This window comes from Rana temporaria, assembly GCF_905171775.1.
Source record: "Rana temporaria chromosome 2 unlocalized genomic scaffold, aRanTem1.1 chr2h, whole genome shotgun sequence".
In the NCBI taxonomy this organism is placed as follows: domain Eukaryota; kingdom Metazoa; phylum Chordata; class Amphibia; order Anura; family Ranidae; genus Rana; species Rana temporaria.
The window spans coordinates 404,184-476,272 of record NW_024404413.1 but is presented as its reverse complement, the minus strand read 5'-3'; the positions used below and the strand labels follow the sequence as shown (position 1 = coordinate 476,272).

Sequence of the window (72,089 nt, the reverse complement as noted above, 5' to 3'; positions counted from 1 at the left end):
CAGGCCTTAGCTATTTGCATATGAATGCCGTTGATAATTACATATGAATGATCCAATTATTTACATATGAATGATCCAATTATTTACATATGAATGATCCAATTATTTACATATGAATGCAGCCATTATTTACATATGGATGTCTCCATTATTTACATATGAATGACAGTTATTTACACATAAACACAGGGTCTGCAGGTGAGTCATCTGTACACAACAATAGGGCAGAGCTGGGCGGCATTAGTAGCAGCACTTCACACTGATATACCAGGACACAGCACAGGACTAAATCTTCAAGGGACAAGGGAATTTAAACTGGGATAGTTGGCAAGTATGAGGCAGCTGCTTTGGGCCCCACAACAATGACAGGGCCCAGGGCAGCTGCCTCTTTTGCCCTGCCTTAAAGACGCCCCTGAATAAACATATATGTATAAAAATGCATGGTGGTGACACCATATACAGATAATAAAGTGCAATGTGCAGTGTGACAGACTCACCCGGGACAGAGGCTTTTGGAGGGGACGGAATGCTAGCCTCTTGCCTTGCGCGATCATGGGCCCTGGCATTTGGGGGAACGGTGCTCTTTGTGAGCTGTTTGCCTGGGGACCCTGTGTATGCCATATTAGAGTGACTGATTCATACTGTTGGGACATACAGTGTAAGGAGATGCTAATGCCGTCACCTCCAGCCATCTGTCTGTTCTCTGTGCTAATTGACCCTGCTATTGTGTGAAGATGTCCTGTGTTTACACTTATGATAATGTGTATTGTATAGCAGGTGAGCGAGGAGACGTGACGTCTACCCTGAAAGGTCATATCTATGAGTCACCTTGTCTGGGTAAATGATTAGTTAATTAGCTCATGTTAATTTATGTTCTGGTTACCTCCTATTTAACTGTATATAAGATTGGATTCTTGGTTCTGTCAGAACATTTGGGGTTAAAAGAATACATATAAGATCGCACATTTTATATGTTTCATAGTGTTCCACATTCATATATGTGTTTAGTAGAGGAGACACCATTTTGTGTCTTAAGTTGAGTCACAGTTCAAAACCTATGAATAAGGCTGTGTTACCAGAGGGACTTTATGTCTCACAGGGGGGTGTATAAACCTTGTCTGTGCCATCTCCCAGGTCATATTTCTTTTGGGTTTGACACTTATAAGATAAGAGAATGGTGAGGAATTCTGGTTTCACATGTGAGATGAAAGGCCCTGCACAGCATGACACAACATAGTATTGTCTTTATATATTGAGGCCATGGGGCTTATTCACAATGTCGGTGGGTTTATATATTATACATCTCAAATAGTATTGTGTATTGGTAATGCCTTAAAGCGGATGTTCGCTCAAAAAAAATATTAAAAGCCAGCAGCTACAAATACTGCAGCTGCTGACTTTTAATATTAGGACACTTACCTGTCCTGGAGTCCAGCGGCGTTTGCAGCAGAGGACGAGTGATCGCTCGTCACCCTGCTGCTCCCCCCTCCATCCACGCTGAGGGAACCAGGAAGTGAAGCGCTCCGGCTTCACTGCCCGGTTCCCTGCGGCACATGCGCGAGTCGCGCTGCGCCCGCCGATTGGCTCCCACTGTGTGCTGGGAGCCGAGTGTTCCCAGCACACAACGGGGGGGGGCGACGGGATGTGACGCAATGCCCGTCTTTTGCCCGTGAATACCGGGCCGGAAGTGGGTGCAAATACCTGCCTTTAGACAGGTATCTGCACCCCCCTCCCCCCTGAAAGGTGTCAAATGTGACACCGGAGGGGGGGAGGGTGCCGATCAGCGCGACTTCACTTTAGGGTGGAGAACCACTTTAACAATATATGTGTATTAGTAATTCATATATAAACCAGTTTAATACATAGACATTACTAGGGTCCCAACAATACAAGATCCTAAAATAGCTGAATAGTATTAGGCTGCTTTGATCACATTCCGGCATTAGTTTAAAGGAACTTCCCAAGGCACGTGCGCTGATCATAAAACCTTATCTCAATCATAAATTTAGGGGGTTGCCGAAATGTCTAGGTTTGTTGTCATTTTGTTTGACATATAAAACAATTTATGGTGTTATACCAGGCCAGAAGTCACAGGGGGGTTGTAAGTCATGATTAACTCTGATTGACCCTAAAATTAGGAATTATTCCTTAGACACCACCGCCCCCTACAGGTTAATATCGGCATGGTTCAAGATGGTCACCCACCAAAACATATTGTCATGTGACATTGCCAGTCATGTGATAGTGATATACACACCCACTTCTTTGGAGAGATAAAAAGTGATTACACAAGACAAGGGAAAAGATCTGAAAAAGCTTGGTGGGAGAGAGATGGCCAGGCTGAGGGGAGCTGATCTCTGGAGGGCTGATGGCTGGAAGCTGCTCTGATCTCTGAAGGAAGCTGGAAGGCAGACGTTGACCGCAAACATGTAGCAATGGTTCAGAGAGAATCTTTCATTAGGATTCTCACTTCTCAATACAGGAAGAGCTCTTACATACTGGTAAAGTATAATCTTACATCCTCTATGCAATAGGTAGTTTAAACAGATACCAACTGGGGCCACTCTATTATCTTAGCAAGTGTTAATTGGATCTGGAAGATTTTTTAACTGCAGTATAAGATCCTTCAGAGGCAATTAAAGAAGTAACGCATACTGTATATAGACACTTGTTACATATATCGATCACAATATCATTGTGAGTCCTAGTGAATGGCCTAATGTTGGGATATGTTTAAACAGGTGATGTATTCGAGATAGCCTTGTGTGTTAAAAAGACATTCTTGGCCAAATTACCAAGAACTGTCCACAGGACATCTTGTCTTTGTGTTTTAAGAAGTAGTAGCAAGAGATCTGTTTGATATTGAGAAGAAATAACGCAAGGTCAAATTACAAGCCACCAGGTTTTACATACGCCAGGATGATTTATATGAGAGCTATGAATTTACCTTGTCATATAATGTAAATATTATCTGAACATTCAACCTCTTTTATCTCTATTGTAGAAGCATATCATTTATTTGTTTTAACACAAATTGTACCTGATTTAAATGTTTGCACTATATCTTTAGTTAATAAATATATATATTTTAAATATTCATTTGTATTACTTGTCCTTAAAATAGCACGGATAAAATAATTTTGATATCTTGTATGGTAGGAAAAGTGTATATCTCCCAAAGCACAGATTTACATATTTCCATAAATACAGTAATATTTTATAGTTCAGAATAAACATTCTGACGGCATATGTAGGCTCTACGCCGAGATACGTCAATGGTTCTGACAGTTCTAATAAACACTCCATGTTCAGCAGACAAACAAGTCTCGTCTCGTTGTGTGCTTGTGAGCAGCTGGAATATCTGATATCTATATCCAGACTGATAGGAAGCGGCCCGGTCAGTTTAGGTGGACGGCCGTGTCTTGGTAGGTTTGCAGTTGTGCCATACTCTTCCCATTTTCCGATGATGGATTGAACAGAAGCTCCGTGAGAGCTTGGAAGATTTTTTTATAACCTAACCCTGCTTTATACTTCTCCACAACTTTATCCCTGACCTGCCTGTTGTGTTTCTCGGCCTTCATGATGCTGTTTGTTCACTAAGGTTCTCTAACAAACCTCTGAGGGCTTCACAGAACAGCTGTATTCATACTGAGATTAAATGACACACAGATGGGACTCTATTTACTAATTAGGGGACTTCTGAAGATGATTGGTTCCTCTAGATTTTAGTTATCAGAGTAAAGGGGGCTGAATACAAATGCCCCTCCCCCCACACTTTTCACATATTTATTTGTATCATTTATCATTTTCCTTCCCTCACGGATCCGTGGGTCATTGAAGCTCTTCCTGCATTACCTGAAGTACACCTGGGTGGCCGTATTACCTGTTTTCCTCTTCACAATCATGTGACACTTTGTGTTGTCTCTCACATAAAATCCCAATAAAATACATTTACGTTTTTGGTTGTAACATGAGAAAATTTGGAAAATTACAAGGGGTATGAATACTTTTTCTAGGCACCTGTAGATTCGTTTTTGAGTTCATTGTTATTATTATTTATCATTTCTTTGGAAGCTGTTCTGTAGATTGTTCTGTAGATTTACACGCGTCGCCGCGGCTCTACATAAATCGGATTCATTGTTTGTACAGTAAAACAATAGAATTTTCTTCATAATACGTATGATATTGTTACTTTTTGAAATAAATAATATGTTTTTTCATTTCACGAAGGTCACTGTGCCCTTTGTTCTTTGCTCCTTTGTTTCTCCGACCTCATCCTTCGACATCTGCTGATTTAAGATGGACATTACCAGGAATAGTCAGAGGTCATGCGATGCGGCACCCAAACAAAATTGGCGTCCTTTTTTTCCCCACAAATAGAGCTTTCTTTTGGTGGTATTTGATCACCTCTGCGGTTTTTATTTTTTGCGCTATAAACAAAAAAAGAGCGTCAATTTTGAAAAAAAAAAGCAATATTTTTTACATTTTGCTATAATAAATATCCACCCAAAAAATATATATATAAAAAAAAAACGTTTTTTTTCCTCAGTTTAGTCCGATACGTATTCTTCTACATATTTTTGGTAAAAAAAAAAATCGCAATAAGCGTTTATCGATTGGTTTGCGCAAAATTTATAGCGTTTACAAAATAGGGGATAGTTTTATGGCATTTTTATAAATTTTTTGTTTTTTTACTACTAGCGATTTTTTTCATGACTGCGACATTACGGCGGACACGGTGGACAATTTTGACACATTTTTGGGACCATTGTAATTTTCACAGCGAAAAGTGCTATAAAAATGCACTGATTACTGTGAAAATGACAGAAAAGGAAATACCGCGCTTTAACATATAAAATAACTAGCTAAGCTGCAACATGACAGTGTCATACAAACACAAATCACGTAAGGAACAGAAAGAATGTTGCGCTATTAATAAAAAACTAAACTAAACAAACAGTTGATACCCAAAAAATATATTGAAAATATTATGAATGCAAAAAACCCCTAAATGAAAGAGGAATAAAATGAATAACTGGCAAAAAGAGTCTTTGTGTCAATCAAAAAATCGTTGCAAGCAAGTTCTTCAATATTGAATAGACTGTTGGAAACATATGCGATGATCGACACCACTAGATAGAAAGGTGGAGGCTTACCGGATGGCAAGCAATGACCAGCTTGCGGCTGCAAACCCCAGCCAGGGCCTTTTGATGATCCTCGTAGGGAGATGACAAGGGGGTAGATGTTGAAGCTTCCCGCACCAAGAGCCACAAGATCACGGCGTGTCACACACAAAAAGAAGGAACTCAATGGTGAAGTACAGCAGGACCAGTATGTACAAGCTATTCGTGACTCAAGGGACCACCACCACCAAAGCACCCTAAATTTGAGAGGCTTACCAGAACGTAGGGCAATATAAACATGTGGCTAAACCCCTAGCCAGGGCCTTTTGAATCCCACGCGGTGATATATCGTACGGGTCCTCCGATATGATTAGGTCAATGGGTGCATAGAAAAAACGATAATGCCCACATAGTGAAGTATGTAAGTTAAGGGATTTAATATAAAAAGTAGTACACTTACAGGTTAAAAGCAGAAAAATGGATAGAAGCCGGCCGGCTCTAACAAACGCCCATCCACACGGAACGAAGAAACGTCTTGCGTCAGCACGCTACCTTCCCGACGCACGTTTCGTCAAAAGTTGACGTCATCTGGGGCACGGGCGACGTGCTGACACTACACATATAAATAGGCTAAAACCAAGCCTCGATCTGAGTCACGGGCTAAGTGACCGCCATGAGGGCCATGCTGGAACGCATAAATAAAAACAAAACCAGGAAAGGTTATTACAAAGCACAAGCTAGATGGCCATCTTGTGGTGAGATAAGTGAATAGCAGTGTTAGGGGAAGTTAGATCATCTTAAATGAGAAACTATTTGTGATTATTCTCTAGTGATCAAGAGAAAAAAAAGGCCACTGAAACACTGATAAATATATATGAAAAATGTGAAAAAATGTTAGTGAAAACATGTGAGAAAACGATGTATAAAAATAAAATTAAAATAGAAATATTAATATTATTATACATTAATATTAAAAAATAATGATAATATCAAAATTCGGTAAAAAATAGCCAAATATTTTATACAAAAATGTGACTAGGATGCATTGATTAAATGCAAATGGATAGTGCATAAATTTAAAATGTGATAAAAAAGTGCTATGAGTGCACAAGCTCCAAGAAAAAATTGAATAATAATTGATTAATTAAAAATAAAAAATTGTATATAATGTAAATATATACAAATAATTATATTACAATATAATATACATCTAATGGTGTATTGTGAAGAATAAACCAAAAAATGAATCTAAGTAAATAAAATTATATTGTAAGGTAAACAATGATGTAGACCATCAGTGAATAGCGTGACCATCTCTGGTCAAGTGTGTAAAATATTAAGAATAGGGAAAAAATGGAGAAATTAAAAATCCCCAAGGCCATCTTGTAGATCACCCCGTCACTCAGATCGAGTTCACAAATGACTGGATAAATCAAACAAAATAAACAATAATAAAAATAATAAAATGTTCTATTTACGAATTGTCAATAAAGGCATTAACATCAACCTCTATGTTGAGTCCATAGGGAGTATAGCTCTTAATCCTATGGATCCACTGCATTTCAGATTTAGAGATGCTCCTCACTAGTGGACTACCACGCCAATGTGGAGCATATCTGTCGATCCCCAAGAAAATAGTTTTTGAGGGGTCCCTGTTATGAACCAAACGGTAATGTTTTGAAACCGAATGGTTCAAATAACCGGCTAAGATATTGCTAATGTGTTCATTAAGTCTCACTGAGAGGGCTCTCTTGGTTCTGCCCACATACTGGAGCCCACAAGGGCACTGGAGTAAGTAGACCACCCCTTCGGTCGCACACGTAATGAAAGGTTTAATAGTGTGTTGTTCCCCTGTGACCGTGGAGACAAAGAGGTGTGTTCTTCTATGTTCACAACCACTAATGGAACACACACATGGCATTTCCTACACTGGTAGAAACCGGTGAATGAATTGAGAAAGGTAGTTTTAATGACAGGTGGCTCGAGAACGTTGGGGGCCAATTTGTGTCTCAAGGCCGAACCCCCCTTAAAAATCACCTGTGGGTTGTCTGGCAAGACAGGGCACAGGTGATTTTTAAGGGGGGTTCGGCCTTGAGACACAAATTGGCCCCCAACGTTCTCGAGCCACCTGTCATTAAAACTACCTTTCTCAATTCATTCACCGGTTTCTACCAGTGTAGGAAATGCCGGGTGTGTTCCATTAGTGGTTGTGAACATAGAAGAACACACCTCTTTGTCTCCACGGTCACAGGGGAACAACACACTATTAAACCTTTCATTACGTGTGCGACCGAAGGGGTGGTCTACTTACTCCAGTGCCCTTGTGGGCTCCAGTATGTGGGCAGAACCAAGAGAGCCCTCTCAGTGAGACTTAATGAACACATTAGCAATATCTTAGCCGGTTATTTGAACCATTCGGTTTCAAAACATTACCGTTTGGTTCATAACAGGGACCCCTCAAAAACTATTTTCTTGGGGATCGACAGATATGCTCCACATTGGCGTGGTAGTCCACTAGTGAGGAGCATCTCTAAATCTGAAATGCAGTGGATCCATAGGATTAAGAGCTATACTCCCTATGGACTCAACATAGAGGTTGATGTTAATGCCTTTATTGACAATTCGTAAATAGAACATTTTATTATTTTTATTATTGTTTATTTTGTTTGATTTATCCAGTCATTTGTGAACTCGATCTGAGTGACGGGGTGATCTACAAGATGGCCTTGGGGATTTTTAATTTCTCCATTTTTTCCCTATTCTTAATATTTTACACACTTGACCAGAGATGGTCACGCTATTCACTGATGGTCTACATCATTGTTTACCTTACAATATAATTTTATTTACTTAGATTCATTTTTTGGTTTATTCTTCACAATACACCATTAGATGTATATTATATTGTAATATAATTATTTGTATATATTTACATTATATACAATTTTTTATTTTTAATTAATCAATTATTATTCAATTTTTTCTTGGAGCTTGTGCACTCATAGCACTTTTTTATCACATTTTAAATTTATGCACTATCCATTTGCATTTAATCAATGCATCCTAGTCACATTTTTGTATAAAATATTTGGCTATTTTTTACCGAATTTTGATATTATCATTATTTTTTATATTAATGTATAATAATATTAATATTTCTATTTTAATTTTATTTTTATACATCGTTTTCTCACATGTTTTCACTAACATTTTTTCACATTTTTCATATATATTTATCAGTGTTTCAGTGGCCTTTTTTTTCTCTTGATCACTAGAGAATAATCACAAATAGTTTCTCATTTAAGATGATCTAACTTCCCCTAACACTGCTATTCACTTATCTCACCACAAGATGGCCATCTAGCTTGTGCTTTGTAATAACCTTTCCTGGTTTTGTTTTTATTTATGCGTTCCAGCATGGCCCTCATGGCGGTCACTTAGCCCGTGACTCAGATCGAGGCTTGGTTTTAGCCTATTTATATGTGTAGTGTCAGCACGTCGCCCGTGCCCCAGATGACGTCAACTTTTGACGAAACGTGCGTCGGGAAGGTAGCGTGCTGACGCAAGACGTTTCTTCGTTCCGTGTGGACGGGCGTTTGTTAGAGCCGGCCGGCTTCTATCCATTTTTCTGCTTTTAACCTGTAAGTGTACTACTTTTTATATTAAATCCCTTAACTTACATACTTCACTATGTGGGCATTATCGTTTTTTCTATGCACCCATTGACCTAATCATATCGGAGGACCCGTACGATATATCACCGCGTGGGATTCAAAAGGCCCTGGCTAGGGGTTTAGCCACATGTTTATATTGCCCTACGTTCTGGTAAGCCTCTCAAATTTAGGGTGCTTTGGTGGTGGTGGTCCCTTGAGTCACGAATAGCTTGTACATACTGGTCCTGCTGTACTTCACCATTGAGTTCCTTCTTTTTGTGTGTGACACGCCGTGATCTTGTGGCTCTTGGTGCGGGAAGCTTCAACATCTACCCCCTTGTCATCTCCCTACGAGGATCATCAAAAGGCCCTGGCTGGGGTTTGCAGCCGCAAGCTGGTCATTGCTTGCCATCCGGTAAGCCTCCACCTTTCTATCTAGTGGTGTCGATCATCGCATATGTTTCCAACAGTCTATTCAATATTGAAGAACTTGCTTGCAACGATTTTTTGATTGACACAAAGACTCTTTTTGCCAGTTATTCATTTTATTCCTCTTTCATTTAGGGGTTTTTTGCATTCATAATATTTTCAATATATTTTTTGGGTATCAACTGTTTGTTTAGTTTAGTTTTTTATTAATAGCGCAACATTCTTTCTGTTCCTTACTGTGAAAATGACAATTGCAGTTTAGGAGTTAACCACTAGGGGGCGCTGTAGGGGTTAAGTGTGACCTCATATGTGTTTCTAACTGTAGGGGGGCGGGGCTGGACTTGTGACAGTGATCGTCGTTTTCCTATATCAGGGAACACACGATCACTGAACACTGCCACTGTGAAGAACGGGGAAGGTTTGTTTACACACACCTCTCCCCGTTCTTCAGCTCCTGTGACTGATCGCGGGACACCGGCGGCGATCGGGTCCAGCGGCACGCTCGCGACCCACGGCTGGGCTCTTAAAGAGGACGTATATATACGTCCATGTGCCCAGCCGTGCCATTCTGTCTAAGTATATCGTCGTGCGGCGGTCCTTAAGTGGTTAAAAACAATTTTTTTTTGCTAGAAAATTACTTAGAAAAAAAAACAATGTATAATGTTTATATAATGTTTGGGGGTTCTAACACCCGAGAGAATAAAATGGCGGTCAAAGCCCGAGGGGCTTTCACACTGGAGCGGTGCGCTAGCAGGACCGCTCCAAAAGTCCTGCTAGCCGCATCTTTGGAGCGGTGAAGGAGCCGTGTGTTTACCGCTCCTCCACCGCTCAATACACTCACCTCTCCCCGTTCTTCAGCTCTGTAAACCCGATCGCGGGACACCGGCAGTGATCGGGTCCGCGGGTCCCACAGGCGCAGTCATGGAGCTCAGGACCGTAAGTGGTTGTAAACCCTTACAGACCACTTTCATCTACAGGTAAGCCTAGATTAAGGCTCACCTGTGGGTGCCGGAAACATCTCCTAAGCCTCCACGGTTTAGGAGATATTTCCAAAAGACCTGCACCGATGACAGCGGCGCGCAGGCGCACTGAGCGTGCCGTTACGAACGGCGATCATGCCGTTAGTGACGTCATCGCGGCTCCGGCAAATCACAGCGCCGGAGCCGCGATACGAGGAAGACACTCGGGGAAAGATGGCGGCGGTGGAGGAGAGGAACGAGCACCACTGCGGGGGCTTCGATCTTAGGTAAGTAATACATAATGAGCTAGTATGCTTTGCATACTAGCTCATTATGCCCTTTTCTTGCAGGGGTTTTTTTTTCCGAATTTTTTTAAGAGGGTCTACTTCCTCTTTAACCACTTGAGGACCGCTGTGCGACGATATACGTCAACAAAATGGCACGGCTGGGCACAAGGGTGTACGTGTACGTCCCCTTTAAGAGCTCAGCCGTGGGGCGTGCTCGCGACCCGATCCTCTCCTCCGTGACCATCCCCGCGGGAACAGCGTACCCGATCACCGCCGGTGTCCCGCGATCCGGTCAGAGAGAGGAAGAACGGGGAGAGGTGAGTGTAAACAAACCTTCTCCGTGCTTCCTAGTGTGGCTGTCACTGATCGTCTGTTCCCTGTGTTAGGTAACGTCGATCAGTGACGTCACACGCAACAGCCACGCCCCCCCTCAGTAAGAATCACTCCCTTAGGGCACACTTGAACCCTTCAGTGCCCCCTCCTGGTTAACCCCTTCACGGCCAGTGTCATTTTCACAGTTATCAGTGCATTTTTATAGCACTTTTCGCTGTGAAAATGGCAATGGTCTCAAAATAGAGTCAAAAGTGTCCGATGTGTCCGCCGTAATGTCGCAGTCACGAAAAAAATCGCATATTGCTGTTTATAGCGCAAAAAATAAAAAGCGCAGAGGTGATCAAATACCACCAAAAGAAAGCTCTATTTGTGGGAAAAAAAGGACGTCAATTTTGTTTGGTAAACAACGCCGCACAACCGCGCAATTGTCAGTTAAAGCGACGCAGTGCCGAATCGCAAAAAGGGGCAAGGTCCTTAACCTGCATAATGTCTCGGGCTGAAGTGGTTAAGGGACACGTATCTGTGTTCACATTGCCAGCTTGATGAACTGACCTCCCTCCTGATCTCTGCCAAGATGCCGTGTCGCTGCACGTGCAGGGCTCCTGGTCAGAGACAATGTGTCCTGGGAGGAGTTCGGGGCTCATATATGGCTGTGTTTCCCTCGCCCACAACCTCTGTCAGAGAGTGGTGGTGATTGTGGAAACCATCATGGCTGGTCTTGGAGCTCTTATCATATTCTTGCTGTGGGCCCCCCTGTCTCTCAGCCAGGGTATCCAAGGAGGGTGGGAACCCGCTGACAAAAACAGCAAGGCTGTGCAAGACATAGCGGTATTCTGTGTCTCTCAGTACAACAAGAATAGCGATGGTAACAACCTAGCCAAGATGATTTCCCTTGAAGACGCTTCTCAGCAGGTAATGTGTTTGTCACAGCTGGGGGGGGGGACTGTACTCACTGTATGCATTCAGTCTTGTGCATGGGAAAAAAATACAGTATATCCTGTCCCTTTTTACGGTGATCTTTATATGTGTGTAGTGTATTATTGGGGGGGGGGGGGCCAGGATGAGGTTACCGATGTAAGGGGTTCTCTAACAGGGACCTGATGTAAGTAGGGACTCTAATGGGGAACCTGGTGTAAGGGGTGTTGTAATGGAGACCTGATGTAAGGAGGGACACTGATGTAAAGGGGGACTCCAATGGAGACCTGATGTAAAGAGGGACTCGGAAGGAGGGCCTGATTTAAGGAAGGACTCTAAAAGGGCCCATGGTGTGGGGGATGGGGGCTTTGATGAAGAACTCTGATGGGGACACTGATGTATAGGGGGCCTCTGATGGGGTCACTGATGTAAGGGGCCTCTGATGGGGACACTGATGTATAGGGGGCCTCTGATGGGGACACTGATGTATAGGGGGCCTCTGATGGGGACACTGGTGTAAGGGGGGCCTCTGATGGGGTCACTGATGTATAGAGGGACTCTGATGGGGACACTTATGTATAGGGGGCCTCTGATGGGGTCACTGATGTAAGAGGGGCCTCTGATGGGGTCACTGATGTAAGGGGGGCCTCTGATGGGGTCACTGATGTATAGGGGGCCTCTGATGGGGTCACTGATGTATAGGGGGCCTCTGATGGGGACACTGGTGTAAGGGGGGCCTCTGATGGGGTCACTGATGTATAGAGGGACTCTGATGGGGACACTTATGTATAGGGGGCCTCTGATGGGGTCACTGATGTAAGAGGGGCCTCTGATGGGGTCACTGATGTAAGGGGGGCCTCTGATGGGGTCACTGATGTATAGGGGGCCTCTGATGGGGTCACTGATGTATAGGGGGCCGCTGATGGGGTCACTGATGTATAGAGGGCCTCTGATGGGGACACTGATGTATAGAGGGCCTCTGATGGGGACACTGATGTATGGGGGGACTCTGATGGGGACACTGATGTATAGGGGGCCTCTGATGGGGACACTGATGTATAGAGGGCCTCTGATGGGGACACTGATGTATAGGGGGCCTCTGATGGGGACACTGATGTATAGAGGGCCTCTGATAGGGACACTGATGTATGGGGGGACTCTGATGGGGACACTGATGTATAGAGGGCCTCTGATGGGGACACTGATATATAGGGGGCCGCTGATGGGGTCACTGATGTATTGGGGGCCTCTGATGGGGACACTGATGTATAGAGGACCTCTGATAGGGACACTGATGTATAGGGGGCCTCTGATGGGGTCACTGATGTAAGGGGGGCCTCTGATGGGGACACTGATGTAAGGGGGGCCTCTGATGGCGTCACTGATGTATAGGGAGCCTCTGATGGGAACACTGATGTATAGGGGGCCTCTGATGGGGACACTGATGTATAGGGGGGACTCTGATAGGGACACTGATGTATAGGGGGCCTCTGATGGGGACACTGATGTATAGGGGGCCTCTGATAGGGACACTGATGTATAGGGGGCCTCTGATGGGGACACTGATGTATGGGGGGACTCTGATGGGGAACCTGATGTCAGGAAGGATTTGATTTGAAGGAGGTGTGGTCCTCATACTGAAAAATGTGGAGTCTCCTGCCTTAGAACACGGTAACACATCATTTGAATTGTATTTTTATACTTCTATAGGTAGTGGCTGGGATGAACTATGACCTGACCATAGTGCTGGTACAAACACAATGCAAGAAGAACAGTAAAAATTCTCCATCTTGTGAGAAGCCATCATCCAAGGTACTCCAGTCATTATATTATCCAATTCACCAACTGAATCAACAGCCCCCCCCCCCCCCCCCGCCATTCAAAGCCAAAAAAAATAGAATTTCTTTAAAAACTTGTTCAGTACCTAAGGCTGAACCCAACATATGTCCATTGGATAAAGTCAACCCAATTGTGTGACAGCTCACTGCTGTAATAATATGGCAGTTGACAGGAAAAAAATTGGATATCAATCAATTGAAAACATAATATTTAAAGAATCTTAACCATATTATTTAGCGGGTATGAAGGATATGCAAAGCATTTTTGCAATTCGGATATATAGCGCAAGCGGAAGCAAAAAAAAAGGGAATAACCAATGAAACCAGGAAGATTCCGTCACAACCCCCCTAGTCATTCTCGTAGATCAAGGGGCAGATCCACGTACCTGCGCGTAATCTTCCCGCCGGGCGCAGCGTATCTAACATACACTACGCCGCCGTAACTTATCTTTTTTTTTTCGAATCCACAAAGAATTTGCGCCGTAAGTTACGGCGGCGTAGTGTATCTCTGGCGGCGTAAGGGCACCTAATTCAAATGGATGTAATGGGGGCGTGTTTTATGTAAATACGTCGTGACCCGACGTAAACAACGTTTTTTTTAACTGCGCATGCGCCGTCCGTGGGGGTATCCCAGTGCGCATGCTCGAAAATTAACCCGGAACCAGCCAATGCTTCCGACGGTGACGTCATTCTACGCAAATCCCTATTCGCAAACGACTTACGCAAACGACGTAAAAATTTCAAAATTCGACGCGGGAACGACGGCCATACTTAACATTGAGTACGCCTCATGACAGTGGGCTAGATTCAGATAGATTAGCGGATCTTTAGATCCGCGTAATCTATGTCATTTACGATCCACCGGTGCAATTTTGCGAGGCTAGTGCAATATTCACAAAGCACTTGCCTCGAAACTTGCACCGGCGGATCGTAACTCCCCCGGCGGAATTCAAATTCCGCGGCTAGGGGGAGTGTACAATTTAAATCAGGCGCGTTCCCGCGCCGATTTAACTGCGCATGCGCCGCCGGCGAAATTTTCCAGTGCGCATGCTCCAAATGACGTCGCTAGGACGTCATTGTTTTCGGCGGCAACGTAAATTACGGCCATCCGTATTCCGGACCGACTTGCGCAAACAACGTACAAATTTGAAACTCGGCGCAGGAACGACTGCCATACTTAACATTAGCTACCCCTCATATAGGAGATCCGCCGTCGTATCTCTTGATGAATCTGGCCCAGTAGCTTTAACTATACGCCGGAAAAGGCCGAACGCAAACGACGTAAAAAAATGCGCCGGCCGGACGTACGTTCGTGGATCGCCGTAAATGGCTATTTTGCATACTCGACGCGGATTTCGACGGAAACGCCACCTAGTGGCCGCCGAAAAATTGCATCTAAGATCCGACGGCGTACTAAGACGTACGCCTGTCGGATGGACCCGAGATGCCGTCGTATCTTGTTTTGTGGATACAAAATAAAGATATGACGCAGGAATTTTTAAATTACGCCGGCGTATCAATAGATACGCCGGCGTAATCCTTTTGTGGATCTGCCCCCTATTTGTTTAGAGTTGCCCAAGCTTGGTGTTGATCTCTTCCACAAAATGTAGGGGTCCTTGTTCCCATCACTTCCCTCCCCCCCCCATCTGCATACAAGCTTGCCATTTTCCTAGAATTGCAACCTCTTTTAATGGATTTTATATACAGCCTTGCCATTGGGTTTTTCTTCATTGTTCAATCTTCAGTGATAGGTTTAAATATAAGCCTTTTAGTGTAAACAGTAGAGAAAAAGTAATAGTACTATCATCCTAGAAGTCAATTTAAAATAGAGTTAGGGCTAAGGGGACCCCAAAGGCCCAGAAGACCAAAAACAAGGGGAGGGGCAGGGGGACTAGATAAGAAAGAAGTAAAATAGAGAGGTAGTAAGGATAAAATATATATATATATATATATATATATATATCAGTTTATTAACATGGTATCAAAAACAAGGGACATACATAATCATAAAATACATCAAAAACAGCAATGTAAAGCGATGGACATATTGCGAGATCAACCATACAGGTCACCGAGCTGGAATAGACCGTGAACACAGGGTTGCGGTGAAAAGAAGGGGGGGGGGGCACACAAGACAGGATCTCAACTAGTTTCACAACAAGGTTGCTTCGTCAGGAGAATTTAAAAAAATTATACATAATTGTTAGTGTGACGGTATTAGAATGATATCCCCGTCAAGCATTCCCTTCTCCCCATACAAGAACATCTGCTCCTGGAATCGCCATAATAAGCCACACATGCCAAGGCTTAATGCTGGAACAAGAGACTTTAATGACACAAAAACTCAGCTTATATGTGGTTACAACCTGTTAGGAACGCCCCCCCCTCACACAGTGGGGGTTCCCATACAGATTATAGGAGACAAGTCGGAGCCGACCAGGCAGACACATTTCTTTAGATAAAGACATCAGTGGAGTTAATTACTACACTGAAGCAATCAGAATAATTAACACAAGCCACTTAAACACAGATCTCCTTCACACAACACAATAGATCAATTAACCTTTAGAAATAGTGAGGGGACATTAGCACGTCAATAACCTGTTAGCCGAGGACAGAATTACCCAGGGCAAGCAGGGAGAATTACACTGAGACATATAGGCAAATGCATCACAATGGCCCCCCTTTTTCTCCCTGCTACGGCAAACCCGGTTGGACCTTCCCTGGTCCAGTAGGGTTGACGGGTTTAGAGCTTTTAGTCCGAGGTTAACTCCGTTTGGCGTGACTGACCTCCCTTGGCAACTGCTTCAGACTCAAGTATGCCACCGGGTAGTCAGATCACACGCCGGTCAGTCCGAAAGTCTTTATGCGATCTGCAAAGTCACCAGAAGTCAGTGTGAAGACGGCGAATGGGTCTGTGTGCCGCCATCTAGGTGTCCCGCTATGGGAGGGCCAGGTTATGGCTCTGAAGTGACAGTCACAGGAGATTCATAAAAAGAAAAAGTTATATTTGTTGAAATGCTGTAGCACTGGTGCTCAGAGTTCGGGGGGGGGGGGGAATCAGGGCCCCATAGGGTCAGCCACCCTCTGCTCCCTCCGCAGCCGCCAGTTCTCCTCTTTGAGCTTCTCCAGCTCCATCTCCAGTTCATGGAGCCTGGGGGGGGTCAGCCTGCTGTGACCTCAGGTGGTTGTTCTCCTCCTCCATGCGGCTTATGCACTCCTCCAGCTCCATGTACTCACGGATCAGCTCCTGCTTGCTCATGTCCTGCAGGCTCTCCACGTGGTCCTTCATCATCAGGAACTGGGTGGTGGTGTAAGGGGCCACCGGTGGGCCCTTGGCGAACATCTCGGCCCGCATCTGGGACGCCCGCTGCGACTCCCTCTCCTCCAGTCGCTTCTTCTCCTCCCAGGTCAGCTTGTTATACGGCTTCCAGGACCTCTTCTTCTTGGGGGGTAGCCGGCGGTGCCTCTTTCTGCCCAGCTCCCTCCAGGGCCCCTCCAGCTCATGGCTGTCGCCCATGACCAGCTGACAATGGTGTTCCCTGTTGTCCGTAATACCAGATTGTACCGTGAGGACTTCGTAAATGGTGTCCGATGGTTCTTCCGGACCCAGCTCCTGGAGATCCCAAGCCGAGTCTACACAATGGGCTGCTGCTGGTGGGCGGTACCCAGGTTGAGACCAATTTGACCTGGTGTTGTCGTTCATGGGGCAATTCTGCTTGAAGTGACCCAGCTGTTTGCACCGGAAGCAGCGTTGTTCGTTGTCCTCCTGGCGTGGATAGCGAGGGCTAGATGTCATCGGTCTGTTAGGTGGTTGGTATCTAGCGGCTGGTGGGTGTGAGGGCGCCGTTGGTCGTGGAGGTTGTACCCGTGGTGTGACCTGGTTTGTCTTGCGAGTATCCGCATATTCATCTGCCAACTTCGCGGCCTCTGGTAGAGTCATGGGCCTGCGATCTCTCACCCAATCTTTGACATCCGTCTGGATGTGATTGTAAAATTGCTCCAGGAGCATTAGTTGCAGAATGTCCTCTGCGGTGGTGGCCTGGCTGCTGTTAACCCAGTTAGAGGCCGACAGGGACAACTGGCATGCCCATTCCGCGTAAGAGTCTTTCGTGGTTTTGCGTGAGTCCCTGAACTTCTGTCGGTGGGACTCTGGGGTTACTGCATAACGAGCCAGGAGCGCTTCTTTAACCCGGGCGTAGCTATGGATATCCTGATCTGGCACGGTCCGGAAAGCATCAGAAGCTTTGCCTGACAGTTTGCCTGACAATATTGCAACCCACTCTCCTCTAGCTATTCGGTGCAGGTTACATTGTCGCTCAAAATCTGCCAGGTAGTTATCAATTTCATAGTCCTTTTCATCAAAAGCTTTAAAAGCGCCAAACGGAATCTTCCTTGTGTCTGCTCTGCTGTACTCACTGTTCGGAGAATGTGCGGCTGCTTGTTGGACTGCTGCCAGTTTTAACTGTAGCTCTGCGTCTCTTATTTGTTTATCCTTCTGTAGTTCTGCGTCTCTTATTTGTTTATCCTTCTGTAGCTCTGCGTCTCTTATTTGTTTAGCCTCCTGTAGTTCTGCGTCTCTTATTTGTTTAGCCTTCTGTAGTTCTGCCTTTGCTAACAGGTCCATCACTTTCAGCACCACATCCGTCGTTGGGTTCGGGCCGAACCATGCTAGCTTCTCTCTCATTAGCTTGTTGGCTGGCGATTCCTCCTCCTGAATCACTGGTGTCTCCATCTCTTGTACTGCTGGCGTTGCTGCAATCCCGTCCTCCTGGTCTATCTCCATTGATTCTGCTATGATGACACGCTTGGTTTTGTTGCTAGCAATCCTTCCACGAACTTCCAGTAGTTCTTCCAGTGTCTGCTTGGAATCCGGGTGTGAAGGGGAATAGAAGGGAAAATCCCGCTGCTGCCAACCATTTGTGACGGTATTAGAATGATATCCCCGTCAAGCATTCCCTTCTCCCCATACAAGAACATCCCCTCCTGGAATCGCCATAATAAGCCACACATGCCAAGGCTTAATGCTGGAACAAGAGACTTTAATGACACAAAAACTCAGCTTATATGTGGTTACAACCTGTTAGGAACGCCCCCCCTCACACAGTGGGGGTTCCCATACAGATTATAGGAGACAAGTCGGAGCCGACCATGCAGACACATTTCTTTAGATAAAGACATCAGTGGAGTTAATTACTACACTGAAGCAATCAGAATAATTAACACAAGCTACTTAAACACAGATCTCCTTCACACAACACAATAGATCAATTAACCTTTAGAAATAGTGAGGGGACATTAGCACGTCAATAACCTGTTAGCCGAGGACAGAATTACCCAGGGCAAGCAGGGAGAATTACACTGAGACATATAGGCAAATGCATCACAGTTAGCATCACAGGCTATAAATGGATACATATGTAAAGGCCAATCAGGTATCAGCAAACAAGTTTTCAGGTATCAACAATATATAGAGAAAGTAATTAGGGGAAACAAAATGCTGTGTGGCTTACCTATACAGAGAACATCCACTCGCTAGGTAGTCGCAGCCAACCGCGGAGAACACTCTCCCACGGCGACCAGGGGGGACAACTGCGGAAGTGGACTTGTTATAACTGTTGGAGCTGAACTATAATATAATAAGATAATAGTGAAACAAAAGTGCCACCGTGATGATAGTGCAAAACACCATAAATGTTGTGTTAAGGTAAGTGCCAAGACCCCTTAAAACCAAGGAGATCATATTAGGGAAAGGAAAAAAGGGGGGGGGTTAAAAAAATGGAGGGGGGGGTAAAAGAGAGGGAAAGCGGGCCAATAAAGTAGGAGAGAGAATGGGAGGGGGTGGGGAACAAAACAGGGAAGCGGGAGGGTATGGAGGGGTGATATGGGGAGAGAAGGGGGTGAGGGGGGGGGAGGGGTAAGGGAAGGGTGAAGGAAAGAGGGAAAAGGAACAGAAAGCAAGAAAGGGGCAAGGAGAGGGGAGGGGGAAGAGGGGACAGAAAAGTAGAGGGAGGAGGTGGACGGAAAGGGGAGGAAAATAACTTAAGGTAAAAAATGGAATAAGGAAAGGGAAGGGGAAAGGAGGGGGGGGGGAGAACAGGAGAGGGAAAGATAGGGTATGTGTGGCTGTTAATAGTGCCAGGAAGGGATGGAGGTGAGTAGAAGATAATAAATAGGGAAAGGAATGAGGTTAGATTAAGTGATTGCTCATAAAATACCTGGGTATTATTAAAATATTAGGATAAAGGGGGCCCTAGGACCCAAGTGGAGATGAACGGCATGTGGTTATCAGGAGCCGCACAATAAACCTATGTGTGAAAGGTTCGGGTGTGCCATCAATTGTAGGTTCACTTGTAGATATAAAGCCTATGGGGTATAACAAAGGTCAGAGTAAGGGACAAGGTACTCAGGTGCAATGGATTATCTATAGCCTGTAGATATGCCAGGCTCAGGGTTAAAATAACCATGGGGAGAGTCCAAGGATGTACTTACTTGTCGTTGGGTAGAACAACAGCGCATCCTAGGGCCAGGTTTATCAAAGGGGTAGAGCCAATGAAAGCAACTTCATTTTAAAGTAGTAGATTGTTAACCTATAGAAATGGTTTGTATGAATTAACCTCATTGAGGCCAGGGGGTGTCATGGCATTCAGCCGTTCGATCCAGAGTGCCGTTCGATCTCCTCCCCTGGGGTCAATGGCCAAGGCCTCTAGAGCCATGAATTGTACCGCTAGGGGATTGTATTTATGATGAAGACCTATGTGTCTACCAATGGTGGTCAATTTCCCATTGGTCGAACAATACAGGTGGTCGCCAATACGTTGGCGGAATTCCCGAATAGTCTTGCCGACATAAAATGCACGGCAACTGCACAGCATCAAATAGATCACCCCAGTAGTCCCACAGTTGGCTGAAAAACGGGGGGAAAAAAGTTCTCTATTGGGGAGTCTCTGTGTGTGTCCCTCCAGGATCCAAGGGCATCTGGGGCAGTGCCCATATCGTGATGTGCCCCTGGGTCCCGAACGAGGGGCATCGGCAGCTTTGTAGTGGCTGCTGGTCAGACGGTCCTTAAGTGACTTTGCACGACGGAAGACCAATTCCGGGGTGCTGCAGATATGCTTACTGAGGATGTGATGGTCTGATAACAAGTGCCAGTGCCTATTTAGGATGCTATGCAGTTGACCGTGATGAGCCGGAAATTTGGTGATAATCCCTGCCATGGGTCTCCTGGGAATGCGTAGAGTAGTATACAGCAAGGAGGTTCTAGTACAAGCATTCGCTTTATTAAAAGCTTTTCTTAGAGTAGTGGGGGTATATCCCTTCACGCAGTTTCTACGTAAGCACAAATATTGCGCAAATGGAATACTGCGCACTAGGGATTTAGGGTGGGCACTAGAGGCATGTAACAATGTGTTACCTGCTGTGGGTTTATGGTATAAATCTGTGCCCAAGGAACCATCAGGATTTTTAGTAATCAAAAGATCTAAATAAGGGATCTGTTTCTCGTCAGAGGATACAGTGAAGAATAAATTGTCAGAATTTTGGTTCAATGCGTGGACGAATTCATCCAATATCGTTGAGGAGCCCGTCCACACAATGAACAGGTCATCAATAAAGCGGTACCAACAAAGTACTGACTGTAAAAAAGTGTGGTAGGCCTTGTTGGAAAAGGTTCTTCTCTCCCAAGCACCAAGATATAAATTGGCGTAGGCAGGGGCACACGAGGTGCCCATGGCTACTCCTTGGCATTGTAGAAAGTAGTGGTCCTCAAAAATAAAATAGTTCTGAGTTAAAATAAACGTTAGCAATTTCAAAAGGAATTCATTTAGAAGCCAGGAAGTGTGATCCTGTTCCAATCAAGAAGGATCCAGCCGTCAGGACTCCCTGCTCAGGGGGAATGCTTGAGTAAAGGGTCTCGACGTCAATCGCCACGAGGAGGGAGTCCGGAGGGACCTGGATCCCCTCTATGTGTCGTAAATGATCAGATGTGTCCTGAATATAGGAAGGTAAACTTATGACGTGAGGCATAAGAAAATAATCAACGAATTTGCTGGCATGATCTACACGATCGGTCGACCAGGAAGCTGTGAAAGTTTTTTGTGTGTCTTAGGTAAAGTGTAGAACGTTGGGGTCCTAGGATGTTTGGGAATAAGGTAGCTAAGGGTCTCCTTGTCAATCAGGCCCTGCCAGAATGCACCCGTACACAGCTCGCAAAATTCATTGATAAATACTTGAGTACAGGACATAGGAATCGGTTTGTACCAAGTTGGATTATCTAGTACAGTGTAACACATTGTACGGTATTGAAGGTGTGTCATGACCACAATATTGCCGCCTTTGTCGGACGGTTTTATGATAATTTCCTTACATTGCTGTAGCTGTTTCAGTGCAGTCTGTTGATGAGGGCTGAAGTTGGAAGGAAATTCCTGCCACTGGTTACGTTTGAGGTCTTTGATCGAGGCTTGTAGAAATACCCATATTGTTGGGCATGTCATTAGGTCGGGGAATCTCCGGGGGGTTGCTAGCGACTGTAGATACGGTCATAGGGATTGATAGGGGGCTTCCAGCGGGGATCCTGGACGTCTCAGTAGTTGAGACCGAGGGGGGATCATCGGTGGAGCCCTCATCATCCAAAAGCATTAAATCATGTAGAGCACGAAACTCAGCCATAGAAAAATGTTTGGTACGTTCAGATAGTTCTCGTTCCAAATTGGTATTTTGGCGATCTGAATCGTACATGTATTTAAAAGAAAGATTGCGTGCAAAGAGGTATAAGTCTTTAATGGTTTCTGTGACATGTAGTGGGTCTAGAGGACAGAAACCAAGGCAGAGTTGTAATACAGATAGTTCCTCAATAGATAATGAAATAGGGGAAAGGTTGATAATGTTTAATTGATCGGTATTGGGGGTTGACTGGGTAATGGTGTTAGTGATACTTTGCGGGTAAATGTGTCGATCTTTAATTGTTGTTTTTTGAGATCGGGGGATGTCAGATCTAAAAAATCGATATCTAGAAGGGCTTTCCTAGGATTTGTCATCATTGAGCCCAAAGCTTTGGGAATGAAGTGGTGAAGGGTAGTAGAGGGTGCTGGTGCAATGGGAGTTCCCCCGGTGGCCAAATTGGCCTCCGGTGAGGGCTCTCCAGGGGTGTGTGCCGATTGGGGCTTGGTAGAGGTCTTTTTACCCTTCCTGGGTGCCATTGCGTTGAGTGCGTTTGCATGTCGTGTTAGGTGCCGAGGTCCCAGTTGGGCGTGGACCTGTGGAAAGAGAGAGAAAGGAAGAGGTAAAGAGTCAGATTCTGAATAGTCAATGTAACGGCTACCCATGTAGTGAGAGGGTCTCAGCCGTTAGAGACGTCCTTTTCCCTGGCAAGCTACGATATGCAGGTACCGCCGGTATATCCCATCGAACGCCCTTTCAAGAAACGAGACGGGCTACGTTTGCAGAGTCAAGCAGGACTGACTTTTAATGCCACATTTTTCCTCCTTATATCTGGTTACAAACTGTACAGAAACAAATGACACCCCCCCCTACCCAGGGGGGGCTTCAATACACATACTTTGAAATAATGACATTCCCTTGAGCCAATCAGTCGCTAGCCGTTTTGGCTCCTAAACTTAGCTTGATCAGACAATAGAATTCAATTAACCTTTAAAACAATTATCACTCACACATAATCCCCATCAGCATACACCTCACAGGGGGCTGTTACCTACACAAAAAGAGAGTTCATTAGCTATGCAATGGGTACATTAGCATTCAGCAATGAAAGAGACCCTTGTCCAATTAACCCTTTGAGCTCAGAATACAATGTGGTACATCCAATTGTGCCAAGCCATGCAGTTCCTTGTAGTCCTCCCTGCATGAAGATTATCGATGTCCCGGAAGCATGCATAGGTCCGTTACAGTCAATAGTAGGGGTTTGGGGAGGCCTGTTATTTTTGGGAGGCCATTAGAACGTTCAGTCCATTTATAGGCAAAGCCTTCAGAGAAGGCTAGTTTGTAATTGACGTATTTTGCCTGTTTTTTGGTAATAATATCTCTATTCATCACCTCCAGGCGCACTCTGACTTCCTTCCATTTAGCTAGGAAGGTGGTGGCGTCCATGAGGTGATGATGTTGGGTATTGAGACGATCGATCTCGCTGTCCAGGGAGATCATATCAAGAGCATATTGGTTGGTAAGTATTTTCATTAATTCTAGGCTGCAATGCGTCAAGGTTTTCTCCCAGGTAGATTTGAGGCTGGGAGACGGATCTTTGATGGTAGGGAATAACTGGATCCGTTGGCCTAGAGGGCAAGTATCTTCTCTAATATACTGTTTGAAGTATTCGGTATTCCAGTGCAAGTGGGACTTGCGCTTAAGTAGACCAAACATTCTGTCAAGAAAGATTTTGATATCTTCTTCAGATTTGACATTGGTAGTCAGGCAATTAGCCTAGATTGAGCTCATAAAGCCAGTCCAGGCAGTTCCCAAGTTAATATAGCAAGATGCTGCTACCCAAAAATTTGGGAGCACAAAAAGCAGATACCGTTGGGTTTAGAGGAAGCAGAGCCACACGTGGAGAGAAGATGGAAAATCAATCCTCGTAGTGGCGATTCTTGTTTCAACGGTGATCATGAAAAAAAGAGCCCAGGTGTGTTATCCACCTAATCAAAATGATTTAAATATATGCCTCGTTATATAACCTTCAAGGGAAGGAGAACCCCTCTGGGGCTGTGGAGAAATATATATCCTCAGCAGCTCTGACTAGATTAACATCTCCAGAACGAAGGGATCTAGAAAAACCAATTACTCTGGAGGAAGTGCAATCAATAATGAAAACAATAAAACATGGTAAAGTCCCAGGACCAGACGGGTTCACCATACAATACTATAAAAGTTTCAGTACATTACTAGGGACCTATATGACGAAATTATTTAATACAGTAGGACAAACTGGAACGTTACCCCCGGAGGCGTTATTAGCACATATTACGATCATCCCAAAAGAAGGGAAAGATGCAGGGGCATGTACTAGTTATAGACCAATATTATTAATAAATGTAGACATTAAAATTTAAAAAAAGATTTTGGCATCCCGCATACAGCCCTATCTATCAAAACTGGTACATTTGGATCAAGTTGGGTTTATACCAACTAGAGAAGCGAGAGATAGTACTATTAAAGTGTTAAATGTAATAAATCAAGCAAATAAAAAGAAGATATCGAGTGTTTTCCTGAATTCGGACGCAGAGAAGGCATTCGATAGAGTGAATTGGGAGTTTATGCTGGGAACAGTAAAACAAATGGGGTTGGGAGAGCGGATGTTACAGTGGATAGCGGGGGTGTATGCGGGACCCAGAGCCTTAGTAAAAGTGAATGGGGTATACTCTGAGCTTCTGGCAATTACAAATGGTACAAGGCAGGGCTGCCCCCTGTCGCCCTTATTATTCGCATTGACATTAGAACCACTATTAAATAAGATCAGACAGAACAGAGATATAGTGGGCATTCAATTAGGAGGGAGGGAATATAAAGTATCGGCTTACGCAGATGATATGCTCTTCTCCCTAATAAAACCACAGATATCCCTTCCAAATTTAATGAAAGAAGTAGAACTGTACGGGAAGATGTCAAACTTCAAAATAAATTATAGTAAATCTGAAGCAATGGGGGTCGCTCTGCCGGAGTTGATTAAAAATGGTTTGGAATATAGTTTTAAGTTTAAGTGGACGACGAGGGCATTGTATTATTTGGGGACACAAATGCCACCAGATCTAAAGGATACTTTTGAACTAAATGTTAAAGCGGTTCTCCACCGTAAAGTGAAGTCCCGCTGATCGGAACCCTCCCCCCCTCCGGTGTCACATTTTACACCTTTCAGGGGGGAGGGGGGGTCTAAAGACAGGTATTTGCACCCACTTCCGGCCCAGCATTCACGGGCAAAAGACGGGCATTGCGTCACATCCCGTCGCCCCCCCCCATTGTGTGCTGGGAACACTCGGCTCCCAGCACACAGCGGGAGCCAATCGGCGGGCGCGGCGCGACTCGCGCATGCGCCGTAGGGAACCGGGCAGTGAAGCCGCAGCGCTTCACTTCCTGGTTCCCTCAGCGTGGATGGAGGGGGGAGCAGCAGGGTGACGAGCGATCGCTCGTCATCTGCTGCGGACGCCGCTGGACTCCAGGACAGGTAAGTGTCCTAATATTAAAAGTCAGCAGCTGCAGTATTTGTAGCTGCTGGCTTTTAATATTTTTTTTTGGCGGAACATCCGCTTTAAGCCATTACTGGGTACAGTCAGAATAATGCTTGATGGATGGAGTAGAGGGATTCACTCTTGGTTTGGGAGATCCAATATTTTAAAAATGAGTGTAGTGCCAAAATTTCTTTATCTTTTTCAAGCTTTACCAATTCAGATCCCCATGTTGTACTTCAATCAAGTTCGGGCCCTATTTACAAAATTTATATGGGGGAGTAAAAGGCCTAGGATCGGTAGGAAACTATTGATCCTACCCAAGAAGGAGGGAGGGATATCAGCACCAGATATGTTAAAATACTATCAATCAGCCCAGCTGGGAAGGATAGCAGACTGGAGTAGACATGGGGATTATAAATTGTGGATCACTATAGAGCAACAAATGTACCCTGTACCGTTGAATACGGCAATATGGTGCTATTCCGCATTACCCCTTACAGTTAAAACCCACCCAACGATAGGTCCAACCCTGTGGATTGGAAATAAAGTATGTCATAACTCGAATTTCTCGACTAAAAACTCCCCCCTATATCCGATAATAGGAAATCCAGAATTTCAGCCAGGCATGGAATCTTATATATTCAAGAAATTAAAAGAAAATGGTAGATTTCAAGCCTCCCACTTTTTGGGAGAAAGGGGGTGGATGACAATAGGAGAAATAGCACAAGGGGGAGGGAGTTGTGGGATACCGATATGGCAAGCGCGACAGGTACGACATTTCTTGGAGACTCTGGGTGGTGCAGAAAAGTATAAACGGGCACTTACAAAGTTTGAGGAGTATTGTGGAGGAAAGGAACCACTAGCCCATATAGTCTCTAAAATGTATATATTATTGACTGCACCACCAGAAGACTTTAGAATGTCGAGCCTAGTCAAATGGGAGAGAGACTTAGGCCAAATCTTTTCCCCAATACAAAGTCAAAATATTATAAACTTAGCATTAAATTCTTCAAGATGTACGAAAATACAAGAATTAAATTATAAAATATTAACAAGATGGTATTATACGCCAGTGCGGTTAAATATATTTTTTCCTGAAATGTCAGATAGATGTTGGAGAGGCTGTGGGGAGAAAGGGACAATGTTACATACATTTTGGGGATGTCCAATAATACGACAATTTTGGGAAACCGTTCGGAGAATTACACAAGTATTTACGGAATATCAGATTCCAGATGACCCCTCGTTTTTTCTACTATATCATGCTGAAATTTCTCCGGTAAGATATAAGGGATCAATGATATGTCATCTGATAAATGCGGCAAAAAGTTGCATTGCAACAAAATGGAAAGACCCCGAGGCACCTCCAATATCTATGTGGCTGAAAAAAGTAAGGAAAATAGGGATAATGGAGAAACTCCTCCCAAGAACAATAGATAAGAAAGAGAAAATTAAAATGATATGGGCACCTTGGGAACTATTTGTAAAATCAGAAGAAGGTAAAAAGCTACTAGGGGAACAGTAGAAAGCTTAATAGATGGAAGAAAGAAGGGAAATAGAAGAGAGATTATATCGCACGTGGGGGGAGGACATAGACGGCCGGAGGAACGGAAGAGGTGAAGATAGGGGTCTAGAGGTAGGGATAAGGGGGGAGGGAATGAGGGGATAAAATGAGGAAGGAAGTGCTACGGGGATAACGAGGGAATTAGTCCATTATATAGAGAATATATGGATATTTAGGGCTAGATGGAATACTTCGGGTAATCTGGAATTTAGTTTAAAAGTAGCGAGTATTTTGTTTACTATATCTACCTTAGAGGAATGGATTGAAAATTATCAGTGATACAGATATTATAATCTCCTTCGGCAGTAATCTGTGAACAATAAATAGAGCTGAAGAGAGAGAAGAAATGTAATATCCATATATATATATGTTTATGTATAGGACTGTGCCTAGTCCTCTTCTTATGCTTCCTGTATCGCTTTCTTGCTTTTTTTTTCTCTCAGCGGATCGGTTTCAGCGGATAGATTCTATGGTGTGTACATTCCAGCGGATATTTATCCGCGGAAATTTCCCAATTCCAGCAGATAAAAATTTGTAGACATGTCTACAAATCTATCCGCTTGAATTGGCTCCCGCGGATCGATCCGATGGTCTGTACAGACTCACCGGATCGATCCGTCCGAACCCATCCCTCGCATGCGTCGTAATGATTCGACGCATGCGTGGATATCCTTATATGACAGCGTCGCGCACGTCGCCCCGTCATCATCGCGGCGACGGCGTGACACGTCACCGCGATGGGGATTCGGCGCGGATTTCAATCCGATGGTGTGTACACTCCATCGGTCCGGCGGACCGTATCTGCGGATAAATTCTATTGTGTGTACGGGGCCTTAGTGTAAACAGTAGAGAAAAAGTAATAGTACTATCATCCTAGAAGTCAATTTAGAATAGAGTTAGGGCTAAGGGGACCCCAAAGACCCAGAAGACCAAAAACAAGGGGATGGGCAGGGGGACTATATCGGTACTACATAAGAAAGAAGTAAAATAGAGAGGTAGTAAGGATAAAAGATATATATCAGTTTATTAACATGGTATCAAAAATAAGGGACATACACAATCATAAAATACATCAAAAACAGCAATGTAAAGCGATGGACATATTGCGAGACCAACCATACAGGTCACCGAGCTGGAATAGACCCTGAACACAGGGTTGCGGTGAAAAGAGGGGGGTCACACAAGACAGGATCTCAACTAGTTTTGTAACAAGGTTGCTTCGTCAGGAGAATTTCTAAAAATGATACATAATTGTTAGCATCACAGGCTATAAACATATGGATTGATATGTAAAGGCCAATCAGGTATCAGCAAACAAGTATTCAGGTATCAACAATATATAGAGAAAGTAATTAGGGGAAACAAATGCTGTGTGGCTTACCTATACAGAGAACATCCACTCGCTAGGTAGTCGCAGCCAACCGCGGAGAACACTCTCCCACGGCGACCAGGGGGGACAACTGCGGAAGTGGACCTGTTATAACTGTACATAGGTATATCGTAAGTTGGAGCTGAACTATAATATAATAAGATAATCAGTGATAGGTGAAGTCTATCCTATAAAACAATAACAATACACTAAATCCTTATGATGTACATAATGCCATTGATGCCAAGAATGTGTATGAACTTCCCGATTTAAGGCTCAGGGGGGCACTTTGGGCCAGATTCACGTACAATTGCGCCTTTGGAAACTTAAGCCATTTAAGTTACACCGCCGTAAGTTTTCAGGTTTAGTGCTCGATCCACAAAGCACTTACCTGGAAACTTGCGGCGGTGTATCGTAAATGCGTCCGGCGCAAGGCGGGCCAAATCAAATGGGCGGCTAACATTTAAATTAGGCGCGCGCCCGCGCCGGACCTACTGCGCATGCTCCGTTTTCCTAACTCCCGCCGTGCTTTGCGCGAAGTGACGTCATTTTTTCGAACGGCGATGCGCGTAGCGTACTTCCGTATTCCCGGACGGCTTACACAAACGACGTTAAATTTTAAATTTCAACGCGGGAACGACGGCCATACTTTAGACAGCAATACGCTTGCTGACTAAAGTTAGGGCACCAAAAAAACGACTAACTTTGCGACGGGAAACTAGACTAGCGGCGACGTAGCGAACGCGAAAATCCATCGTGGATCCGCCGTAACTCCTAATTTGCATACCCGACGCTGGTTTACGACGCAAACTCCCCCCAGCGGCGGCCGCGGTATTGCATCCTAAGATCCGACAGTGTAAAACAATTACACCTGTCGGATCTTATGGATATCTATGCGTAACTGGTTCTATGAATCAGCCGCATAGATAGAAACAGAGATACGACGGCGTATCAGGAGAAACGCCGTCGTATCTCTTTTGTGAATCTGGCCCAGTGAACCTTCATCTGTAGATATTGTAGATATATAAACCTCCTGACTTAAGGGCTCATAATATGGGGGGGGGGGGGGGGGGCACTTTCTATATAAACCTTCATCTGTAGATATTAAATTAGAAACTTCCTGACATAGGGCTCAGAATTTTTGGAGGGCACTTTCTATATGTGCCTTCATCTGTAGATATTCAAATAAGAAATTCCTGATTTAGATCTCAAATTTGTTATGGGGGGGGTACTTTCTATACAAGCCTTCATCTGTAGATATTAAAAATAGAAATTTTTTGAATTAGAGATCATAATATTTGGGGGGGCACTTTCTATATGAGCCTTCATCTGTAGATATTCAAATAGGAAATTCCTGATTTAGAGCTCAAAATGGTTGGGAGGAACTTTCTATATAAACCTTCATCTGTAGATATTAAATTAGAAACTTCCTGACTTAGGGCTCAGAATTTTTGGAGGGAACTTTCTATATGAACCTTCATCTGTAGATATTAAAATAGGAAATTCCTGACTTAGAGCTCAGATTTTTTTTAGGGGGGCACTTTCTATACGAACCTTCATCTGTAGATATTCAAATAAGAAATTCCTGATTTAGAGCTCAAAGTTGTTGGGGGGGGGGGGGGGGGTACTTTCTATATGAACCTTCATTTGTAGATATTATAATAGAAAATTCCTGAATTAGAGCTCATAATATTTGGGGGGCACTTTATATATGAACCTCCCTCTGTAGATATTAAAATATGGAAAATTCCTGACTCAGGGCTCAGAATTTATATACAATTTTGGATTAGTCATTAATTATACTGTGTGTTCTTTTTTTTTGCAGTGTCATATTGAAAGGTGTGTTTGCTCGGTGTATGATGTACCCTATGAAAAGAAAAGGACACTTAGTAGCCTGAAGTGTACAGTTCTATAAAGTCTTCCTGGAAAACGGTTTCCCCGTGTCTTCCTGCTGAATAACGTGGCTACTAGTACTGTGAATGTAATCATTTTCAAAGTGTTTCTTAGATACATTCCTAAATTTGAATGTTGCCCGTAAGTGAAAACAGTTTGAGGCAACCACCTGTCTAGAATGGCATAACCTATGATTGTCCAATTCTTCCTATAATCAATAAATTTGGTTCTTATCTGCACTTTATCGAGAAAGTGAAATATTTTTAGGTCTGTCTGGTTGACTTTTCTCAAATGTTTGTTAATCCTTTTTTCCTGTTGTTGGAGTTACCTACATGGCCACTTACCCACTAAGTTTAGAGGCATTCAAATTGGCCACAAAATATGCAATCAGTGTTTCTCCACCAGGGTTCCTCCAGAGGTTCCTTGAGCAATGCGTATTACCCCCTACCACCTACACTAACCACCAATGCAAGGGGGTAACTTTCTATTAATCATCAATGTAAGGGGCACTTCTATAATGACCACAACTAATAGGGGACACCACAATCATGACTTCAATTATAACAACACATAATAAATGTGCCATTTCAGTCAGTTGGGTTGACATTTCTCTAGTGTACGGAAATTATTTTGTTCTGTGGATGGAGGTACTTACATATTCGTTCCTCTAAAGTAAGTGATATTCTAAGAGGTTCTATATTTTGCAATCAGCGTTTCTCCACCAGGGTCCCTCTTGAGGTTCCTAGGGATTCGTAGAGCTAAGAGCAATGGTAGATTGATCTACCACCTACACTGACCACCAATGGAAGGGGGAAACTTTCTATTAATCATCAATGTAAGGGGCACTTCTACAATGACTGTTAAGGGACACCACAATCATGACTTCTATTAGAACAACACATAATAAATGTGCCATTTAGGTCACTTGGGTTGACATTTCTCTAGTGTATGGTAATTCTTTTTTCCTGTGGATGGAGGTACTTACATGGCAGTTTGCCCAGAGTTCCTCTAAAGTAAATGGTATTCAAAAGGTCATACATTTTGAACATCGATCTACCACCTACACTGACCACCAATGAAAGGGGGCAACTTTCCATTAATCGCCAATGTAAGGGGCACTTATACAATGACCACTGATCACAGCTTCTGTTATAACATCACATAATGGAGGTACCTACATATCCGTTAGAGTTCCTCCAAAGTCCGGCCCGCGTTCTGGTTTCGGACGGCCCGCCTGGTCATTTTGACATGTATGTCTTTTGTGGCCCCCAACGAATCTCCGAACGCCGGGGGGGGCCACAAAAGAAATACATGCTGGCTGCCTTGGAGGAGGCGGGATGAGCACCGTGCATACAGGAGTACTTCCTGTTTACACAGCGACCTGTGTAAAAGGAAGTCCTGTCTCCTGCTCTACCATTGGACGGCTGTTCTGTCCATCACAGGAGGCTGGACTTTCGATTAAAGAGGCCGCCGATAAAAAAGGAAATTCTCCTGTATGTCTGTCGGCGCTTGTCCCGCCCCCTCCCTGTCTTCTCCAATGCTGCAGATGAATGAATCCGGCTGCAATGGTGAGTCTGCATTCATGGCAAGGGGGTGCTGCCTTCATGACAACGGGGGTGCTGCATTCATGACAATAGGGGTGCTGCATTCATGACAACAGGGGCGCTGCTTTCATGGCAACAGGGACACTGCTTTCATGGCAACGGGGGGTGCTGCTTTCATAGCAAAGGGGCGCTGCTTTCATGGCAACGGGGCGCTGCTTTCATGGCAACGGGGCGCTGCTTTCATGGCAACGGGGCGCTGCTTTCATGGCAACGGGGGGCTGCTTTCATGGCAACGGGGGGCTGCTTTCATGGCAACGGGGGCGCTGCTTTCATGGCAACGGGGGTGCTGCTTTCATAGCAAAGGGGCGCTGCTTTCATGGCAACGGGGCGCTGCTTTCATGGCAACGGGGCGCTGCTTTCATGGCAACGGGGCGCTGCTTTCATGGCAACGGGGCGCTGCTTTCATGGCAACGGGGCGCTGCTTTCATGGCAACGGGGCGCTGCTTTCATGGCAACGGGGGGCTGCTTTCATGGCAACGGGGCGCTGCTTTCATGGCAACGGGGCGCTGCTTTCATGGCAACGGGGCGCTGCTTTCATGGCAACGGGGGGCTGCTTTCATGGCAACGGGGGCGCTGCTTTCATGGCAACGGGGCGCTGCTTTCATGGCAACGGGGGCGCTGCTTTCATGGCAACGGCGATGTTGCATTCATGGCAACGGGGGTGCTGCATTCAGGACAACGGGACTGCTGCATTGATGGGCAGTGACCCTTAGGTGCGTGTTATACGCCAATAAATACGGTATATCCAAACAATACGCCTGAGCTCATCTCTTCACCACACACAGACAAAAAGGCAAGGGAATTCTTGTTGGGCTCGAACGAACACACTTAGACCAAATTTTAATGGTTCACAGAATGTCAGGCAAAATGGTCGGCCCTCACGCATGTTCACTTCATCAAATCTGGCCCTCTTTGAAAAAAGTTTGGACACCCCTGCTCTTAAGTAAGTGGTATTCAATCAGCGTTTCTCCACCAGGGTTCCTCCTGAGGTCCCTAGGGATTCGTAGAGCCAAGAGCAATGGTAGATTGATTTACCACCTTCACTGACCACCAACGCAAAGGGGCAACTTTCCATTAATCAGTAATGTAACAGAGAACTTCTACAATGACCACTAATGTTAGAGGATACCACAATCATGGCTTCTGTTATTGTAGCACTACCCCCTCAGGGGCCACTGGTTAGATTTGGAATTGGCATAATTATGTTACCTCTACGATGTGTCTAGGGATAATGATGATGGTGAGAAGCAATAACGGAATGTCCAGATAGCAGGGTGACGTTTTCTATGCTTTATTACTGGTCCAACATGACCAACAGTCAACTGAGGTAGATAGAAATAGGTTGGTGAAAAGGAGGAACTTTGCAGATTCAGGCCTTAGGATAAACAGAAGCAGTCCTGCTTCTAATAGCAATTCTTTCCTCGTCGCCACTCCAGCCGGAGTGGGTAAAGTGCCCCCGGACAGGTCCCTCTCACAGGCCTGGCAGCCAGAGTGTCACTTAGAACTTCTGGGAAGGAACAAGTCTCTGCCACCGACTTGGCTCCAATAAAGTTAGGATTTGTAATGAGACCTCTGCCATAGGCCCAGAGAACATGGACGGTAGAGCGAATCCTCCCAGTCAATAATTTGCCTGAATCTCCCTTTAGGTAGACTTGTTATATTTGGGGCCACCGACTGACAGTTTACAGCATACAACCTGTCAGTGTCCGGTCACCCAGATCCCCAATGGTTCGTCTAAGTCCTATTGGATCACCTGCCTCCAGGCTCACCTCAGACCGACTCTCCACCAGCACAACTTGCTTGGGATCTTCTTAATAGAGATGGGGGACCCAGTAAGTCACTGGGGCCCCTTGGCAGCATCAGTTGCTCCGAGCCATGAGGGCCCAGAGTCAGGAACTCTGCGTAGCACGTGCACCCCGGCCTGGTAGGCCATATCGCCGGGGCCCGTGATGTGCGCACACCCTAAAGGTGGGTGCCGCACCTGGAACCAGCAACCCGGGAAGAACCCCTAAAAATGGCGTCTGCCACAGAAATACCCTCCCCCAGCATGCCCCGCGAGGGAAACACTCCTCTAATTGGCTGCTGGAGAAAGGACGCCTCCGCCTGGACCCCTCTGGCGCCACCTGCCATCCAGAGATGGAACTACATCTCTGGAGCACAGGACGACCCACAGGACAGTTCAGGGCTGGCAACAGCCGAATTTAGACAAATCAACATGAATGAGAGCAAATAAGTCTCTCATCCCACTAAATTTGACAAAGCACCTGTACTGAAAAGTACACAGGCGCTGCATTATAATAACACATAATAATGTGACATCTGAGTCCATCAGGTTGACTTCTCAAATGTGTGGTAATCCTCATTTCCTGTAGTTGGAGTTACCTTCATGGCTGCTTGCTCAGAATTCCCCTAAACTTAGTGGGCCGGATTCAAAGAGATTTGCGCATTTTTTACGGAGGCGCAGGGCAACGATTTTGCCCTGCGCCCCCGCAATTTTTTTGTGCTGCCCTCGATTCAAAATGCCCGGCGCAAGAGCACGCAATTTAAGTGATCCCGTAGGGGGCGGGAATCATTTAAATTAGGCGCGTTCCCGCGCCGAGCGTAGAGCGCATGCTCCGTCGGCAAATGACGTCGCAAGGACGTCATTTGCTTCAAAGTGAACGTGAATGGCGTCCAGCGCCATTCACGATTCACTTACGCAAACTACGTAAAATTCAAATTTCGCGACGCGGGAACGACGGGTATACGTAACATGGGCTGCCCCTGCTAATAGCAGGGGCAGCCTTGCGCGAAAACCGCCGTACATAAACGACGTAAATTGCGCAACGTTGTGAATCGGTGTTAGTATGCAATTTGCATACTATACACTGAGCACAACGGGAACGCCACCTAGCGGCCATCGCTAGAATGCAGCCTAAGATATGCGGGCATAAGAGCCTTATGCCGCGCAGATCTTAGGCTGCAGTCGGTGTAACGAGGTTCCTGAATCAGGAGCACTCGTTACGCCGGGGCAAGTAAGCAATTGCGCTGTGTAACCTATGGTTACACAGGAGCAATTGCTTCTTGAATTCACCCCAGTGTTATTCAAAGTGGTCATAGATTTTGCAATCAGCGTTTCCCCACCAGGGTTCCTCCTAAAGTTTCCAGGGGTTCCCTGAGCAGAGAGAAATGCTGGATCGATCCGCCACCTACATTATCCACCAATACAAGGAGCAACATTCCATGAATCACCAATGTAAGGGGCACTTCTGCAATGACCACTAATGTTAGAGGATATCACAATCATGGCTTCATTTATAACAACACACAATAAATGTGACATTTACGTCCATCAGGTTGATTGTTCTCAAATATGTGTTAATCCTCATTTCCATAGCTGGAGTTACATACAGTACACGGCCACTTGCCCAGAGTTCTTCTAAAGTTAGTGGCATTCAAACTGGTCATGGATTTTGCAATCAGCGTTTCTCCAACAGGGTTCCTCCTGAGGTTCCTAGGGATTCCTTGGGCAATGAGCAATAGTAGATGGATCTACAGTATACAAGTAATTGCCCATAATAAGGGTATGGGGGGTCCGGGTACGGCCTTGGGGGACATGTATCAATGCAAAAAAATGTTTTTTAAAAATTTTCAGGAGCAGTGATTCTAATTATGCTTGAAGTGCAACAATAAAAATGAACAATTCCTCTAAATAGAGTGCCTGGGGGGTCCCCTTAGTCTGCCTGTACCACATCCCCCCCACTGTAATATCCACATCTCCCCCCCCCACTGTAATATCCACATATCCCCCCACTGTAATATCCACATCTCTCCCCCCCACTGTAATATCCACATCTCCCCCCCCACTGTAATATCCACATCTCCCCCCCACTGTAATATCCACATCCCCCCCCACTGTAATATCCACATCTCTCCCCCACTGGAATATCCACATATCTCCCCCCACTGTAATATCCACATCTCCCCCCCACTGTAATATCCACATCTCCCACCCACTGTAATATCCACATCTCCCCTCCACTGTAATATTCACATCTCTCCCCCCACTGTAATATCCACATCTCTCCCCCCACTGTAATATCCACATATCCCCCCCACTGTAATATCCACATCTCCCCCCCCCACTGTAATATCCACATCCCCCCCACTCGAATATCCACATCTCCCCCCACTGTAATATCCACATTTCCCCCCCCACTGTAATATCCACATCCCCCCCCCACTGTAATATCCACATCTCCCCCCCCCACTGTAATATCCACATCTCTCCCCCACTCGAATATCCACATCTCCCCCCACTGTAATATCCACATTTCCCCCCCCACTGTAATATCCACATCCCCCCCCACTGTAATATCCACATCTCCCCCCCCCCACTGTAATATCCACATCTCCCCCCCACTGTAATATCCACATCTCTCCCCCACTGTAATATCCACATCTCCCCCCCACTGTAATATCCACATCTCCCCCCCCCCACTGTAATATCCACATCTCCCCCCCACTGTAATATCCACATCTCTCCCCCACTGTAATATCCACATCTCCCCCCCACTGTAATATCCACATCTCTCCCACTGTAATATCCACATCTCCCCCCCCCCACTGTAATATCCACATATCCCCCCCACTGTAATATTCACATCTCCCCCCACTGTAATATCCACATCTCCCCCCCACTGTAATATCCACATCTCTCCCACTGTAATATCCACATCTCTCCCACTGAAATATCCACATCTCCCCCCCCCACTGAAATATCCACATCTCCCCCCCCCCCACTGTAATATCCACATCTCCCCCCCCCCACTGTAATATCCACATCCCCCCCACTCGAATATCCACATCTCCCCCCACTGTAATATCCACATTTCCCCCCCCACTGTAATATCCACATCCCCCCCCCACTGTAATATCCACATCCCCCCCCCCACTGTAATATCCACATCTCTCCCCCACTCGAATATCCACATCTCCCCCCACTGTAATATCCACATTTCCCCCCCCACTGTAATATCCACATCCCCCCCCCACTGTAATATCCACATCTCCCCCCCCCCACTGTAATATCCACATCTCCCCCCCACTGTAATATCCACATCTCTCCCCCACTGTAATATCCACATCTCCCCCCCACTGTAATATCCACATCCCCCCACTGTAATATCCACATCTCTCCCACTGTAATATCCACATCTCTCCCACTGAAATATCCACATCTCCCCCCCCACTGTAATATCCACATATCCCCCCCACTGTAATATTCACATCTCCCCCCACTGTAATATCCACATCTCCCCCCCACTGTAATATCCACATCTCTCCCACTGTAATATCCACATCTCTCCCACTGAAATATCCACATCTCCCCCCCCCACTGAAATATCCACATCTCCCCCCCCCCCCCCACTGTAATATCCACATCTCCCCCCCACTGTAATATCCACATCTCCCCCCACTGTAATATCCACATCTCCCCCCCACTGTAATATCCACATCTCTCCCCCACTGTAATATCCACATCTCCCCCCACTGTAATATCCACATCTCTCCCCCACTGTAATATCCACATCTCCCACCCACTGTAATATCCACATCTCCCCCCACTGTATTATCCACATTACCCCCCCACTGTAATATCCACATCTCCCCCACTGTAATATCCACATCTCCCCCCACTGTAATATCCACATCTCTCCCCCACTGTAATATCCACATCTCCCACCCACTGTAATATCCACATCTCCCCCCCACTGTATTATCCACATCCCCCCCCCACTGTAATATCCACATCTCCCCCCAATGTAATATCCACATCTCTCCCCCACTTTAATATACACATCTCCCCCCCCCCACTGTAATATCCACATCTCCCCCCCCCACTGTAATATCCACATCCCCCCCTGTAATATCCACATCCCCCCCCTGTAATATCCACATCCCTCCCCTGTAATATCCACATCTCTCCCCCCACTGTAATATCCACATCTCCCCCCCCCACACTGTAATATCAACATCTCCCCCACTGCAGTGGCGTCACTAGGGTTGGTGTCACCCGGTGCAAATAAAAATGGTGTCATCCCACCCCACCAACTATAGCCCCCCCTCAGTAAAGACCCCCCTCCCTCGGTGCAGACACCCACTGGGTGCAGACGCCCCCATTGGTACAGACACCCCCACCTAAGTGCAGACCCTCCCCAGTACAGACACTCCCCCAGTACAGACCCCCCCCTCAGTACAGACACCCCCCCTCAGTACAGACACCACCCCCAGTACAGACACCCCCCCTCTCAGTGCAGACACCCCCCCTCTCAGTGCAGACACCCCCCCTCTCAGTGCAGACCCCCCCCCTCAGTACAGACACCCCCCCCTCAGTGCAGACCTTAGACAGCGGTGTGAGTGTCCCACGAGTACAAGCTCCTCCTCCTCTGTGGGTGTAAACAGAGAGGAGGGACGCCACCGGGTGTACCAAGATGGCCACGGCTCCGGAGCCGCGGCCTTCCTTAAGTGGTTAAAAAAAATTTTTTTTGCTAGCAAATTATTTAGAACCCCCAAACATTATATATTGTTTTTTTTTCTAACACCCGAGAGAATACAATGGCGGTCAAAGCCCGAGGGGCTTTCACACTGGAGTGGTGCGCTAGCAGGACCGCTCCAAAAGTCCTGCTAGCCGCATCTTTGGAGCGGTGAGAGAAGCGGTGTGTTTACCGCTCCTTCCCATTAAAAGCAATGGGAAAGCGCAGCTATCCCACTGGCAATCCGAGTTGCCGGAGGTATTAACCCTTTTTGGGCTGCTAGCGGGGTTAAAACCATCCGAATACCGCTGCAATTCCGACGGTAAAAATAGCGGCGCTATACCACCACCGCACCTCCCGCCCCAGTGTGAAAGGGGCCTTAAAGAGGCACATCTAAATATGCAGGCATCTGGGGTAAAGCTGTCCACATAGATCGTTCTCCTCACCGCCGTCTCTCACCGCTGTCAGTCTGCAACCATTACCGGGAAGACTTCCCTGCAGTAGAGCAATCTGAAAGCAAGGCTTGAAGCGCTCGTGAAAGGGACGACATCAGTAGCGGTGAGGGAGGAGGACAGTCTATGTCAGGGGTGTCCAAACTTTTTTTTTTAAAGAGGGCCAGATTTAATGAAGTGAACATGCGTGAGGGCCGACTATTTTGCCTGACATTCTTTGAACCATTACAATTTGGTCTAATAGCTGGATTCAGAGAGAGTTACGCCAGCGTATCAGTAGATACGCCGACGTAACTCGGAATCTGCGCCGTCGTAAGTTTAAGTGTATTCTCAAACTGAGATACACTTAAACCTATCTAAGATACGACAGCCTGCGCCGTCGTATCTTAGGGTGCAATATTTAGGCTGGCCGCTAGGTGGCGCTTCCGTTGAGTTCGGCGTAGAATATGGAAATCCCTAGATACGCCGATTCACGAACGTACGTGCGCCCGTCGCAGTAAAGATACGCCGTTTATGTAAGGCGTTTTCCGGCGTAAAGATATTCCATCAAATAGCTAGACTAGTCAATGTTAAGTATGGCCGTCGTTCCCGCGTCAAAATTTGTCCGTGAATAGGGCTGGACGTCATTTACATTCACGTTGAAACCAATATGTCCTTGCGGCGTACTTTGGAGCAATGCACACTGGGATATGTACATGGACGGCGCCTGCGTCAATCACGTCGGGTCACGAGTAATTTACATAAAACACGCCCCCCATCCTCATTTGAATTAGGCGCACTTACGCCGACCACATTTACGATACACCGCCGTAAGTTAGGAGGCAAGTACTTTGTGAATACAGTACTTGCCTCTCTGACTTAAGGTGGCGTAGCGTAAATACGATACGCTACGCCGCCTTAAAGATGCGGCGCCCTACATGAATCTGGCCATAGGTGTGTTCGTCCGAGCAACTAATACACCGCCCAACAAGAATTCTCTTGCCTTTGTGGCTGTGTGTGGTGAAGAGATGAGCTCAGGCGTGTTTTTTGGATACACTGTATATTAGTGCTGCACGATTCTGGGAAAAACGAGAATCACGATTCTTTTGCTTAGAATGAAGATCACGATTCTCTTGCGATTCTCAAAAACTTCATGTAATTTAAATATGCGTTCAAACTCACGGGGACGGTAGTACTTTAAATATTTTCGAGAGAGATATATTAATATTTGTTAGAGAGGAAATAAAAAATTAATATTTGCCAGAGAGGAAATATAAATTAATATTTGCCAGAGAGATTAAAATAATATTTGCCAAAGAGATTTAAATTAATATTTGCCAGAGAGATTAAAATAATATTTGCCAGAGAGATTTAAATTAATATTTGCCAGAGAGGAAATAAAAAAATAATATTTGCCAGAGAGATTTAAATTAATATTTGCCAGAGAGGAAATAAAACATTAATATTTGCCAGAGAGATTTAAATTAATATTTGCCAGAGAGATTTAAATTAATATTTGCCAGAGAGGAAATATAAATTATATACTATCAGCTTACACTTGCCTATAGCTGACGTCAGTTCCAGTATCTCCGAGTCTTAGCTGACGTCAGTTCCTGTATCTCCGAGTCTTAGCTGATGTCAGTTCCGGTATCTCCGAGTCTTAGCTGACGTCAGTTCCGGTATCTCCGAGTCTTAGCTGACGTCAGTTCCGGTATCTCCGAGTCTTAGCTGACGTCAGTTCCTGTATCTCCGAGTCTTAGCTGACGTCAGTTCCGGTATCTCCGAGTCTTAGCTGACGTCAGTTCCGGTATCTCCGAGTCTTAGCTGATGTCAGTTCCGGTATCTCTGAGTCTTAGCTGACGTCAGTTCCGGTATCTCCGAGTCTTAGCTGACGTCAGTTCCGGTATCTCCGAGTCTTAGCTGACGTCAGTTCCGGTATCTCCGCGTCTTAGCTGACGTCAGTTCCGGTATATCTCCAGGTCTTAGCTGACGTCAGTTCCGGTATCTCCGAGTCTTAGCTGACGTCAGTTCCGGTATCTCCGAGTCTTAGCTGACGTCAGTTCCGGTATCTCTGAGTCTTAGCTGAAGTCAGTTCCGGTATCTCCGAGTCTTAGCTGACGTCAGTTCCGGTATCTCCGAGTCTTAGCTGACGTCAGTTCCGGTATCTCCGAGTCTTAGCTGACGTCAGTTCCGGTATCTCCGAGTCTTAGCTGACGTCAGTTCCGGTATCTCCGAGTCTTAGCTGATGTCAGTTCCGGTATCTCCGAGTCTTAGCTGACGTCAGTTCCGGTATCTCCGAGTCTTAGCTGATGTCAGTTCCGGTATCTCCGAGTCTTAGCCGACGTCAGTTCAGGTATCTCTGAGTCTTAGCCGACGTCAGTTCCGGTATCTCCGAGTCTTAACTGACGTCAGTTCCGGTATCTCCGAGTCTTAGCTGACGTCAGCTCCTGTATCTCCGAGTCTTAGCTGACGTCAGTTCCGGTATCTCCGAGTCTTAGCTGACGTCAGTTCCGGTATCTCAGAGTCTTAGCTGATGTCAGTTCCGGTATATCTCCGAGTCTTAGCTGACGTCAGTTCCGGTATCTCCGAGTCTTAGCTGATGTCAGTTCCGGTATCTCCGAGTCTTAGCCGACGTCAGTTCCGGTATCTCCGAGTCTTAGCTGACGTCAGTTCCGGTATCTCCGAGTCTTAGCTGATGTCAGTTCCGGTATATCTCCAAGTCTTAGCTGACATCAGTTCCGGTATCTCTGAGTCTTAGCTGACGTCAGTTCCGGTATCTCCGAGTCTTAGCTGACGTCAGTTCCGGTATCTCCGAGTCTTAGCTGACGTCAGTTCCGGTATCTCCGAGTCTTAGCTGACGTCAGTTCCGGTATCTCCGAGTCTTAGCTGATGTCAGTACCGGTATCTCCGAGTCTTAGCCGACGTCAGTTCCGGTATTTCCGAGTTTTAGCTGACGTCAGTTCCAGTATCTCCGAGTCTTAGCTGACGTCAGTTCTGGTATCTCCGAGTCTTAGCTGACGTCAGTTCCGGTATCTCCGAGTCTTAGCTGACGTCAGTTCCGGTATCTCCGAGTCTTAGCTGACGTCAGTTCCGGTATCTCCGAGTCTTAGCTGACATCAGTTCCGGTATCTCCGAGTCTTAGCTGACGTCAGTTCCGGTATCTCCTAGTCTTAGCTGACGTCAGTTCCGGTATATCTCCGAGTCTTAGCTGACATCAGTTCCGGTATCTCCGAGTCTTAGCTGACGTCAGTTCCGGTATCTCTGAGTCTTAGCTGATGTCAGTTCCGGTATATCTCCAAGTCTTAGCTGACATCAGTTCCTGTATCTCCGAGTCTTAGCTGATGTCAGTTCCGGTATCTCCGAGTCTTAGCCGACGTCAGTTCAGGTATCTCCGAGTCTTAGCTGACGTCAGTTCCAGTATCTCTGAGTCTTAGCCGACGTCAGTTCCGGTATCTCCGAGTCTTTTTTTTTTAAATTCAATACTTTTTTTTATTGTTTCCATACATATATAGCAGAGAAAGAAAAAATACAAATCCATATTCTATATTCAGTGCATTATATGTGCATACAAAAAATTCATTGCATAGGTTAAAAATGTCCTTCAATCCCATTCCCAACCCTCCCTCCCTCCCTCCTATCTTACTTTTAAAGTGCATACACGTTTTTTGGTTCTGTTCCTTTCCTTAGATTATTCTTTACCTAACTTTCCCTGATTAAAGTGAGCGGCCTATTTTACATAACCAGTGCTCCCATATTGCATTAAATTTTTTGAGGTTACCCCTTCTAATCCATGTTCCCCTCTCCTTCCCAATTGTGCTATTCATTACGTTAAACCATTCCTCTACTGTGGGTGGATTTTGTGCTTGCCATTTTAGTGCGATCAATTTCCTCGCCTGAAACAGGCATCTTATAACTGCTACTAATATATCCCTCTGCCCCATTCTCTCTTCAATGCATCCTAATAGACAAACCCTGGCTTCAGGTTCCAGAGTGGATCCAAAGGTTGCATTTATAATGTCCAGAGTCTTAGCCCAATATCTATGCAGTTTTGGGCATTTCCACATCATGTGGATAAGGTCCCCTGTATTTTGACATCTGGGACATTTGTCATCTGACTTCCATCCAAATCCATATCATTTCTTGGGGGTATAGTAGACCCTGTGGAGGAGAAACAAGTGAGAAACCCGTTGTGAGGGGGCTAATGAAACCACTGTCCCTAGTTTCAGTATCCTGTCCCATTGGTCATTTGTTATGAGTCCAATATCCTCCTCCCACCTCTGTTTATTCTTGCTCAGCTTCTCTTTTCCTATTAACTGATCGCTGATCCGTTCGTACAATTCTGATATAAGACCTTTCAAGACCCCCGTCTTGATTAGTCTTTGGAGATGCGTGAGCTTTTGCCATCTTACCGGCTGTAATTTAAATTGGTCTTGTAATGCATGTCTAACCTGCAAATAGGCAAAAAACATATAATTTGGGATGCCATATTCCCGACTTAGCTCTGAGAAGGGTTTTAATGTGCAGTCTGTGTAGAGTTGTGCCACTCTGGTTATCCCACGTTTATCCCATTCTTTTAATTTTCCCATGGCCAAGATTTCTTTTAAGTTATTATTTTCCCATAGTGGGGAGTATTCTGTTAATTCTTTATAGCCCAAGGCAAGTTTTCCCACTTGCCATATTCTTACCATCATCTTTACTGTTGGACTTTTTACCGAGAAAGAGTTGGCCTCTAAGGTCTCTATTACCGATCTATGAGGAGACCCTCTTAGTATCATTTTCCCACTTGCATTACCTCCCCCCTCTATGCTACATCCCCCCAAATGCTGCAACTGCGCCGCCAAAAAATAGCTATACGGATGCGGGACCGATAGCCCTCCTCTGTCTGTTGGCAGTTGCAGTGTTCGGAGACTGATCCTTGCCTTTCCCTTTTTCCAGATTAGGGTCCTAAAGAGGGTCTCTATCTTTTTAAACCATCGGTTATCAATCCACACTGGGGAGTTGTGAAGTATATACAGCAATTGTGGCATCCAGATCATTTTAATAAGGTTGCTGCGCCCGGCCACCGACAGTGGCAAGTGTCCCCATACATCCGCTTTGCGTTTAAGTTTGCCCAAAAGTGGCACTAAATTATTATTTATAAATTGTTCTGGGTTACGTGTTACCACGATGCCCAAATACTCCATCTTCTCCCCAATTTTTAATTGCGGGATTCCTATCCCATCCATATTGCTTACCGAATCCACTGGTAAGAGTGTTGATTTTTCCCAGTTTATCACTAGGCCCGAGAATCGTCCAAACGCTTCTACTGTTTGAACTGCAGTTTTAAGGGAGGTTGTAGAGTTGCCCAAGAAAAGGAGGATATCGTCCGCATATAGCGCGACTTTTTCCTCCTCTGCTCCTCTCTGGAACCCCTGTATTTCCTGTCTAGCTCTAATAGCAGTTGCCAAGGGCTCAATTGCCAAGGCGAAAAGGAGAGGGGACAGTGGACATCCCTGTCTCGTTCCCCTCTCCAATTCAAACGACTGTGAAACTTCATTATTTATTTTTATTTTAGCCTTTGGGGAATTATACAGTAGCTTTATCCATTTAATAAAGGATGGACCAAACCCAAACTTCTCCAGAGTGTACCAGAGATAGTCCCACTCCAGACTATCAAAGGCCTTGGTGGCATCTAATGATAGGATAGATCTATCTCCCGCATTCTCCGTCGGGGTCTGTAGGTTTAGGTACAGCCTTCTTATGTTTATACTTGTGGATCGGTTTGGAATAAATCCAGACTGGTCTGGGTGTATTAATTTCTGAATAAATTTGTTTATTCTCGTTGCCAGTACCTTAGCCAAGATTTTTACATCTGAGCAGAGCAAAGATATCGGTCTATAAGATGATGTATCTAGTTGATCCTTTCCTTCCTTCTGGAGCACTATAATAATTGCTTCTAGCATTGAAGTGGGTAGCCTTCCTCCTTCTATCGCCCAATTCAGCGTTTTTAGCAATTCCGGGAGCAGCACCTCACCGTATTGTTTATAAATCTCCACTGGTGGGCCATCTGGCCCTGGGGACTTTTGATTAGACAGTCCTTTAACTGCCTGTTGTAATTCCAGTAATGTAATTGGGGATTCCATAGCATTTCTATCCTCCTCTGATAGAACTGGGGTTCCTATTTCTCTAAAGAATTCTTCCATTTGCACTTTAGCTTCCCCCTTTTTTGATCTATATAGCTCTTTACAGTATAATATACTGCAAACGTGTCCACTATTACCGATGTTTCAGATGATATCCCACCTCCTACCGTCCTAACTGCGGGAATGTTAGAGGGCGCCGTATTAGTTTTCGCTAGGAGGGCCAGAGTATGGCCCACACTTTCCCCTTGAGAAAAAGCGCTCTGCTCCTGGAATAGGCGCTTATTTTCAACTTTCTTGTTGATCACCAGCTTATATTCCTGTTGCTTCTCCAACCATAACCGTTGTTTAGTCAATGTTGGATTTTCCACATATTGCTTTTCTGCTTCTAGAACCTCTTCCCTGATTTTCTCCTCCCATTCCCTAGAGTTCCTCTTGATCTTAGTTACCTGCTGGATCAATATACCCCTAAGGAACGCCTTTAGGGCATCCCACACCACTCCCTCTGGTGCTGTCCCTGTGTTGAAATCCAGGAATTCCCTTAATTTGATACTAATTTCTTCTGATTTCCCTATCACTTCTAGCCAAAAGGGACTTATTTTCCAATTACTTGGAGAACGTTTTTTCCCTGTGCTCAGTGACAGCACCAGAGGAGAGTGATCAGAAACCCCTCTTGGGTAGTAGGATATCTTACTAACTGCCTGTGGACTTGCACAGTTTCCCAGGGCCATGTCTATTCTTGATAATGTAGAATATGTACTTGAAAAGCAGGAGTACTGCCGCATATCTGGATATTTCACCCTCCAAATATCCCACCACCCAACCTCTTTCAAAAATTGACTTAGATGCCCTTCTCCTTCCCCTGGGCTCTGTGTCCCCGGTGGAAATCTATCCATTGTTCTATTTAGCACGTTATTTAAGTCTCCAACCACTAATACCGGAATATTTACCTTGTTTACCACAAATTCTGTTAATTTATACAAGACCTCCATCTTAAAGGGAGGAGGTATATAGATATTCGCCAATACATATGGTACCTTTTCTATCAAACAGTGCAAAAAAATATAGCGACCCAGTTCATCTATTCTAGACTCTATACATGCAAATGATACGCCTGTTTTTACCATTATGCTCACTCCTCTAGAGTAAGAAGAGTGGACAGAATGGTACTGGCTTTGATATTTTTTTTTATTGACCAATTTTAACTTTGTTTCTTTAGTCAAGTGGGTCTCTTGAATACATATTACTTCCACCCCATACCCCTCCAGAGTAGTGAAAATTGCGGCTTTTTTCACTGGGTCCCCCATCCCCCGCACATTCCAGGAGCCTATATTTATCATTTTAGGTCTCATACCCATCCAGGCATATCAAACAGAAAAAATCCCTTAACATCATATATAAGAGAAAAAGAAAAAAGGAAGAAAGGAAAAAAAAAAAAAAAAAAAAAATGTGTATACAATTTTTGAATATACCTAGGGAAAAAAAGCATTTAAATGTACCTTCAAGTACATTTCCTTCTCTTGTGCTTAATAAGTGATACGTGATACCTGTGCTTTGATATAATTTTGCCCCCCCCTCCCCCCTTGCCTATCTAGGCCAACCCTTAGGGCTATACCTGTGACCTCTTCCTTCCATCCTTCCCTTACATTACCCTTATCACCCATATCTGTCGTGGTCCCGTGCGAACACCTCCCCAACACCCGCTCCAAAACAAAAAAAAAAGAAAAAAAAAAAGATTGTGTATGTATATATATATATATATATATATATATATACACATACACACACATATATATATATATATAAAAAGAGAAAATGTGTATATATAAATAAAAAAAAAAAAAAAAAGAAAATTTAATTCCCCCTCTCCCCCCACAAGTAGTGGGTTTCTTATTATCTCCGAGTCTTAACTGACGTCAGTTCCGGTATCTCCGAGTCTTAGCTGACGTCAGCTCCTGTATCTCCGAGTCTTAGCTGACGTCAGTTCCGGTATCTCCGAGTCTTAGCCGACGTCAGTTCCGGTATCTCCGAGTCTTAGCTGACGTCAGTTCCGGTATCTCCGAGTCTTAGCTGATGTCAGTTCCGGTATATCTCCAAGTCTTAGCTGACATCAGTTCCGGTATCTCCGAGTCTTAGCTGATGTCAGTTCCGGTATCTCTGAGTCTTAGCCGACGTCAGTTCCGGTATCTCCGAGTCTTAGCCGACGTCAGTTCCGGTATTTCCAAGTCTTAGCTGACGTCAGTTCCGGTATCTCCGAGTCTTAGCTGACGTCAGTTCCTGTATCTCCGAGTCTTAGCTGACGTCAGTTCCGGTATCTCCGAGTCTTAGCTGACGTCAGTTCCGGTATCTCAGAGTCTTAGCTGACGTCAGTAAGGGTATCTCCGAGTCTTAGATGACGTCAGTTCCTGTATCTCCGAGTCTTAGCTGATGTCAGTTCCGGTATCTCCTAGTCTTAGCTGACATCAGTTCCTGTATCTCCGAGTCTTAGCTGACGTCAGTTCCGGTATCTCCGAGTCTTAGCTGACGTCAGTTCCGGTATCTCCGAGTCTTAGCTGACGTCAGTTCCGGTATCTCCGAGTCTTAGCTGACGTCAGTTCCTGTATCTCCGAGTCTTAGCTGACGTCAGTTCCGGTATCTCCGAGCCATTTGCGTTTCACGCTGGCTCCATCGCGGCCGTTGATTCCCCTCTGCTCCAACTCAGGCAGCCTCACTCCACAGCAGCCCCGGCTTATAATGTGCACGCTCAGAATCGCCAAATCCAGCAGGTGAGATTGTGGGAGCTGGAGAATCGCGATAACGATTCTCCGCGATTAATCGTGCAGCTCTACTGTATATATCTCTTTTGTGGCCCCAACGAATCCACGAGCGCTGCTCAGCAGTGGCGGGACAAGGTATTTCAGTGCCCAGGGCGAGGATGCCAAAATGCGCCCCCCCCTCTCTCGCAGAACAGGGGGTGGAGCTAGAAGCAGCATTTGCAGCATAAAAAATATATGTGATGGTTGCGAAGTGTACCATTATTCCTTTTTAAATTTGTGATTGGTCATCACAATGATCACAAAGTACACTGCTTTGCTTTGATGGGGTTCTCAGCCAATAATGAGTACCTTGGCTGCCCGAGGGTGATTTCTGAAGATTATAAATGATGCTCTAGAACGAACGAAACCTGGTCTTGGTCCTGCTCAAAAACCTCTTTCGATGTATGGGCAGAGCTGATCATTGTGTTCTGACAGTGGATGAGTCCTGCTGTGAAGCCTCGTACACACAACCGTTTTCCTCGACAGAATCCATCAAGAAACTTGGTGGCAGAGCTTTTTTGCCTAGGGAAAAAAAGCATTTAAATGTACCTTCAAGTACATTTCCTTCTCTTGTGCTTAATAAGTGATACGTGATACCTGTGCTTTGATATAATTTTGCCCCCCCCTCCCCCCTTGCCTATCTAGGCCAACCCTTAGGGCTATACCTGTGACCTCTTCCTTCCATCCTTCCCTTACATTACCCTTATCACCCATATCTGTCGTGGTCCCGTGCGAACACCTCCCCAACACCCGCTCCAAAACAAAAAAAAAAAAAAAAAAAAAAGATTGTGTATGTATATATATATATATATATATATATATATACACATACACACACATATATATATATATATAAAAAGAGAAAATGTGTATATATAAATAAAAAAAAAAAAAAAAAGAAAATTTAATTCCCCCTCTCCCCCCACAAGTAGTGGGTTTCTTATTATCTCCGAGTCTTAACTGACGTCAGTTCCGGTATCTCCGAGTCTTAGCTGACGTCAGCTCCTGTATCTCCGAGTCTTAGCTGACGTCAGTTCCGGTATCTCCGAGTCTTAGCCGACGTCAGTTCCGGTATCTCCGAGTCTTAGCTGACGTCAGTTCCGGTATCTCCGAGTCTTAGCTGATGTCAGTTCCGGTATATCTCCAAGTCTTAGCTGACATCAGTTCCGGTATCTCCGAGTCTTAGCTGATGTCAGTTCCGGTATCTCTGAGTCTTAGCCGACGTCAGTTCCGGTATCTCCGAGTCTTAGCCGACGTCAGTTCCGGTATTTCCAAGTCTTAGCTGACGTCAGTTCCGGTATCTCCGAGTCTTAGCTGACGTCAGTTCCTGTATCTCCGAGTCTTAGCTGACGTCAGTTCCGGTATCTCCGAGTCTTAGCTGACGTCAGTTCCGGTATCTCAGAGTCTTAGCTGACGTCAGTAAGGGTATCTCCGAGTCTTAGATGACGTCAGTTCCTGTATCTCCGAGTCTTAGCTGATGTCAGTTCCGGTATCTCCTAGTCTTAGCTGACATCAGTTCCTGTATCTCCGAGTCTTAGCTGACGTCAGTTCCGGTATCTCCGAGTCTTAGCTGACGTCAGTTCCGGTATCTCCGAGTCTTAGCTGACGTCAGTTCCGGTATCTCCGAGTCTTAGCTGACGTCAGTTCCTGTATCTCCGAGTCTTAGCTGACGTCAGTTCCGGTATCTCCGAGCCATTTGCGTTTCACGCTGGCTCCATCGCGGCCGTTGATTCCCCTCCGCTCCAACTCAGGCAGCCTCACTCCACAGCAGCCCCGGCTTATAATGTGCACGCTCAGAATCGCCAAATCCAGCAGGTGAGATTGTGGGAGCTGGAGAATCGCGATAACGATTCTCCGCGATTAATCGTGCAGCTCTACTGTATATATCTCTTTTGTGGCCCCAACGAATCCACGAGCGCTGCTCAGCAGTGGCGGGACAAGGTATTTCAGTGCCCAGGGCGAGGATGCCAAAATGCGCCCCCCCCTCTCTCGCAGAACAGGGGGTGGAGCTAGAAGCAGCATTTGCAGCATAAAAAATATATGTGATGGTTGCGAAGTGTACCATTATTCCTTTTTAAATTTGTGATTGGTCATCACAATGATCACAAAGTACACTGCTTTGCTTTGATGGGGTTCTCAGCCAATAATGAGTACCTTGGCTGCCCGAGGGTGATTTCTGAAGATTATAAATGATGCTCTAGAACGAACGAAACCTGGTCTTGGTCCTGCTCAAAAACCTCTTTCGATGTATGGGCAGAGCTGATCATTGTGTTCTGACAGTGGATGAGTCCTGCTGTGAAGCCTCGTACACACAACCGTTTTCCTCGACAGAATCCATCAAGAAACTTGGTGGCAGAGCTTTTTTGCCGAGGAAAACGGTCGTGTGCATGTTTTTCATCGAGAAAACTGTTGAGGAACTCGACAAGAAAAAAAGAGAACAAGTTCTCTTTTTCCTCGACGGGAGTCTCAATTTCCTCGCCGTGTTCCTCGTCGGGCTGGTTTTCGACGAGAAACACGTTCGTGTGTATGCATAGAAAACTGCACATGCTCAGAAGGGTGGCGCCAGTGGAATCAAACTTCCCCTTTATAGTGCCGTCGTACGTGTTTTACGTCACCGCGTTTGAGAACAACGAGATTTTGTCTTGACAGTGTGTACGCAAAGAAAGCTTGGCAAGTTTCTCGACAAGCCTGACAAGAAACTCGCCGAGGAAAACGATGTTTCATTTACGACGAGCTCCTCGGTCGTGTGTACGAGGCCTCAGAGTACAAAAGCACAGAAGGGGGATTCCTCCATCCATCTTGTTTGAGTGAAGGCAGGATACTGTTCAGCCTGCTGGAAAAAAATAGCGTGTACTAGGGTTGTACCGATTCCGATATCGCTGCTGATACTAAGCATTTGCACAAGTACTTGTACTCATGTAAATGCTCCGATACCTAAAAACAATATTTTGCAGTGTGATTTGAGCTCATACATAATGAATGGGCTTATATTCCACTGCAAAGAATTGCAAAAAATTGCAAAGAATTGTTTTTTGTTACCAAAGATAACAGTATACAGTATACATTTTGGCCAAAGTTTATGAACAAAAATGACTCGCGTGTAAAATTTCATCACAGAACCAAAATAAAAGTGTTTTTTTTTCAAAACTTTCGCTCTTATTTTAAATAATCTTGCAAAAAAAAAAAATAGCAGTGATTTAATACCACCAGAAGAAAGCTATATTTGTATGAAAAAAGTGATAAAAATGTTGCTTGGGTACAGTTGTAGCGCCCCCTTACTTTCAGTAAAGGCGCTACGCTAAAGTTAGCGGCGGAATGAGAGAGATAATTTGCTCTCATTTCAAATTATGTCAAATTTGGCTGTCGCCAAAATCTAGATTGTTCTGTGTGCCAGACTGGGTTCTAGGGATGCGGTACCATCTCTGGGTGTCAGGTGGCACCAGAGAGGTCCAGGCGGAGACGCTTTTTCCTAGCAGCCAATTAGAAGAGTTTTCCCTCGCGGGGCATGCTGGGGAGGAGTATTTCTGTGGCGGAAGCCGTTGTTCTTGGTTCTTCGCGGGTTCCTGGTTCCAGGTGCGGCACCCACCTTTAGGGTGTGCGCACATCACGGGCCCCACCACTATGGCCTACCAGGCCTGGGGTCGCGCGCAACACGGAGTTCCTGACTCTGGGCCCTCATGGCCTGGAGCAACTGATGCTACCAGGGGCCCCAGTGACTTACTGGGTCCCCAATTCTACTGAAGAGATCCTAAGCTACGTGCTTTGCGGTGGGGGATCGGCTCAAGGAGAACCTGGAGGCAGGTTGTCTGAGAGACTTGAACGAACCATCGGGGATCTGGGTGACCGAACACTGACAGATAACCTCAGTACTGTCAGTCGGTGACCCCAAGGAGAAAGACTGGGGAGGAATCGCTCTGCTGTTCACCATTGTCAGCATTGAGCCTGTGGCAGAGGCCTCATCTGGCATCTTATTCAAAATCAGAGCCAGCGGCTCCTGAGGGGGTAGCGCTTCACAGTGTTGCACGACTTGAATTGTCATTCAAAGTGTGAAAACGCTGAAAGATGAAAATTGGCCTGGGCAGGACGGGGGTGTAAAGTGCCCCCCGGTTTTGAAGTCGTTACAACTTTGAGTGCAATTTTACCCCCCGACAGAACTTCACAGTTATACATAATAGCTCATTATGCCTTTTTCTTGCAGTTTTTTTTTTTTTTTTTCCAGAATTATTTTAAGAGGGTTTACTTCCTCGTTAAGAGACACGTATCTGTGTTCACATTGCCAACTCGATGAACTGACCTCCCTCCTGATCTTTAGTGCCTGCCAAGATGACGTGTCGCTGCACGTGCAGGGCTCCTGGTCAGAGACCATGTGGGAGGAGTTCGGGGCTCATATATGGCTGCGTTTCCCTCTGTCAGAGAGTGGTGGTGATTGTGGAAACCATCATGGCTGGTCTTGGAGCTCTTATCATATTCTTGCTGTGGGCCCCCCTGTCTCTCAGCCAGTTTTTCCCAGGAGGGTGGGGACCCGCGTCTTTCATTCACCATATCCACGGAGGGTGGGGACCCGCTGACAAAAACAGCAAGGCTGTGCTAGACATAGCGGAATTCTGTGTCTCTCAGTACAACACAAAGAGCGATGGTAACCTATCCAAGGTTATTTGCCTTGAAGACGCTTCTCAGCAGGTAATGTGTTTGTCACAGCGGGGGGGGGGGGGGGGGGAGTGGACGGGACTGTACTCACTGTATGCATTCAGTCTTGTGCATGGGAAAAAAAGCATATTCTGTCCCTCCTACGATGATCTTTATGTGTATGTAGTGTATTATTGGGGGGACGATACCAGGGACGGACTGACAACTCATTGGGCCCCCGGGCAATAGGAGATTATGGGGCTTCCGGGCAATAGGAGATTATGAGGGGCCCCCAGTATACACACAATATACACACACAGTATACATATATACATACATACACACACACACACTCACAGTATACATACACACACTGAGAAGGTACTGGAGGGGCGGAGAAGCTATAATCTTGGGTTTTTTAGACCAAAAGGATGTCGGTAAGGGACATTTCAGGGACAGATGTAAAAAAAAACACAGATTTTTACATACTGCACCTGGTTTTACTGAGGATGGCAACCCTGATGGGGCCCCTTAGTGGTATGGGGCCCTCGGCCAGTGGCCGAGTGCCCGATTGGTCAGTCTGCCCCTGGGCAGTACTTAGGGTTAAGGGGCCCTGTAACTATATTCTCTCAACTGTATCAAATTAACAGATTGGAAACTCTAATGGGGACTTGATGTAAGGGGAACTCTAATGGAGACCTGATATAAGGAGGGACTATGATAGAGGACCTGATGTAAGGGGAACTCTAATGGAGACCTGATATAAGGAGGGACTATGATAGAGGACCTGATGTAAGGGGAACTCTAATGGAGACCTGATGTAAGGAGGGACTGTGATAGAGGACCTGATGTAAGGGGAACTCTAATGGAGACCTGATGTAAGGTGGGACTTTGATAGTTACATAGTTACATAGTTAGTCAGGTTGAAAAAAGACACAAGTCCATCAAGTTCAACCATAGAGGATAGAGGACCTGATGTAAGGGGAACTCTAATTGGGATCCTGATGTATGGGGGACTCTAATGGGGAACCTGATGGAAGGAGGATCACTGATGGGGACCTGATGTAAGGGAGGACTCCAATGGAGACTTGGTGTAAGGAGGGACTGTGATAGGGACCCGATGTAAGGGGAACTCTAATGGGGACTTGGTGGAAGGTGGGACTTTGATAGAGGACCTGATGTAAGGGGAACTCTAATTGGACGTTGGTGTAATGGGAGAATCTAAGGAGGATCATAATGTATGGGGGAACTGTGATGGGGAACCTGATGTAAGGGGGATCAAATAGGAATCTGATCCAAGGAGGGACTCTGGTGGAGACCTGATGTAAATGGGTCTCTAATGCTGACATTGGTGTCGGGGGGATTCTGATAGGAACACCTGATGTAAGAAAGGAGTCTGATGGGGTTTATGATATATGGGGAAACTGTGATGGGTCCCTATGTCAGGGGTTCTCTAACAGGGACCTGATGTAAAGAGGGACACTGATGGGGAACCTGATGTAAGGGGTGTTCTAATGGAGATCTGATGTAAGGAGGGACACTGATGTAAGGGGGACTCCAATGGAGACCTGATGTAAAGAGGGACTGATTTAAGGAAGGACTCTAAAAGGGACCATGATGTAGGGGGGAGGGGCTCTGATGGAGAACCTGATGCAAGTTGTGCTTTAATAGGGACATGAGGTAAGAGGGGACTCTGATGGGGACACTGATGTATAGGGGGCCTCTGATGGGGACACTGATGTATAGGGGGGCCTCTGATGGGGACACTGATGTATAGGGGGGACTCTGATGGGGACACTGATGTATAGGGGGGCCTCTGATGGGGACACTGATGTATAGGGGGCCTCTGATGGGGACACTGATGTATAGGGGGGCCTCTGATGGGGACACTGATGTATGGGTGGACTGTGATGGGGAACCTGATGTAAGAAAGGATTTGAAGGAGGTGTGGTCCTCATACTGAAAAATGTGGAGTCTCCTGCCTTAGAACACGGTAATAAATAATTTTAATTGTATTTTTATACTTCTATAGGTAGTTAATGGGATGAACTATAAACTGACCATGGTGCTGGTACAAACAGAATGTACGAAGGACTATAAAAATCGTCCAGATTGTGACAAGTCATCATCATCCAAGGTACTCCAATCATTATTTTATCTTCACGTGTCATTCATGTCATGTAAATCTAATGTACAATTACAGTGGAACCTCGGTTTAAGAGTAACTTGGTTTGAGAGCGTTTTGATTTGCGAGCAACTTTTTTTTTATTCTGACTCGGTTTGCGAGTGTTGACTCGCAAGAAGAGCAGAATTCAAGCTAAATAGGCCTGTAGTACCTCATATGGCCTGAGGTACGGGGGCGCAGGAGCCTAGAAAAGCCGGACATTGGCCTGCAGTACCTCATTTGGCCTGAGGTACGGGGGCGCAGGAAACGAGCCAAGGTGTCCGCGGGTTATTTTGGCAGTTTTTGGTGCTCTCTGGTGCCCCCCCCACCTCTGGCCACATTCGGTATTGCATCCCATTGAAGTCAATGAAGAACAAATTATTTTCGTTTCCATTGGCTTCAATGGGAAAACTCGCTTTGATATGCGAGTACTTTGGATTACGAGCGTTCTCCTGGAACGGATTATGCCGAGTCAAAAATACTTGGGGAGTACCTGACAGATTATCCAATTTCCAAAGCTACCTCTGGGAAATATTAAACAATCAAAGGAAAATGAATTTAGCCGAACCAAGTGAAGTCAACCCAATTGTGTCACAGCTCACTGCTGTAATAATATGGCAGTAAACAGGTGAAAATTGTATATCAATCAATTGAAAACATAATATTTAAAGAATCTTAACCATATTATTTAGTGGGTATGAAGCATATGCAAAGCATTTTTGCAATTCGGATATATAGTGCAAATAGAAGCAAAAAAAAGAAATAACCAATGAAGCCAGGAAGATTCCGTCACAACCCCCCTAGTCATTCTCGTAGATCAATTGTTTAGAGTTGCCCGAGCTTGGTGTTGATCTCTTCCACAAAATGTGGGGTTCCTTGGTCGTCCCATCACTTCCCTTCCCCCCATCTGCATACAAGCTTGCCATTGTTCTAGGATTGCAACCTCTTTAATGGATTTTATATATATATATATATATATATATATATATATATATATATATATATATATATATAGCCTTGCCATTGGGGTTTCTTCATTGTTCAACCTTCAGTGATAGGTGAAGGCTATCCTATGAAACAATAACAATACACTAAATCAGGGCTCAAAATTTCAAGTCCTGAGCTACTAGCCAGGCCTCAAGGGTTACTCGCCACCAGTTGTACCAGCCCGCCCCTAATTCCGCCCCTAAACATGCTCGCATAAAATGACACTCAAATGTATTATGCAGAATTCAGTTATTAAAATAAATATTAACAACAACTGTATCCATGCCCACCAATGCAGGCTGCGTGTGTCCACCATGCAGCCTTGTGCCCACCAATGCAGCCTTGTGCCTAGTGGCCACCAATGCAGCCGTGTGTCCACCAATGCAGCCGTGTGCCCACCAATGCAGCCATGTGCCCACCAATGCAGCCATGTGCCCACCAATGCAGCTGTGTGTCCACCATGCAGCCTTGTGCCCACCAATGCAGTCGTGTGTACATTATATACACTGCAAACAAAGTTTGTACAAAATTAGAGGGGGAAGTATGATGCACTGAACTGTTAATCATACTGCCCCCTAGCAGCCTGCAATGCAGAGTGGCTGGAGTGTCAAATTGCTCCGACTGCTCTTTGATTTCATGCTGATTTAGTGGGAATTTTCCCTAAAAGGGAAAGAGGGGGTGGAAGGTTAGAGACATAAGGGGGGGGGGGGGAAAGAGAGAGAGAGAGGAGGGTGGGGGTGAGACAGTGATGGAGGGGGTGGGGGGTGAGGCAGTGATGGAGGGGGTGGGGGTGAGACAGAGAGGGAGGGGTGGGGGGTGAGACAGAGAGGGAGGGGTGGGGGGTGAGGCAGTGATGGAGGGGGTGGGGGTAAGACAGAGAGGGAGGGGGTGAGACAGAGGGGGTGGGGGTGTGACAGAGATGAATGGGGGTTTGACAGAGATGAATGGGGGTGTAACAGAGATGGATGGGGGTGGGGATGTGACAGAGAGGAAGGGGTGAGACAGAGAGGGAGGGGTGAGACAGAGAGGGAGGGGTTGGTGAGACCGAAGGGGGGTGACAGAGAGGGAGGGGGTGGGGGGTGAGACAGTGATGGAGGGGGTGGGGGTGAGACAGTGATGGAGGGGGTGGGGGGTGAGACAGTGATGGAGGGGGTGGGGGTGAGACAGAGAGGGAGGGGTGGGGGGTGAGACAGAGAGGGAGGGGTGGGGGGTGAGACAGATAGGGAGGGGGTGGGGGTAAGACAGAGAGGGAGGGGGTGAGACAGAGGGGGTGGGGGTGTGACAGAGATGAATGGGGGTTTGACAGAGATGAATGGGGGTGGGGGTGTAACAGAGATGGATGGGGGTGGGGATGTGACAGAGAGGAAGGGGTGAGACAGAGAGGGAGGGGTGAGACAGAGAGGGAGGGGTTGGTGAGACCGAAGGGGGGTGACAGAGAGGGAGGGGGTGGGGGATGAGACAGAAAGGGGGTGACAGAGAGGAAGGGGTGGGGGTGAGACAGGAGGGGGGTGACAGAGAGGGTGGGGGTGAGACAGAAGGGGGGTGACAGAGAGGGAGGGGGTGAGACAGGAGGGGGGTGACAGAGAGGGTGTCGGGGTGAGACAGAAGGGGGGGTGACTGAGAGGGAGGGGGTGAGACAGGAGGGGGGTGGGGGTGAGACAGGAGGGGGGTGACAGAGAGGGTGGGGGTGACAGAGAGGAAGGGGGTGGGGGTGAGACAGGAGGGGGGGTGACAGAGAGGGTGGGGGGTGACAGAGAGGGAGGGGGTGGGGGTGAGACAGGAGGGGGGGGTGACAGAGAGGGTGGGGGGTGACAGAGAAGGAGGGGGTAGGGGTGAGACAGGAGGGGGTGACAGAGATGCATTGCACACAGTCAGCCAGCACTGCCATTCTCACTGGTGGCGCAGACAGAGGGAATGGCATGTGCTGTGTGTGTGCACGGACCAAGTGTTTGGTGCCGCTGCCACATACTGTAAGGTAGGCTCCTCCTCTCCGGTCTCTTCCCGGGCAGTCAGCCTCCTCCTGGTTCCTCGAGTCCTCCGTGTTCCCACCGTGCAACATCATATACAGCCCCTTCCCCTGGCCGGGGGAACTTTGATAGACAGATCACCCGTCCAATCCCAGTGACGGGTGATCTGTCAATCAAAGTCCAGGGGGCAGGGCTGTATCTTTCAGCGAGCGGCGGGGAACGCGGCTATTGAAATGAAAGCTGTTATCTCTGTTCCCCCCGCTGCGCTCTGTACACCTGGGCGGCTCTCTCTCTCTTCCCCCTCCGGCCTTGGTAATATCACTGGGAGAAGGACTCCCATTGACACACGCTCGCTGCTTGCCCCCCCCCCCGACTCCCAGGCAGCCCTTCCTCGCCAGACCTCAGAATCCACTCGTAAAATGCGAGCAGGCGAGTGGATTTTTGAGGTCTGCACTAAATCCTTATGATGTACATAATGCCATTGATGCCAAAAATAGGGATGAGCTTCGAGTTGGAGTCGAAATCATGTTCGACTCGAACATTGCCTGTTCAGCGAACAACAAATAATTTGGGGTGTTTGTGGCAAATTCAAAAAGCCGCGAAACACCCTGTTAAAGTCAATGGGAGAAATCTAATGTGCGAATTTTAAAGGCTAATTTATTTATATTTATTTATTTATACAAGTTATTGTCCTAAAAAGTGTTTGGGGACCTGGGTCCTGCCCCAGGGGACATGTATCAATGCAAAAAAAAGTTTTAAAAATGGCTGTTTTTTCGGGAGCAGTGAATTTAATAATGCTTAAAGTGAAACAATAAAAGTGAAATATTCCTTTAAATTCCGTACCTAGGGGGGATGTAAAAATAGCATGTGAAATATCGCATGTTTCCCGTACTTAGAACTGTCCCTGCACAAAGTGTCATTTCTGAAAGGAAAAAAGACATTTAAAACCGGACTTGCGGCTATAATGAATTGTCGGCTCCCAGCAATTCAGAGCGAATTCATTCATAAAAAAAAAAAAAGCGCGGGGGTCCCCCCAAATTCAATTACCAGGCCCTTCAGGTCTGGAATGGATATTGAGGGGAACCCTGCTATCAATTTAAAAAAAAAAATGACGTGGGGTTCCCCCCAAATATCCACTCCAGACCCTTCAGGTCTGGTGTGGATTTTAAGGGGAACTCCACCCCAAATAAAAAAAAAATGGCGTGGAGTTCCCCCAAAAATCCACACCAGACCCCTTATCCGATAAAAAAGTCCTTTATTAATAAAGAAAAAAAATCCAGCGGTGGTAATACACTCGTCCCGGCTTCCTGCTCCAAGGTTGTCTGTATCCAGCGACGGGTGATCTTCTCTCCGGTCCAGCGATGAGAAGATCTTCCGGCATCCAGAGCTCCAGAGCACAGCATCGGAGGCCGCCTCTCTCCCCCGGACACAGCCCAGCGAAATGACGCGGCTGGAGCTTTGATATTTCTTATATAGGGGAGGTGGGGCCACCCGTCACGTGACCCCGCCTCCTCTGACACAAGGGGGAAGACTGGGCTTCCCCAGTGACGTAGCAGAGGGTGCGTCAGAGGGTGCGGGGTCACGTGATAGGTGGCTCCGCCTCCCCTATATAAGAAATGTCAAAGCTCCAGCCGCGTCATTCCGCTGGGCTGTGTCCGGCGGAGAGAGGCGGCCTCCGATGCTGTGCTCTAGAGCTCTGGATGCCGGAAGATCTTCTCATCGCTGGACCGGAGAGGAGATCACCCGTCGCTGGATACAGACAACGTTGGAGCAGGAAGCCGGGACCGAGTGGATTACCACCGCTGGATTTTTTTACTTTTATTTAGTAAAAAAATGACTTTTTTCTACGGTGTGTGTGTGTTTTTTCCAAATATTTACACTTCCTTTGTGAAATGGTAGGGGTACAATGTACCCCATTACCAATTCACATAAGGGGGCCAGGATCTGGGAGTGCCCTTTGTTGAAGGGGTCTTCCAGATTCTGATAAGCCCCCCGCCCGCAGACCCCCACAACCACCGGGCAAGGGTTGTGGGGATGAGGCCCTTGTCCCCTTCAACATGGGGACATCCTCCCCATGTTGAGGGCATGTGGCCTGGTACGGTTCAGGAGAGGGGGGGCCCGCACTCTGTCCCCCCCTCTTTTCTGCGGCTGGCCAGGTTAATGTGCTCGGATAAGGGGTCTAGTGTGGATTTTTGGGGGAACTCCACGCCATTTTTTTTTTAAATTTGGGGTGGAGTTCCCCTTAAAATCCACACCAGACCTGAAGGGTCTGGAATGGATATTTGGGGGGAACCCCACGTCATTTTTTTTTAAATTGACGGCAGGGTTCCCCTAATATCCATTCCAGACCTGAAGGGCCTGGCAATTGAATTTGGGGGGACCCCCACACTTTTTTTTTTTTTTATGAATGAATTCTCTCTGAATTGCCAGAGCCCACAATTCATTATAGCCGCAAGTCAGTTTTAAATCTCTTTTTTTTCTTTCAGAAATGACACTTTGTGCAGGGACAGTTCTAAGTACGGGAAACATGCGCTATTTCACATGCTAACTTTAAACCCCCCCTAGGTGCAAAATTTAAAGGAATATTTCACTTTTATTGTTTCACTCTAAGCATTATTACATTCACTGCTCCTGAAAAAACGGCTGTTTTTAAAACTTTTTTTGCATTGATACATGTCCCCTGGGGCAGGACCCAAACACTTTTTAGGACATTAACTTAATAACTTAGCCTTTAAAATTAGCACTTTAGATTTCAAACGTTCAAACGTTCGAGTCCCATAGACTTTAATAGGGTTCTAAAAGTTCACGCGAAGGTTTGGTGTGTTCGCAACATCTGGTGCGAACCGAACAGGGGGATGTTCGGCTCATCCCTAGCCAAGAATGTGTATGAACTTCCCGATTTAGGGCTCAGGGGGGCACTTTGAACCTTCATCTGTAGATATTGAAGTATAAACCTCCTGACTTAAGGGCTCCAAATGTTTGGGGATACTTTCTATATGAACCTTCCTCTGTAGATATTAAAATATGAAATTCCTGACTCGGGGCTCAGAATTTATATACAATTTTGGATTAGTCATTAATTATACTGTGTGTTCTTTTTTTGCAGTGTGATATTAAAAGGTGTGTATGCTCGGTGGATGATGGATTCCGGAGAAACGAAAGGACACTTAGTAGCCTGACGTGTACAGGTCTATAAAGTCTTCCTGGAAAACGGTTTTCCTGTGTCTTCCTGCTGGATAACGTGGCTACTAGTACTGTGAATGTAATCATTTTCAAAGTGTTTCTTAGAAACATTCCTAAATTTGAATGTTGCCCGTAAGTGAAAACAGTTTGAGGCAACCACCTGTCTAGAATGGCATAACCTATGTTTGTCCAATTCTTCCTATAATCAATAAATTTGGTTCTTATCTGCACTTTATCGAGAAAGTGTAATATGTTTAGGTCTGTCAGGTTGACTTTTCTCAAATGTTTGTTAATCCTTTTTTCCTGTTGTTGGAGTTACCTACATGGCCACTTACCCACTAAGTTCCATTAAGTTTAGTGGCATTCAAATCGGCTATAAAATATGCAATCAGTGTTTCTCCACCAGGGTTCCTCCTGAGGTTCCTAGGGGTTCCTTGAGCAAGGAGTATTACCCCCTACCACCTACACTAACCACCAATGCAAGGGGGCAACTTTCTATTAATCATCAATTTGAGGGGCACTTCTATAATGACCACAACTAATAGGGGACACCCAATCATGACTTCAATTATAACAACACATAATAAATGTGCCATTTCAGTCAGTTGGGTTGAGATTTCTCTAGTGTATGGTAATTATTTTTGTTCTGTGGATGGAGGTACTTACATATTCGTTCCTCTAAAGTAAGTGGTATTCAAAGAGGTTCTATATTTTGCAATCAGCGTTTCTCCACCAGGGTTCCTCTTGAGGTTCCTAGGGATTCGTAGAGCTAAGAGCAATGGTAGATTGATGTACCACCCACACTGACCACCAATGCGAGGGGGCAACTTTCCATTAATCGCCAATGTAAGGGGCACTTCTACAATGACTGTTAAGGGACACCACAATCATGACTTCTATTATAACAACACATAATAAATGTGCCATTTAGGTCACTTGGGTTGACATTTCTCTAGTGTATGCTAATTCTTTTTTTCTGTGGATGGAGGTACTTACATGGCGGTTTGCCCCGAGTTCCTCTAAAGTAAGTGGTATTCAAAGAGGTTATACATTTTGCAATCAGCGTTTCTCCACCAGGGTTCCTCCTGAGGTCCCTAGGGATTCGTAGAGCTAAGAGCAATGGTAGATTGATCTTCCACCTACACTGACCACCAATGAAAGGGGGCAACTTTCCATTAATAGCCAATGTAAGGGGCACTTCTACAATGACTGCTGATCACAGCTTCTGTTATAACATCACATAACAAATGTGACATTTAGGTCAAATGAGTTGACATTTCTCTAGTGTATAGTAGTAATTACTTTTTTAGGTGGATGGTGTTACTTCCATGGCTGCCTGCCCAGAGTTCCCCTAAAATTTGTGGCATTTAAATACATCATACATTTTGCAATCAGTGTTTCTCAATCAGGGTTCCTCCAGAGGTTGAGCAGTGAGTATTAGTGGATTGAGCTATCACCTACACTGACCACCAACGCAAAGGGGCAACTTTCCACTAATCAGTAATGTAACACTTCTACAATGACCACTAATGTTAGAGGATACCACAATCATGGCTTCTGTTATAACAACACATAATAATGTGACATCTGAGTCCATCAGGTTGACTTCTCAAATGTGTGGTAATCCTCATTTCCTGTAGTTGGAGTTACCTACATTGCTGCTTGCTCAGAATTCCCCTAAAGTTTGTGTTATTCAAAGTGGTTGTAACGGTCAGGGGTTAACACTGTTTACGATATTCCATTCCACCAACCCAAGACAGCTTATCGACACTCCACAATCCAGCAGACACGATCCATATGGATTTTCCCAGAATAACGAGACACAAGCTCTGTTCTCTGGTTCCAAACGAATGAACCCTTTAATGGTAAACTCTCAGGTTTTTATACAGTTAGACACCAAATATGGACACTGGGCCAGATTTAGGTACCGCTGCGCACTTCTTACGGAGGCGCAGCGTCCCGTTTTTGCCCTGCGCCCCCGCAAATTATTTGCGCTACGCTTCATTCACGAAGCAGTAGCCACGTAATTTGCGTGGGCGCTCCTCAAAAATGCCCAGCGTAAGGGCGCGTAATTTAAATGATCCTGTAGGGGGCGTGGATCATTTAAATTACGCGCATTCCCGCGCCGAATGTAGTGCGCATGCTCCGTCGGGAAACTTTCCCGACGTGCATTGCGGCAAATGACATCGCAAGGACGTCATTTGCTTCAAAGTGAACGTAAATGGCGTCCAGCGCCATTCACGATTCACTTACGCAAACGACGTAAAATTTAAACTTCGCGACGCGGGAACGACGGGTATACGTAGCATTGGCTGCCCCTGCTATTAGCAGGAGCAGCCTTACGTGAAACCCGACGAACGCAAACGACGTAAACTGCGTACGCAGGGCTCGCGTAGGGTAGTGAATCGGCGTTAGTATGCAATTTGCATACTATACGCTGACCACTACGGGAACGCCCCCTAGCGGCCATCATAAGAATGCAGCCTACGATATGACTGGCATAAGAGCCTTATGCTAGTCATATCTTAGGCTGCAGTCGGCGTATCGAGGTTCCTGAATCAGGAGCATTCGAAACGCCGGCGCAAGTAAGCAATTGCGCTGCGTAACTATGGTTACGCAGACGCAATTGCTTCTTGAATCTGGGCCAATGACTCAACTCCACCCACAACATGACACACTGGGTGCTTCAATACACATTCCGTTAGATAATGACATTCAGATGAGCTAATTACTAATCATTACCCAGACGTTCTGGCTCTGCTATAAGTTATCCTTACCTGCTAGATAATACACATTCCTTTAGTAAACATAATTGACATGCTAGTCCACTACACCTGAAAGGTCAGACATCTGACCTTTCAGACTGCCAACACATCAATCAAACTTTCACACAATACAGTGTCATTAGCATACACAACGAAAGGTTGAGAAGCAGACTTAATTAGCACAATAGACAATGAAATATCTTAGGAGCCAGACTCAATTAACACCTCAACAGTATGTGTCCCCACATGAATGAATCACTCTTCTATTGATCGGTTGTAATTAGTTCTTCTAGACATTAAGGAATATATTGTGGATTACTGTCCCATGCTAAAACAATCCAACATATGTCCCTTATTTCCTGGTTCAATCTGCGCCCAAAAGTGACTACCGTTACAGTGGTCATAGATTTTGCAATCAGCGTTTCCCCACCAGGGTTCCTCCTAAAGTTTCCAGGGGTTCCTTGAGCAGAGAGAAATGCTGGATTGATCCGCCACCTACATTATCCACCAATACAAGGAGCAGCATTCCATTAACCACCAATGTAAGGGGCACTTCTGTAATGACCACTAATGTTAGAGGATATCACAATCATGGCTTCTGTTATAACAACACACAATAAATGTGACATTTACGTCCATCAGGTTGATTGTTCTCAAATATGTGTTAATCCTCATTTCCATAGCTGGAGTTACGTACAGTACACGGCCACTTGCCCACAGTTCTTCTAAAGTTAGTGGCATTCAAACTGGTCATGGATTTTGCAATCAGCGTTTCTCCAACAGGGTTCCTCCTGAGGTTCCTAGGGATTCCTTGGGCAATGAGCAATAGTAGATGGATCTACCTTCTACACTGACCACTAATGAAAGGGTTAAACTTTCCATTAATTGCCAATGTAAGGGGCACTTCTACAATGAACACTGATGTTAGAGGATACCACAATCATGGCTTTTTTTTATAACAACACATAATAAATGTGCCATTTAGGTTAAATGAGTTGATATTTCTCTAGTGTATGATTTTTCCGTGGATGGAGTTACTTACATGGCTGCCTGCCCAGAGTTCCCCTGTGGTATTGTGGGAGGGCTCTTGAGAAGATTGGGGGGAAAGCAGATTTTTGTTGTAAAAAAAGAATTTGGGGGTGCCAGCGGGTAGGAATTGTTCTAGGAGGTGGAATTTGGGGGGGGGGGGGTGCTAGGAGTTGTGATTTTTGGGCATCTGTATTGATGGGATAAGAGAATTTGTTCTAGGAGTGGTTTTTTTTGTGCTAGAAGAGGTGATATGATAGGTGGGGGATTTTAATAGGAAGGGAAATCAGGGGCCAGACATAAGGGAAGGGGTCGGGGACCAACGAAGAGGGGGGGTGCATGTTAGGCTCCTAGACCTTTGGACTCAGGTCTAGGAGCCTATTAGGTGGATTGTAGGTCACCCAGTCCACTCCTGTCAGCTAAGAACAGGAAACTGAGGCTACAATTGGCACAGGATCACCAATATTGGACAATAGAAGATCGGGAAAACGTTGCCGGGTCTAATGAGTCTGGATTTCAGCTGCGACATTCAGATGGTGGTGTCAAAAAATTGGCACATGGATCCATCCTGCCTTGTATCATGTAATGGTGGGGGGATATTTTCTTGGCACACTTTGGGCCCCTTAGTACCAATTGAGGATGATTTAATAACCATGACCATGTCCATCCCTTTATGACTACAGTGTCCTCATCTTCTGATGGCTCCTTCCAGCAGGATAATGTCACCATGTCACAAAGCTCCAATCATCTTCACCACTGGACAATGAGGTCCCTGCACTCCAATGGCCTCCACACTCACCACATCTCATCCAATAGAGCATGTAGTGGAACAAGAGATTGGCATTGTAACGGTCACCACTGTTTACGATATTCCATTCCATCAACCCATGACAGCTTATCCAACAAGCCAGCAGACATCAGACATGATCCATCTCATTTCCCAGAATAAACAAGACATACGCTCTGTTCTCTGGTTTCAAAATGAATGAATGACTTTTAATGGTATCTTAGCTCTCTTATATACAGTACAAGCATGTTACAGTTAATGTTAACATGTTACAGTTAATCAAAGGAACAAAGACACACTCCACCCACACATCACACAATGGGGCTTCAATACACCTTCTCTTAGACAATGACATTCAGTTGAGTTAATTATTAGTCATTATCCAGACAGCCTGTCTCCACATACAGCTTGACAAGTCCCCCTCACCTGTTACACAAAACACATTCCTTTACTAAACATAATTGACATGCTAATTCCCTACCCCTGAAAGGAGACATCTGACCTTTCAGACTTAATTAGTACAATAGATACAGACTGCTGGATTCACGTAGGGCGGCGTATTTTTGAGGCGGTGTAGCGTATCGTATTTACGCTGCCTTAAGTCAGAGAGGCAAGTGCTGCATTCACAAAGCACTTGCCTCCTAAGTTACGGCGGCGTAGCGTAAATGGGCCGGCGTAAGCGCGCCTAATTCAAATTGTGAAGAGGTGGGCGTGTTTTATGTAAATAAACCATGACCCGACGTGATTTACGTTTTTAACGAACGTCGCATGCGCCGTCCGTGGACATATACCAGTGTGCATTGCTCCAAAGTACGCCGCAAGAACGTATTGGTTTCGACGTGAACGTAAATTACGTCCAGCCCCATTCACGGACAACTTACGCAAACGACGTAAAATTTTCAAAATTTGACGCGGGAACGACGTCCATACCTAACATTGGCTAGGCCAGCTATTTGTTCGACTAACTTTACGCCTGAAAACGCCTTACGTAAACGGCATATCTTTACTGCGACGGGCAAGCGTACGTTCGTGAATCAGCGTATCTCGCTGATTTACGCCTTCTAGGTGTAAATCAGCGTTCACGCCCCTGGCGGCCGGCAGAACTAGACAGCTAAGATACGACGGCGCAGGCTGTCGTATCTTAGCTACATTTAAGTGTATCTCAATTTGAGAATACACTTAAATGTACGATGGCTTAGATTCAGAGTTACGACAGATACGCCGGCTTAACTCTTTGTGAATCTAGCTAAGAATGTATTAGCATCACACAATGGAATTTCTAGGAGCAGACGCAATTAACACCTCAAAAGCATGTGTCCCCCCATTGAATGAAAACACTCCATTTGGAGTCAGACTTTAACAACTTGTAATATTCCAAGATCTCCTGCAAAACATTAATTATCATTTATCAGTCACCCTATGCCCACAAGGGGCACAGGGTGACCCTAGACCCAAGAGTCATTAGTGACGCTGGCACAGGAGTACCCCCCATCCTTCAAAGGTCTCTGGGTGTCACGGGTCATTCCGTTACATCTCTCCCCTTTCGGTGGGAGACTGACACAAGAGGGAACCCCAAACGGGTTGACTCCGAAGTTAGTCAGGCATCATGGATGTTCAGCCAAAAAATCTGCAGCAACTGCATTATGCTATGATGTCACTATGGAGGAAAAATCTCTGAGGAATATTTCCAACACCTTGTGGAATCTATGCCACAAAGAATGAAGGCCAAAGGGGGTCCAACCCGCTACTAATACAGTGGCTGGTGGGTGTATATAACATTTTTGTTGTTGTTTTAGATAGAGGTATTAGAACACCTGTCAGGTCTTTATTGCTCCCGGTGTTCCTCGTTAAGAAGATTCGCCCTCTCTATGTAGCTCTGGTGAATCACCAAGAGTGAAAGTGTCAGAAAATGCAACATTTTGGGTTGTTACCAGAAAAGGAATAAAGGGGAAACTTGTCCAATAGGGTCAGCACACCTCCCAACTTTTTGAGAGTGAGGGACACCTATTAGCAAAAGTATGCAGGTATAGGACACACCCCCTTAACCAATTCATGACCAGCTCCTATCCATATATGGCGGCAATGTGGCTCCCGCTCACGAATCGCCGTGGCTCCTTTAACCACTTAAGCCCCGGACCATTATACAGGTTAAGGACCTTGCCCCTTTTTGCGATTCGGCACTGCGTCGCTTTACCTGACAATTGCGCGGTCGTGCGACGTGGCTCCCAAACAAAATTGGCGCCTTTTTTCCCCCACAAATAGAGCTTTCTTTTGATGGTATTTGATCACCTTTACGGTTTTTATTTTTTTGCGCTATAAACAAAAATAGAGCGCCAATTTTGAAAAAAATACAATATTTTTTACTTTTTCCTATAATAAATATCCCCAAAAATTATATAAAAAAACATATTTTTTCCTCAGTTTAGGCCGATACGTATTCTTCTACATATTTTTGTTAAAAAACAAATTGCAATAATCGTTTGATTGGTTTGCGCAAAATTTATAGCGTCTACAAAATAGGGGATAGATTTATGCCATTTTTATTAATATTTTTTTTTTACTAGTAATGGCGGCTGTAAAGTTGGGGGTTGTTGGCTCTCGTGGTAGATGCGTTTTTCCAGTGATTCACGCCAGTCAGGAACTATATTTAAGGGCATGGTAGCCCATTTTTATTAAAAAGGCAAAAATAAAAGTCCAAACAAAGGTTTCCCACGCAGGGGGTTCTTCTCCGTCAAACACAAAACAGAAAATACTAGCCCACCTGGCTCTCTGTAGCAGTACTTCTGCGCTTTGACCTGGTCACCCAGACCAGCGGACTACTCAAAGTAGACAGCGTCTACAGCTCTGCCTCTTGCGGTCACCAATGTTCTGGCTGTCTCCTACAGCCTCTCTGACTTCTGGGGACCTCCTGTCTCTTAGTGTGGACCTGTCTCCTACAGCCTCTCTGACTTCTGGGGACCTCCTGTCTCTTAGTGTGGACCTGTCTCCTACAGCCTCTCTGACTTCTGGAGACCTCCTGTCTCTTAGTGTGGACCTGTCTCCTACAGCCTCTCTGACTTCTGGGGACCTCCTGTCTCTTAGTGTGGACCTGTCTCCTACAGCCTCTCTGACTTCTGGGGACCTCCCGTCTCTTAGTGTGGACCTGTCTCCTACAGCCTCTCTGACTTCTGGGGACCTCCCGCCTCTTAGTGTGGACCTGTCTCCTACAGCCTCTCTGACTTCTGGGGACCTCCTGTCTCTTAGTGTGGACTTGTCTCCTACATCCTCTCTGACTTCTGGGGACCTCCTGTCTCTTAGTGTGGACCTGTCTCCTACAGCCTCTCTGACTTCTGGGGACCTCCTGTCTCTTAGTGTGGACCTATCTCCTACAGCCTCTCTGACTTCTGGGGACCTCCTGTCTCTTAGTGTGGACCTGTCTCCTACAGCCTCTCTGACTTCTGGGGACCTCCTGCCTCTTAGTGTGGACCTGTCTCCTACAGCCTCTCTGACTTCTGGGGACCTCCTGTCTCTTAGTGTGGAGCCGTCTCCTACAGCCTCTCTGACTTCTGGAGACCTCCTGTCTCTTAGTGTGGACCTGTCTCCTACAGCCTCTCTGACTTCTGGAGACCTCCTGTCTCTTAGTGTGGACCTGTCTCCTACAGCCTCTCTGACTTCTGGGGACCTCCTGTCTCTTAGTGTGGACCTGTCTCCTAAAGCCTCTCTGACTTCTGGGGACCTCCTGTCTCTTAGTGTGGACCTGTCTCCTACAGCCTCTCTGACTTCTGGGGACCTCCTGTCTTAGTGTGGACCTGTCTCCTACAGCCTCTCTGACTTCTGGGGACCTCCTGTCTCTTAGTGTGGACCTGTCTCCTACAGCCTCTCTGACTTCTGGGGACCTCCTGTCTCTTAGTGTGGACCTGTCTCCTACAGCCTCTCTGACTTCTGGGGACCTCCCGTCTCTTAGTGTGGACCTGTCTCCTACAGCCTCTCTGACTTCTGGGGACCTCCTGTCTCTTAGTGTGGACCTATCTCCTACAGCCTCTCTGACTTCTGGGGACCTCCTGTCTCTTAGTGTGGACCTGTCTCCTACAGCCTCTCTGACTTCTGGGGACCTCCTGCCTCTTAGTGTGGACCTGTCTCCTACAGCCTCTCTGACTTCTGGGGACCTCCTGTCTCTTAGTGTGGACCTGTCTCCTACAGCCTCTCTGACTTCTGGGGACCTCCTGTCTCTTAGTGTGGACTTGTCTCCTACAGCCTCTCTGACTTCTGGGGACCTCCTGTCTCTTAGTGTGGACCTGTCTCCTACAGCCTCTCTGACTTCTGGGGACCTCCTGTCTCTTAGTGTGGACTTGTCTCCTACATCCTCTCTGACTTCTGGGGACCTCCCGTCTCTTAGTGTGGACCTGTCTCCTACAGCCTCTCTGACTTCTGGGGACCTCCTGTCTCTTAGTGTGGACCTGTCTCCTACAGCCTCTCTGACTTCTGGGGACCTCCTGTCTCTTAGTGTGGACTTGTCTCCTACATCCTCTCTGACTTCTGGGGACCTCCCGTCTCTTAGTGTGGACCTGTCTCCTACAGCCTCTCTGACTTCTGGAGACCTCCTGTCTCTTAGTGTGGACCTGTCTCCTACAGCCTCTCTGACTTCTGGGGACCTCCTGTCTCTTAGTGTGGACCTGTCTCCTACAGCCTCTCTGACTTCTGGGGACCTCCTGTCTCTTAGTGTGGACCTGTCTCCTACAGCCTCTCTGACTTCTGGGGACCTCCTGTCTCTTAGTGTGGACCTGTCTCCTACAGCCTCTCTGACTTCTGGGGACCTCCTGTCTTAGTGTGGACCTGTCTCCTACAGCCTCTCTGACTTCTGGGGACCTCCTGTCTCTTAGTGTGGAGCCGTCTCCTACAGCCTCACTGACTTCTGGGGACCTCCCGTCTCTTAGTGTGGAGCTGTCTCCTACAGCCTCTCTGACGTCTGGGGACCTCCTGTCTCTTAGTGTGGACCTGTCTCCTACAGCCTCTCTGACTTCTGGGGACCTCCTGTCTCTTAGTGTGGACCTGTCTCCTACAGCCTCTCTGACTTCTGGGGACCTCCTGTCTCTTAGTGTGGACTTGTCTCCTACAGCCTCTCTGACTTCTGGGGACCTCCTGTCTCTTAGTGTGGACTTGTCTCCTACAGCCTCTCTGACTTCTGGGGACCTCCTGTCTCGTAGTGTGGAGCCGTCTCCTACAGCCTCACTGACTTCTGGGGACCTCCTGTCTCTTAGTGTGGAGCCGTCTCCTACAGCCTCACTGACTTCTGGGGACCTCCTGTCTCTTAGTGTGGAGCCATCTCCTACAGCCTCACTGACTTCTGGGGACCTCCTGTCTCTTAGTGTGGACCTGTCTCCTACAGCCTCTCTGACTTCTGGGGACCTCCTGTCTCTTAGTGTGGACCTGTCTCCTACAGCCTCTCTGACTTCTGGGGACCTCCTGTCTCTTAGTGTGGAGCCGTCTCCTACAGCCTCTCTGACTTCTGGGGACCTCCTGTCTCTTAGTGTGGACCTGTCTCCTACAGCCTCTCTGACTTCTGGGGACCTCCTGTCTCTTAGTGTGGACCTGTCTCCTACAGCCTCTCTGACTTCTGGGGACCTCCTGTCTCTTAGTGTGGACCTGTCTCCTACAGCCTCTCTGACTTCTGGGGACCTCCTGTCTCTTAGTGTGGACCTGTCTCCTACAGCCTCTCTGACTTCTGGGGACCTCCTGTCTTAGTGTGGACCTGTCTCCTACAGCCTCTCTGACTTCTGGGGACCTCCTGTCTCTTAGTGTGGAGCCGTCTCCTACAGCCTCACTGACTTCTGGGGACCTCCCGTCTCTTAGTGTGGAGCTGTCTCCTACAGCCTCTCTGACGTCTGGGGACCTCCTGTCTCTTAGTGTGGACCTGTCTCCTACAGCCTCTCTGACTTCTGGGGACCTCCTGTCTCTTAGTGTGGACCTGTCTCCTACAGCCTCTCTGACTTCTGGGGACCTCCTGTCTCTTAGTGTGGACTTGTCTCCTACAGCCTCTCTGACTTCTGGGGACCTCCTGTCTCTTAGTGTGGACTTGTCTCCTACAGCCTCTCTGACTTCTGGGGACCTCCTGTCTCGTAGTGTGGAGCCGTCTCCTACAGCCTCACTGACTTCTGGGGACCTCCTGTCTCTTAGTGTGGACCTGTCTCCTACAGCCTCTCTGACTTCTGGGGACCTCCTGTCTCTTAGTATGGAGCCGTCTCCTACAGCCTCTCTGACTTCTGGGGACCTCCTGTCTCTTAGTGTGGACCTGTCTCCTACGGCCTCTCTGACTTCTGGGGACCTCCTGTCTCTTAGTGTGGAACCGTCTCCTACAGCCTCTCTGACTTCTGGGGACCTCCTGTCTCTTAGTGTGGAGCTGTCTCCTACAGCCTCTCTGACTTCTGGGGACCTCCTGTCTCTTAGTGTGGACCTGTCTCCTACAGCCTCTCTGACTTCTGGAGACCTCCTGTCTCTTAGTGTGGAGCCGTCTCCTACAGCCTCACTGACTTCTGGAGACCTCCCGTCTCTTAGTGTGGACCTGTCTCCAACTGGGAGCCATGAGGTCTTCCCACACTCTCATTATA

The 72,089-nt window shown here is 46.2% G+C and overlaps 2 protein-coding genes across 2 annotated transcripts; both read left to right on the top strand.

The window, feature by feature from the left end:
* The first annotated feature begins 11,427 nt into the window (after window positions 1-11,427).
* On the top strand, window positions 11,428-30,710 carry LOC120921607 (cystatin-SN-like). Its single transcript, XM_040334113.1, has 3 exons — window positions 11,428-11,696; window positions 13,410-13,511; window positions 30,469-30,710. The coding sequence occupies exons 1-3, from the start codon at window positions 11,493-11,495 to the stop codon at window positions 30,556-30,558; spliced, it is 396 nt and encodes a 131-aa protein (XP_040190047.1). The 5' UTR covers window positions 11,428-11,492; the 3' UTR covers window positions 30,559-30,710.
* A 21,699-nt stretch (window positions 30,711-52,409) lies between these two features.
* Window positions 52,410-60,855, top strand: LOC120921612 (cystatin 10-like). The gene is made up of 3 exons (XM_040334118.1): window positions 52,410-52,680; window positions 54,659-54,839; window positions 60,851-60,855. Exons 1-3 carry the CDS (start codon window positions 52,441-52,443, stop codon window positions 60,853-60,855), a joined length of 426 nt encoding a protein of 141 aa, XP_040190052.1. The 5' UTR covers window positions 52,410-52,440.
* The last annotated feature ends 11,234 nt before the right edge of the window (window positions 60,856-72,089 follow it).

Bases quoted from the DNA above. Each gene is read 5' to 3' on its own strand.
- LOC120921607 (XM_040334113.1), top strand. From the start codon at position 11,493: ATGGCTGGTCTTGGAGCTCTTATCATATTCTTGCTGTGGGCCCCCCTG. The intron at 11,697-13,409 runs GTAATGTGTTTG...ATACTTCTATAG, and splicing joins TTGAAGACGCTTCTCAGCAG to GTAGTGGCTGGGATGAACTA. The intron at 13,512-30,468 runs GTACTCCAGTCA...TTTTTTTTGCAG, and splicing joins GTGAGAAGCCATCATCCAAG to TGTCATATTGAAAGGTGTGT.
- LOC120921612 (XM_040334118.1), top strand. From the start codon at position 52,441: ATGGCTGGTCTTGGAGCTCTTATCATATTCTTGCTGTGGGCCCCCCTG. The intron at 52,681-54,658 runs GTAATGTGTTTG...ATACTTCTATAG, and splicing joins TTGAAGACGCTTCTCAGCAG to GTAGTTAATGGGATGAACTA.